Source organism: Xenopus laevis, chromosome 9_10L, assembly GCF_017654675.1.
Source record: "Xenopus laevis strain J_2021 chromosome 9_10L, Xenopus_laevis_v10.1, whole genome shotgun sequence".
Taxonomy (NCBI): Eukaryota; Metazoa; Chordata; class Amphibia; order Anura; family Pipidae; genus Xenopus; species Xenopus laevis.
In genome coordinates this window covers 53,304,340-53,369,348 of record NC_054387.1, presented here as the reverse complement: position 1 = coordinate 53,369,348, position 65,009 = coordinate 53,304,340, and the positions used below count along the sequence as shown (strand labels likewise).

Genomic DNA, 65,009 nt, shown 5'->3' with positions numbered 1-65,009 from the left:
ATGGTCTTCAACTCTTTATAACCTCCAGACCAAGTATCCTGCCCTGCACTGAGTTCCCATTCACAGTATGGCACCAACTGAGTTAAGCTACACCCAAATGGACTTATAACACTATTAGGCACAATGTCTCAGGAGTGATGTCAATAAACTCAGACATAAAACAGCCAAGGTAGCACCCCTAATATGTTTCCCAATCAAATATCCATGGTTGGTTGAATTGGGGTGCTTAGATCTCACTTCTTGCTGTCTAATCAAATGCCCCATGTACATACCTCCCAACTGTCCTGTTTTGAGTGGGACAGTACCGATTTTGACAGCTCAACCCGCAGTCCCACATTTGTACTGAAATGTCCCGACTTTCTATTTGATCTTCTGCACTGAACAGCCAGAAAAAGATACAAAGCTTCAGCATGAACCCGAAAAATAATGCGTACAGTCTGCTCTTTTCCAATTGAGTACTAAGGCTGACGGGCAGACAAAGTTGCACAGCTTGTTGGATCTTAGATAGGCAAGGGGTGGGATTACTCCTTCTGCGTGGAGATTGGTTCCCACTCCATATCACCTGCATGTCCACTTACAAGTGCATGCATTGGCTTAGCTGTGGGTGTCTGTCAAGGAAAACTCATTTACGTTTCTAAAGCCATTGCTTAATTTACATATTAAAGACGGACCTCATTTGCATTTTTAAAGCAAGCGGCCCACTGGGCGAATGCGAAGATGGCCAGACCGGGCCTGAAGGAGAGGATGCGCTTCTCTCAGACTGCAACAAAAAAGCAGGAGCCAATGCTCCGTGTGCCCTGGGTCTTACAGAGACTTTTCTCTAGGATGTTTTAAAAACATAAAATAGCTTTATTAAAAATAACAAAATTAATTTTCCCTTTACAGAAACCTCATCTATAATCGGGTAGGGATATTTTTGGATCTCGGTCTGTTCAAGTGAAAGCCACTCCATATATTGGGCTATAGATAAATTTCCTTAGGGCTATTATTGATACAGCTGTGCATTAGGAGTGTGAGAGGATTGCCATTTATACCTACCGTGGTTCAGAGCACAATGCTGCCCCTCTGATGTTAGGAAAGGTCTTAGCCAAGAATAGTACAAGAAATAGTCAGTTGTGGAAAGGGATGGTGCACCTCCAGTCTGGTACAGGACTCTATTAAAGACAGTCTTGTCCACAGCATTAGCCTGTGCCACCTGTTTCCCCTAAATCTATTCTTTATATATTCAGCTTCAGACTTGTCTTCATACATCATTCCTTCTGCATCCAAAATTGCTCCAGCGGATAAGAAAGGAAAGCCTGGCATTAATCAGAGGCACAATAATCCCTGGCATTAAGTCTCCATTGGCCGCCCTGCCCATTCCTTTAGCATTCATGTTTTGTCTCCCTCCTTACAGGCCCTATCCACTTTCTCTTTATCTTTTCATAGATGCCCTTCTGGGGGGGGGGGAGCTTGCTGAGCAGTTGGCATGTGGAATGTCAACCAGGTGGCAGAGATTTAAGTAAATGTCAAACAAGGGTTTGTAGCTCCTATGTATGTGCCCTGCTCTTATCTGCCCCATCTTCACTGAGCCCTGCTCTTATTTGCCCCATCTTCACTGTGCCTTTCTTTTGTCAGTCAATAATGTGCCTTGGTCATATGCAATATAGATATTATTTGCGAAAAAAAAAAGAAAAAGAACTATCCTGTTTTATAGTATGGAAGGAGAAAGGCTTGTAAGTGTATCTCTGCAGTGAGCACTGGTCAGAGCTAATAATGTAGTGTTGAGAATAAAGATGAAGCTCACAATCTGATATTTATTGGCACCTCCCAGTAATCTCAACTTTCCTCAATCTACTTTTTTCCTATTCAGCTCTTGAACTCAACTTCTCCTGTCCTCCCACCTTCAATTTGTTTCACTTGATCCTATACCCTCATCAAGTGCCCCTGCACTTACTTCAGCACTTACCTATATATCCAATTCATCTCTAGCTTCTGCTGCTTTCCCCTCATAATTCAAAAACACACGTCAAACTCATTCTTAAAAAGGCTACATCAGACCCAGCCTGTCCATCTACCTATCCTCCAGTCTCCCTCCAAACCCCTAGCCTCTAAACTCATGGACCATCTTGTCTTTTCTTGTGTTACTAACTTTCCCTGCACCCATAATCTACTAGACCCTATGCAGTTTTGGTCTGTACATTCCACTGAAACTGCATTTTGTACAGTTGCAAAAAATCTCCAGACTCCTAAGGTCAAAGGACAATTCCCCTGGACTTATCTTCTGGTTTTGATGCTGCTGACCAATCTGTTCTAATGCAAATTCTCTATTCTCTGGGTATCCAGGATCAAGCTGCATCCTGGTTCTTTTCTACCTTTCGGATCACAGCTTCTACCCCGGTTCAGCTCAGTGTGGGAGTGCCTCAGGGGTCTAAAATTGTCCCTCTGCTCTTCTACCTGTGCACTCTTTCTTTAGGAGACCTTATATCTTCATTTGGTTTTAAATATTATTTATATACATTGACTTCCTGATATATTTAGACACCCCTTCACTAACTTTTAGTCCCAAATAGCTAGCTGCCTCCTCAGTATCTCCTCCTGGATGATCCAACACCACCTCAAACTCAACCTGACTAAAACAGAGCTTAATGTCTTACCACTCAAACCTAGTCCATCTCCTCCTTTCACCATTACTATTGATGGCATGGCCATTAACCTTGTTTGTGCAGCACACTGTCAGGGGGTTATCATTGACTAGTCCTTCTTTTTTAATCATATTATAACTACTGTGGAAGACTGATGTTTTACCCTCTGCAATATTGCCATTATACACAACCTTTCTTTCACAAGTAACAGTGAAAACACCAACTGTTGCCCTTATCTTATCCCGTTAAGAGTATTGCAATCTCCTACTAACGGTCTCCCACACTCTCACCTCTCTGCCCTTCAATCAATCTTAAATTCTGCTGCTAGAATCCTTCTGCTCTCTCCTAAACCTTCTTACCTGTTCATCTCCAGGTAATATCCCTATCATCGCTACATGTTAAACAAAGGCTAGCAGATAAAATCACTCCTCTGCTCCTCACTACATTTCTTCAATGTATGTTCGTGGCCTTCAGTCTTTTTTTTTTTTTTTTTACACCATCCACACTCACTGCCATCTTTTGTCTTAAACCTTTCTACCTTTCGGATCCTTACCTCTAGAATTCTATCCCTTAATGGAACAGTAAAAAATTAAAGTGTTTTAAAGGAATGACAATATAATGTACTGTTGCCATCAACTGCTGAAACTGGTATGTTTGCTATTGAAACACAACTAAAGTTCATATAAACAAGCTGCTGTGTAGCCATGGGGGCAGCCATTTAAGCACAGTATACACAGTAGATAGCAGATAAGTTTTGAGGAATCCCACATATTATCTGCTGTGCATCCTGTGCCTTTTCTCCCTTTTGAGCTGTGTGTGGCTGCCCCCATTGCTAAACAACAGCTTGTTTATATAAACTATAGTAGTGTTTCTGAAGCAAATACACCAGTCTTAACCTATGGGAGTACTAGAACATTATTTATTTTAACATGCACTTTTTGCCCCCCAATTTGTGTCTGTATGCTATCCACCTACTTAGACTGCAAGCTCTACGGGGCAGGGATCTCCTTCCTACTGTGTGTCTTACCACAAGGCACTTAATTGCTGTCCATTTATACTTATTTATTTTATTTACTGTAATATTTGTCCTCCCTGTGTGTTTGTTTGTATAGCATTGCATTTCCTTGTAGTGCTTTACAAATAAAGTTATACATGCATACTTACATACATATGACAGTCTTCTGTTCTATTTAATCTAAACCCTTAAAATTAGTGATGGGTGAATCTGACCCTTTAAGCTTCACCAAAAATTCCTGAAACCGCCAAAAGTCAATGGGCGTTTTTTCACGTGACAATTTTTCAAACCAGTACAGCAGGATACAAGTATAACATATATGTTGTATAGGAATTTCCATATGTGTAAGGACTATATCAGGCTGCACTGGGGCTAATCCTGTTAATACTCCATATCTCCAGATCATAAAGTAAATGTATGTTCATGTGTTGTTATTGCCTTTTTAGTTTAGAAAATATGAGCAGTTTGTAATGTAGCATAATGTACAATGAATTTGAAACAACAGCATCACCAACAGTGAAGTTAGTGAGAAGAGGAAAGTCTCGTGATTTTGCGCTCCTCAGAAAATAAAGACAGCGGGCAGAGTCATCTGATTTTTTACTGTTCAGTTCTATGCGGAGCTACATTATAAAACTTTCCTCTTCTGGCTAACTCCATTTTCTTCCTACTGTTAATTTTGTGAAAACTAGAAAATAAATATATCACTATATAAATATATATAAGGGGCAGTAATGTACTGAAAAAATTGAAAGACAAAGTACATGGAAGCAATTCTAAGCTAATAAAGGTAATGGAAGGGCTCCATTATAAGGAAAGGCTGACCAAGCTGGGATTGGTTACACTGGAGAAGAGAAGAGGCAATTAATGAGGGAAATTATACCAATGTATACGTATATAAGGGTCAGTAATGAAATAAAGTACAGAGAAGAGAGACTAAGCTGATAAAGGGAATGTAGGGTCTTGGTTACACTTAAGAAGAGGCAGTTAAGGGGGGATATGACCACTATATATACTGTACATATATAAGAGACAGTAATGAAATAGAGAAAGTACAGAGAAAAGAGACTAAGTTGATCAAGGGAATGGAAAGGCTTAGTTATAAGGAAAGGATGTCCAAGCTGGGGTTGGTTAAACTAAAGAAGAGGTGATTAGGGTGGCACTAGCTCATCAGCCACTTTTTTATTGGTTGGATTCCACGCCAAGTTGTTTCAGCAAATTCCATCGGGAATAATATTCAGCATGTAACAGTGCAAGATAAATAAAGTGCTCTGGAGATCACTATTTACTATGTTGTGTACTGGCAGGTATAACTTTATAAGCACTCACTCTTTGCTTTAAGCTTTAGTGCTCTTATTATAGATGCCAAGGTTTATAGGAGATAAATTAAGTTGATGAGAAAAGGACTCCATGATTATGATGGTATCCTGATGTCTCTTCTCTGTAACTGAGGTTAATACAGCAAGATACCAGTATAATATATATGTCGTATTGGAATTTCCTTATGTGTAAGGACTATATCAGGCTGCACTGGGGCTAATCCTGTGAATACTCCATATCTCTTCAGATCATAAAGTAAACGTGTGTTTATTGCCTTTGTGCCATCATCCCGCTCCCTCTAATCTCACAGACATAATGTCATGTGCTGAGAAAATCTCCAGGAGATGTTTCCTGTATGACAAAGCCAGTGTGACCTTTGGAAGGAGCTGGGCAGTAACTGGATCCAGACAGTGTTACTCAGAGGTCAAGTAGGAGAGAAAAGACAATGTTGGGCATTTGGGATCAAAGCCTGGATATAAGTGGGTTCTGGCATGCTGTCACTCACCAGCTCCTACACCAATAAACTTACCACTTTCTATGAAACCACTTTAAGAGGAGAAGACATACCTCAGTGGTGTCATGCATAGATGGAATATTGCATTATAATGGTGGGATTCCAGGGCCAGTGAATCTATTCTGTATAAAGCACTAAAATACTTCTAGTGAAACACTAGCACAGACAGTCTGTCTTATCACAGAGAAAATGTCTATAAATTATTCTTATGTGATTCCTTTCTCAAAATTCTATAGCAATTCACCTTCCCCACGTTTCCTATAGACTCCTGCCACCCACTGGGCTTGAATTTATGGATCTCTCACCCAAACAAACTCCAGGACCTGTATTGTTCTGAATTGCTTTGGTGATTACATTGATATGATGCAATTCCTGCAGCCACTATATTTCTTCTCACAGCTTGGTGGCCAATGGCGTAACTACATATTACTGGGCCCCACAGCGTGTTATCTTTCAGGACCCCAAATGTCTAGAAGTTGACCTGTTTCATCAGTATTTATTGAAATTGTATATGAATTAGGGCAGGGGTGCCCAAAAGGTAGATCGGGATCTAGTAGATTTCAAGACACTGTCAACAAACAGCTTGTCTAAATCACCCTCCTGTTTCATGCTTTTCATTCACATATTTATTACTTTATGGTCACAAATAGTTGTTTGTTAAATATAGCAATATTAATTCTCTCATAAATCAATATAATATGTAAGTAATATATTCCTAAGAACATGCTTTTATGGATGTAGATCATAATGGGACAACATCACTAAAAGTAGACCTCACATTAGTAAAGTATGGGCTCTCCTAAATTAGGGCCTCATTGGGCCCCTATGCCTTCAGGCCCCCCTGCAGCCATAGGGTCTGCTTCCTCTGTAGTTACACCCCTGTAGGGATGCTTCTTTTGCAATGAGTCAAATACAGCATTGTCCACAATTGAAGAAATGATTGGCTAATAAACCTAGTCTTGCCCTGCAGTTACAATACAGTTACAGTCTGGGATACGATGTAGCTAGCAATGCCAGACAATAGAAGGAAGCCCAACTAGGTATTGTTCTGAATTAAAAGAGGTATAGATTTTTAGGACAAGGGTATCATCCTTTCCAGTGATACTATAGACAAAGTGGACCCCACAGTTGCAGGGGGGCATGGGGGGTCGGGGAACATAACCATAACCTGCCTTATGGAAGCAGCTCCCCTGAAGCCCCAGACCTAGAGCTTGAGGAGGGCTGAAATAAAAGGTAGACAACAGTGGTACAGTATATGCTGGGAAGGTGCGGTTATAGGGGAAGCTATTGATGAGGTGGTGGGAGAGTGGCTGGGTGAGTTCATGCAAAAGAGAGGCAGTGGTGAAGAGCTTGGTGTGTGGACTAGTGATGCATGGGTCAATTCAACCTGAGATTGATTTGCGTTATGACCACGTGTTATAAACCCGTACCTGCCCCATCTCTGTCATCAATGTAGAGGGAAGGGTGAGTATATACTGTAAGTAAGCAACTCGTTTGCAACATCAGTAGTGGGGCTGGGACAGTGTAGAGAGGTCGAAAAGGGATTTGTCTGGTGGCAAATACAGCCCACCACCTGCCCGCAACCAACTTCTGAATACAATTGGTTGGCCTTACCCACACATAACTAGTCTGGACACAGCAGTGGGCTATGGCTATGTGCAGACCCAGTAGCTCAGCAAGAAGAGGCAAAGAAGCAGGTCAAGCAGTGTTGCTTCACTGATTAAAAAACAGGAGGGCCCATGTTAACTCTTCTGAGACAAACTGGAGGCAGTTACAGGTGAGTTTGGGGCTTTTGGATCAAACAAAAGTTCAGCAGGATTTATAGTATTTAGCCTTGTGTTATATATTTAGCCTGTGTTGCTGTGTGACTGGGACACCTCACTGCATAATATTGTTAAGAGGAAATGTCAATCTTCAGCTACATTTTCTCTTGGCCTCCTAACTAGAGTGCAAGCTCCTCTGTATACTTCCCACACATGATCTGAAAGGGAGCCCACGTGAATGAGTAGCTATGAGGCTGCATCTCGCCAATGCTGTGACAATGCCAGGCTGCATTCCAGTTGGCACATAGCACAAACCTCTGGCATTCCTTTCCCCGGGCACAGAATCTGTAGGATTTCTCTGCTCTTATCATATGAAAGAATGTCTCTTGCAGAACCTTAAAGCGCTAATCCCATTCTTAAAACCTAGAGGTCAAGACTCCCAATTGTGCCCATTGGCATGACGCCGCACTTGGAAAGAAATAAAAGACCACATCATTTCTATATTTACATTATAAAGTAAAAAAAAAGTTGGGCACCGACGGGTCCTATTACCAATTATAGAAAGGGGATAAACCACAGGGATTATTCCTGGTCTTTATAAAAGCACATTATCCTCAACCAACGGGTATTTGCATTCGGTCATAAGGTGAGTATCAAACCACACTGTGGGCTTTAATTTTTAGGTGAGTGGGATATGCATACTTCTACATGTCAAATTACAAGAAATAGGATAATCCAAAGGGAATTTTACTAGGTTTTGAAGTTATGTATAAATGTAATTACTATTAATAAATGTGTCTGTCAGTCCCTTCTTGTTCTCTGGCTCTGACTCTAGTAACTACGTAGCAGAGGTCAGTTGTCCTCCAGGTCTGTTAATTAATTGGCTTCTGCTGCATTGTTTCAGGAGTCAGAGCCAATAGTATAGCGAATGTAAACAGCCAGCTAGATACATAACTATAAAGACAGTGACACAGAGGTATGCATATTGGGAAGTTGCTTAGAAGTATATATTTTTTTCAATATGCAAAAAACTGCTTTTGGCTGTAGTTACCCTTTAATGTATATGTTACTATGTATCTATCTGTGTGTTGGTCTATCTGTCTTTCCCTAGCTGCATCTATCTTTCCATCTCTCTATATTAATACACACGTATGTATAATGATAATGACATATATCTCCTTAGTGAAGCTGGAGCACCCACATACGAAATTATCAACCGCCTGGGTGCTGGTTTTATAACAATATAAACAAAAAAGAATAAACCACACTCGCAGGACTTGTTTAGTGCAAATGGTGGTTTATTACCATGCATAAGTAAACAGTGAAGGTGTATATACATATATATGATATAATACATTACATATATGTATATATACACCCTTACTGTTTACTTATGCACAGTCTAATTACGTCACACTCTCATTTTGGCGCCACACTGTGTTTAAATTACGGGTTGTAAAATGCATTGTGCTCAGTTCCTGAAGAAGGCTTGATTGTAGGAGCCGAAACGTAATAAACCACTATTTTTTTGCACTAAACAAGTCCTGCGAATGAGGTTTATTCTTTTTTGTTTATATATATAAATATATATATATATATATATATATATATATATATATATACACACACACACAGGTATGGGATCCGTTATCCAAAAATCCATTATCCAGAATGCTCTGTATTACGGAATGTCTATCTCCCATAGACTCCATTTTATTCAAATACTGTAATAATAAAACAGTACCTTGTATTTGATCCCAACTAAGATATAATTAATTCTTATTGGAAGCAAAACCAGCCTATTGGGTTTATTTAATCCTCGTGTTTTTATATGGTCATGAAACTCCTCGGTAACTTATAATATCCTTATATATATATATATATATATATATATATATATATATTTATGTGTACAAACGCAAACCGCACTCACAGGACTTTAGTGGAAAAAAACAACATAAGTCATGGTTTATTACAACGTTTCAGCTCCTATACTCGACAAAAGTTGTGGTTTATTACGACGTTTCGACTCCTATACTCTGCAAAAGTTGTGGTTTATTATGATGTTTTGGCTCCTATACTCCAGCCTTCTTCAGGAAGTCTGTAGACGGCTCGAGTATAGTAACCAAAACGTCATAATAAACCACAACTTTTGTTGTTTTTTTCCACTAAAGTCCTGTGAGTATGGTTTGTGTTTGTACATGTTCGTATTGATCATTTTTAACCAGCACCCAGTCAGTTGCCGAATTTTGTGTTGCGTGCACCAGCGTGGACTGTTTATATATAGATATATATGTATGTGTATATACTGAATATTCCACAGTTTGATGTTGGCATTCTCTTATACTTTTGTTTCCACTCGTTCTCTTCTTTTCTCTTTAGATACAGATCTCAGACACCTCTGATTCCTATTTGCTGAATTAGCAGGTACTGGAAGAAAGGGTATATGGCATACCTACATATGTCTAATAATTTTATAAATGTGTATGTAACAGACTGGACGTAAGTGTATGTGTGAGAGAGTGTGTATATGTATATATGTGTGGGTAGGATATCTCATTTTCTTTCCCATAATTACTGTGGCACAGATTAAATCCTGTTTATTAGTGCAGTTGCCTGATGGCGCTGAGGGTGGTTGTGGGGATTTACCCCATCCACTGGGGTTTCTCTGATCATTTGTAATATTATCCTACAAGTGCACAGTCAGTTCTGCTTTATGAGACTCTTCTGTTCCTTGAAAGGTGCCAAGTGGAGCTCCATTCTGTTAGTAAGTGTAGGTGTACAGTGTCAGTCTAGCATGAGTCACTGGCTTTTGTTCCCCAGCTGTCTGAGAGCCTGACCCAATAAATCTGTGTCAGAGTTGCCATAGACTGGTCATAACATTGTTGTTGTTGCAGAGTCATGAGTAGCGATCATGAGATGTCGATTTTTGGGGTGGCGGCCCCGTTCCTTCGAAAGCCTGAGAAAGAGAGAATTGAGGCTCAAAACCAGCCATTTGATGCCAAGACGTATTGCTTTGTTACTGATCCTGTCCTCGACTACATAAAGGGCAAGATAAAGAGTGATGAAGGGGGGAAGACAACAGTTGAGACTGAAGATAATAGGGTATGGCAATATGTGATTGTGCTTAGGTCATACTGTAATTTAGCTGGTCTTTAATATTATTATATATCACCAACCTAAATATCTATACTAACCTAGATATCTTTAAATGTAGGCCAACCTAGATGTATGACTCAAATCTAGACTAACCTATATGTCTCAAATGTTGACAACCTAGATAAATGCCTCAAATCTAGACTTTCCAATACATCAAAATTTAGACCAACTTACAAACATGTCTCATCTCCAGACTAAACAATATGTCTCAAATGTAGCGCAACCTAAATATATGCATCAGTTCTAGACTTACCTATTTGTTTTAAATGTAGACCAACATAGATACATGCTTTCATGCTAAACTCACCTATATTTCTCAACACCAGACTAAACAATAAGTCTCAAATTTAGACCAACCTAGAAACCAGTTTCAATTCTAGACTAAGCAATACATCTCAAATGTAGAGCAACCTAAATATGCGTCTCTGATCTAGATTAGCCAATATATTTCCAATGTAAGCCAAACTAGATACACATCCTAACTTAAACTAACTTCCATGTCTTAACTGTAAAACAATCTTGATGCACATCTCAAGCATAGCCCATCAGAGAATCAAGTCTTGAATCTAGATATGTCTCAGTTACACAACAATGTGAATATTAGTTATGTCTCATTATTAGTGGCATCAATGTTTAGTTATATTCAATTTTCTAAGAAGCATACCAAGTCCAAATTAACATGAAAGCTATATACCATTGAATTGTCAACAACACCTTAGGCAGTGACCACAGTTGAATGAAGTAAGCAATTGCTTAATAAAATGAACAAATCTCAATGTATGGTCCCTCTCTCCTGTTACACTTTAGACAGTAACTGTCAAGCCTGAGAATGTCTTCCCCATGAATCCCCCAAAGTTTGACAAAAGTGAGGACATGGCGATGCTGACCCACCTGCATGAGCCGGCTGTTCTGTACAATCTGAAGGATCGCTACAAAGCCTGGATGATCTATGTGAGTCTTCCTTCAAATATATAATATAATTTAGTTCTAGAAAGATACATTCACTAGTCTGTAAGGCTAGATATGGTGAGACTCAATACCTTGTGTATGTGAACCCCCATTTATTTTTCATATTCTCTGTACTTCCTGCTCCTGGGCTGTCCTCTCATGGTTAGGAGGGACCACACCAGTTAGTTGAATCAATTCTATCAGTGAACCCATTCTACCCCCAGTATTTCCCCTGACACAGAGCTATCATTCTCTGAACTTTCTACTCCCGGCTGCTCTATATCCAATAGTCATGCAATAAGTGGAATATCTATCATTCAATGCAACTATACTTGCTCATTTGCACCTACTTCAGTGTATGAGCTGCAAGGTGAATCATGCATGGTATAACTAATTCCCTATTGGGCATCAGCAATCCAATGATTATTGAGGAGTCTAATATTGATACAGAACTCAGCTCTTCCAAATGAACTGACATGGGGTTGGGATTTTACCTAAAAGCATGTTCAGCTAGGGCAGGAAGTTCATATGAACATGCTATTAGACATAGAGAGCAATAGCTATTGCCATTGACCACCAGTTACCCTTTATCTGCTTCTGTTTGTAGACTTACTCCGGCCTCTTCTGTGTCACTGTCAACCCCTACAAGTGGCTTCCCGTATATAATCCTGAGGTGGTCAATGCCTACCGCGGGAAAAAGCGATCGGAGGCTCCACCCCACATCTTCTCCATCTCGGATAACGCCTATCAGTTCATGTTAACTGGTATGTCCCATTGGTCAGAAACTATATATGAAGTCATTTTCTCAATTCTGGGCAAAACTACCATTTATTTATACTGTCCAATCAATGAATCACTTTAAAGGGGGGGGGATTTCAGTGTGTGTCCCCTTCCCACATAACTACATGCAACAAAATATTAGAAACCAGCCCATTTGACATTTCCCTTAGGGTAAAGCTAATATTTGTAAATATACAGTTGTGTTAATGGGCAATACATTTCTATAACATGTATGTTCTTCTTTTCTACAGACAGGGAAAACCAGTCCATCCTAATCACGTAAGTGATTTCCTATCATTTATGAATTAATGAAAGTTCATAAATAGCATCCAGGTTTAGCCTGATATACACTACAGAAGGCTCCTTTGTTGAACGAGGACCCGTTATACTCTAGTGCAGAACAGGTAACGCCCAGCTCTGCTCATTGCTTATTGCTCTTATGTTTGAAGCGGAGAATCTGGTGCTGGGAAGACTGTGAACACCAAACGTGTCATCCAATATTTTGCAACAATTGCAGCTGTCTGTGACCCCAAGAAAAAAGAAAAAGAAGCCACCAGTAGCATAAAGGTGACATAGCAGACTACTTTCTATTTTATCTCAAAATCCTCATTCCATACAATTGCTTATAATTTCGTTATCCCAACAGGGAACCTTGGAGGATCAAATAATCCATGCCAACCCGCTGCTTGAAGCCTTCGGCAATGCCAAGACTGTGAGGAATGATAACTCGTCGCGTTTTGTGAGTTTTCCCTCATGAATTCCCAATCAGTGCAGCGCAAGCATTGGCAGCTTCCATGTGTGATGTTATGCACCACATAACCTGGTTATTCATGGCAATCCTGCCCCAGTTGCTTGCTGCTCACAAAAAAACTCTGGCTGTGACTAGTGTCTTTCTCCAAACGGGCATAGTACATTGCCTACCCACAACCCCATCTATCCCAGGATCCTCCTGCCCACCCACACAGACACAGGTATAAGGTCAGATATAGATTAGATTCTGACCTGAAAGGAGCTACCTGACCAAAGAAGGATGAGGACTAAAGGTACCTTTCATTTTGTAATGATAGTGGGCAAAATTTCAAGTAACTGTTTGAGCACCAAAACTTTTGATAGAGAAGGGTAACATAAGATAGAGAGGAGTAATGCAGGGTAGACAGGGGTAATGCAGGGTAGGGAAGGGTAATGCAGGTAGGGAAAGGTAACACAGGGTAGAGAAGGCTAATGCAGGGTAAGGAAGGGTAATAAGGTAATACAGGGTAGAGAAGGGTAATGTAGGGAAAGGAAGGATAATGCAGGGTAGAGAAGGGTAATGCAGGGTAGCGAAAGGTTATACATGATAAGGAAGGGTAATGCAGGGTAGAGAAGGGTAATGCAGAGTAGAGAAAGGTAATGCATGGTAATGAAGGGTAATGCAGGGTGGAGAAGGGTAATGCAGGGTAGAGAAAGGTAATGCATGATAAGGAAGGCTAATGCAGGGTAGAGAAGGGTAATGCAGGGTAGAGAAAGGTAATGCATGGTAAACAAGGGTAATGCAAGGTAGAGGGGAGTAATGCAGGATATTGAAGGGTTATGCAGGGTAGAGAAGGGTAATGCAGGGTAAGGAAGTGTAATGCAGGGTAGAGAAGGGTAATGCAGGTTAAAGAAGTATAATGCAGGGTAGAGAAGGGTAATGCAAGGTAGAGGGGGGGTAATGCAGGGTAGATAAGGGTAATGCAGGGTAGAGAAGGGTAATGCAGGGTAGAAAGTGTAATGCACGGTATAGATAGGAAATCTAGGGTAGAGAACTGTGGGGCAGGGTAGTGACGGGTAGATAAGGGTAAAGCAGAGTAGAGAGGGGTAACATAGTTTAGAGAAGGGTAATGCAGGGTAGAGAGGGGTAAAGCAGGGTTGAGAGGGTTGAAACAGGGTAGAGAAGTGTGACACAGGTTAGAGAGGGCTGACGCAGGTAAGTCATGAGGTGCAGGATAGGGAGGGGTAACGCAGGGTAGAGGGAGTGATGGAGGGTAAAGAACCAATACTATTTTTATTGGTCCCATGGAAGGTTTAAATGGGGAAACCATGAAGCAAGAAGGAACAGTGGCTAAGGTGAGTAACATGAGCAAAGGGCTTAAAGCATCAAACAGAGCAGGGTCAGAGAGAAGAAGATTATACGGAAGATATGTGCAGATAAAATGATAACATGGATATTTAAGGCTAATGAAGGTTCAGTTTTGGAATTTTGTAACTTCCTCATTTTATGTTTCATGCAAATAAAAATTTGAAATCTTGTTTAGGGTAAATTTATCAGAATTCATTTTGGCACAACTGGAAAGTTAGCCTCGGCGGATATCGAAACATGTACGTATTATATGTATATGTGTGTGTGTGTCCTGGGGTCAGGGAGGTGGGGGTCAGGTGGTCAGGCTCCCTAATTATATGAATTTCATTGCAGATCTTCTGGAGAAGTCCCGAGTGACATTTCAGCTCCCAGCTGAGAGAAGCTACCATATCTTCTACCAGATCCTGTCCAACCATAAGCCAGAACTGATTGGTCAGTACAGAGTACTGATATCACATTGGTCGATTAACAATAGATAATAGCAATATAAATGTTAAAAATGTAGATATTATCTATCATATACCTAATCTTGTGCTCCTAAGGTACCTCAACTTTTGATCTAACTCTAGCACTGTCTAATGCCCCTGTCTCTACTTAAACTCCACTAAGGTCTGATACTCCATGCTCTCAAACATGATCCTTCTGTAAAATAAATAGGGATCACCTGTGACAGCACATGGGAGCATTTAGAGTTTGATCTACACCACCAGTGAGACTACATCATGATCCCTCATTATTATCTTCCTTAAGCCCCATTTATTCACTATCAGTGCCAGGCCAAAAGGAAAGGGCACCCAAAACACACATCCACCACCTTGGTCACCTAACTAACCCTTGCCAGGTAATCAATGTAGCATAATCTTAAAAGCCTTGCCTAACTGTTCATCTCCTGTTACCAGGGGCATGGAGCATAGCAATGATCTTGGGTAGGTTGTTCTGTGGTGAGAGGCAGAATAGAGAGGAAACAAATAAACCTCAAATAAATAATAAAAAGCTGATTACATTTCCTCCAAATCTAGTATACAAGTCAGTAGACTAGAGTTTGGACCATGCACCATGTCACATTCTTTCCCTCACCATATTTATACATACCTATATATATTCGGCAGATACGCTCCTTATCACCACAAATCCATATGATTTTCCCTACATCAGCCAGGGGGAGATTTCCGTGGCCAGCATTGTTGATTCAGAAGAATTAATGGCAACAGATGTGAGTATGACAACTTTTTCGTGTGGGCTTTGTGCCATGATTGGGGCTCATTTATTAAGGGTAAACTATAGAGTGCAGTCTGCTCCATCCATTATTGTGGGTGTAATTGTGGGTGTTGGGCAATGTTGCACCTCGTAGTGCTTCTGCACGCAGGCCAGTAATACATGATCCCTATGTCTTTTGTAAGCAAATTTGAAGAATTAAGTGTGCCAAATGATAGGTGGGTTCAAACCAATAGTGATTAAGTGTTTTGCTTGGGCCTGCAGAATTTTCTATGTGCTTCACGGTGGCAATTTTTTTTATCCTAGAACAGGAATTTTAACTTAGCCACTTTGGTACTGTTTGTTTCCATCTCTAGAATGCTATTGACATTCTGGGCTTCACGCCTGAAGAGAAGACTTGTATTTACAAACTAACGGGGGCAGTGATGCATTATGGGACAATGAAGTTCAAGCAGAGGCCACGTGAGGAGCAGGCTGAGCCAGATGGGACAGAGGGTAAGTGCTCTTGGGGCGAATAAGAGACATGTTCTGTATACTGCATAGAATTTCCTATATCATGGATACTGCTTTACAATGTTACCTATGGAAAGGAGCATAGCGTGAGATCCAGACCCCCCCCGTGCCACCCACACCTAAAGGCTCTTCCACCCTTGTGCACAACTGATCTTTGTAAATTATGGGAACAGACAATCATGGAATGGAAGAGAGGGTTTTTTTTGGGCCCCTCTTTCTGTGTGCATGCCAATGGCCACAGGGTCTGCTCTCCCTACAGTTCCACCACATACATGAGGGGCATGAGTAGGGTGGCACATAGGAGTCCCTTTCCCTGCATTCTACTTGTCCCCAGTAGGTACTGATGCTAAATTCTCTAGTCGGTATAGTGTTAATTTAAACTTGCACCTAGTTTTGCACCAAACACTACATTGCAAGCAAAAAAGGTGATTAGAACAACTTAGCTCACAAGGGCAGCCCTCTGAATTTAATAGATTATATGCCATAAACCTTTGCAACTGAAGTGCATATCTGTTTAATGATTGGTTTTCCAGTGGCTGATAAAACCGGATATTTGACTGGACTGAACTCAGCAGATCTTCTTAAGGCTCTGTGCTATCCCAGGGTTAAAGTTGGGAATGAGTTTGTAACCAAGGGTCAAACAGTAGAGCAGGTAGGTTACTACTGCAGTTAAGTACTATACATTTGCAGATGAGATATACCTACAGGTGTGCTAAATTCCCCTGTTGTCTCTTTCAGGTGCAATATAATGTCAATGCGCTCAGCAAGTCGGTGTATGAGAAACTGTTCATATGGATGGTGGCGCGGATTAACCAGCAGCTGGACACTAAGCTCCCCCGGCAGCACTTTATTGGCGTCTTGGACATCGCCGGCTTTGAGATCTTTGAGGTTGGTAAGAGGGAATCTGGACAAATGTCAGTCTGGGCATAGAAAATAAAATGATAAACATTTACTATGTAATCCTTTTCCTGTTGAATGAAGATGCAAACTTGAGTGTGGGTAGGATTTATAGTGAGACAATAAAGACTTTCCAGATATAAATGATTGGGTTATTTTAGTTCAACAGCTTGGAGCAGCTCTGCATCAACTTCACCAATGAGAAACTGCAACAGTTTTTCAACCATCACATGTTTGTCCTGGAGCAAGAGGAATACAAGAAGGAAGGGATCGAGTGGACGTTTATTGACTTTGGCATGGACTTGGCTGCCTGCATTGAGCTTATTGAGAAGGCAAGTGAAAATGCTACTGTAATGACTGACTCTAGGCCACATTTATTGGGGATTAATCAGTGCTAGTTGGAACTTCCATTAGGTGAATTCAAGCTGCTCTCATCTTCTGGTATATAGAGGTGTGATTCTCTCTCTATTTATGATTCCTGCTCCTGGGCTTCCCCCATCTTCAGAGGGGGACCAAATGATTAGCCCATTGATCACCTAGATCAGGGATCCCGAACCTTTCAAACCAGTCAGCAACATTCAGAAGTAAAAGGACTTGAGGAGCAACACTAGCATGAAAAATGTTCTTTGGGTGCCAAATAAGTGCTGTGATTGGCTGTTTGGTGTGCCCTATATGGACTGGCAGCCTACAGGAGACTCTGTTTGGCAGTGCACCTGTTTTTTATGAAACCAAAACTTGCCTTCAAGCCTGGAATTCAAAAATAAGCACCTGCTTTGAGGCCACTGGGAGCAACATCCATGAGATTGGAGAGCAACATGTTGCTCATGAGCTACTAGTTGGGGATCACTGACCTAGATCCCCTGGGTGGGTCCTGCCAATAAGTAAAATTAGGCCTCAATTTAATAGTTGAATCCCTGGCTCAAGGACATTTTCACCAGATTTATTGCAAGGATCAAGCCCTATGTTACCTGCCTGGCCATGGGAAAGGGAGCAGTTCAGGAACAGGATAGACAGAACATATAAATATAGGGAAGTACTAGAGTGAGATGACTGACACATTTACTCAAGGTTAGATTCCTCATCTAGTTGAAGAAATGGGCCCACGTGTATTTACATTTTAAAGTACATTTGACTGAGAAAGCCTTATTTCTGCCATTAGAGGAAAGGGCACTACACTCTTAGAACACAGTTTGCAGAAAAATCAAACAATTTTATTATTACTATTTTAGCCAATGGGCATTTTCTCCATCCTTGAAGAGGAGTGCATGTTCCCCAAGGCAACAGACACTTCATTTAAGAACAAGTTGTATGACCAACATCTGGGCAAATCCAACAACTTCCAGAAACCCAAACCAGCTAAAGGCAAAGCTGAGGCTCACTTCTCCCTCATCCACTATGCTGGGACAGTGGATTACAACATAAAAGGCTGGCTGGAGAAGAATAAGGACCCACTGAATGAAACAGTTGTGGGTCTTTACCAAAAATCCTCCATGAAGATCCTGGCCAATCTCTACGCCACCTATGAGTCTGCCAACGCAGGTAAATAACAGTAATTGCATTCGGCCATTAATGTACTTATTATATCCCTGTGAAATGGGTCAGTATAGAGACTCTTTATTTAAGAAATAGACCCCAAAATGTATGATTTAAGTTTCACATAGAGGATGTCACCATTCAGATGTTCTAATGGGAGACTTGGCCAGCCTTGGGAATGTTCAAATGCTCTGTTGCTCCAGTCCTCTTACTGATTGCCAGTTGACTCTGGATCTACTCACTTGTTCATAATAGGCATTTAACCCAGGGAAAATATTTGGGCTCTAGGAATGCAGGCTGCATTGTTCTAGACCTGAGATAGGTTTATCTTGTGTCCCACCAGAAGGTACAACCAAAAAGGCAACAAAGAAGAAAGGCTCCTCCTTCCAAACTGTGTCGGCACTTTTTAGGGTGAGTTACAGAGAATGAAACAAGGAACATAAAATGCTGCCCAAATATGCAATATGCCACTTAAGCTTTTATCTTTTTTTATTTTTTTGAGTACATTTTAAATGTTCCCAGTATGGACAGTAGATGGCATTGTTGTTTAGGTTGTGAAGCTGTGAGGTTTTGGGGAAGGCAATTGAATGTACATTAAGAGCTGTCTATGAGACCAATACAAGACAGTTTGTATTTTCATTGCCCTCTGAATTTATGTCAGTTTTAATAAGACTAATTTCACAGGCTGGGAGGATTCATGCATTACCAAGCCCAGTCTAAGAACTTGCACTGTATTATATGTGATTTAATGCTGAGATCAGTCACCCAAAGTCACTTCTGCCTTATCAGTTATGACTTTATGCCATTAGGAAAATCTGAATAAACTGATGTCAAACCTGCGGACCACACACCCCCATTTTGTCAGATGTATCATCCCCAATGAGACCAAAACACCAGGTATTGTGAATAAATACATTTTCTGTTCCTGTATTGTGGGGCTTAGCAGAGAGAGATAGGAGTATTGGCATATGAGTGTGGTCATTGTGGATTGGGGATGTGACATAAATATCCTGATTTCTTCATTTGGAATACTGGGAGGTATGTGGCTGGACAGAGCTTAGTGAACCTTCTGTGGTTTCTTATAGGTGACATTGACCACCATCTTGTTCTTCACCAGTTAAGGTGTAATGGTGTGCTGGAAGGCATCAGAATTTGCCGCAAGGGATTCCCCAACAGAATCTTGTACGGAGATTTTAAACAAAGGTACACTCATCATGAATAATTCATTGGGTAGACATTAGAATGATGACAGGGAGATCCAGTGGTGATTGGTTGATCCTTCTTAATGCCTCAAGGGAATCAGCTTAGGCTGAAGCTTTGGCTCATGATTGCAGAGTAAAGAATCAGAGCCTTTCACATTTTTCTTTCTCCTATCTGATTAAATAGGTACCGAATACTGAATGCCAGTGCAATCCCAGAAGGACAGTTTATAGATAGCAAGAAGGCCTGTGAGAAGCTCCTGGGGTGTATTGATATTGATCACACCCAGTATAAATTTGGCCACACAAAGGTAATGCTTAGACTTGGCTTGTCAGAACTTGGGGTGTAAGTAAGAATAATTGGGGGGAGACCTTTATACACCAAAAGGATATATGGGTACCTGGCAATGCAGTTCATGTCATCTCATGTCAATCTGTGCCCTAGGTATTCTTCAAGGCTGGTTTGCTGGGGACCCTAGAGGAGATGAGGGACGACAGCTTGGTCCTTGTTATAACACGCACCCAGGCTCGGTGCAGGGGGTTCCTCATGAGGCTTGAGTTCATGAAAATGATGGAAAGGAGGTGAGCAAGTTAGTTATATCATGTAATAAGCTACAGTGAGCCAGAGCAGAAATCAACAGATTGGAATTTTTTGTGTCATCTGTATGATGTTTAGGTAGCAGCTCTCTGGTATCTTGATTTGCCAGACTCCATGGATCATGCTAATTATATAATATATGTCCCTTCCAGGGATGCAATTTTCTGCATTCAGTATAACATCCGGGCATTCATGAATGTCAAACACTGGCCATGGATGAAACTCTACTTTAAAATAAAGCCCTTGCTGAGGAGCGCAGAGACTGAGAAAGAGATGGCTGCCATGAAAGAAGAGTTTGAGAAGACCAAGGAGAATCTGGCCAAGTCAGAAGCAAAAAGGAAGGAACTAGAAGAGAAAATGGTGAAACTTCTCCAAGAGAAGAATGACCTCAAGCTACAAGTCCAGTCTGTGAGTACATGGTTCTTTGTATCCTTTGCTCTCGCTTTTAGTGGCAGCGCAGTACTGCAGCAGCCTAATCTAGTGACCCACAAATTTGTGACCCTAAAGATGTTGCTGAACTTAGAATAGTAATAATGTGAAGGCCACAGGCTTCATGTCACAATGATGCTGTGCAAAGTATGGCCAAGGTTATCAAACAAGAATTTTATCTCTTGTAGGAATCAGAAAACTTGTCAGATGCAGAGGAACGTTGTGATCAGTTAATTAAAAGTAAAATCCAGTTGGAAGCAAAAATGAAGGAGCTGAATGAGAGACTGGAGGACGAGGAAGAGTCCAATGCTGAACTGACAGCCAAGAGGAGGAAACTGGAGGATGAGTGTTCAGAACTCAAGAAAGATATTGATGACCTAGAGCTGACATTGGCCAAGGTGGAGAAGGAGAGGCATGCGACTGAAAATAAGGTGTGTAATCTTAACTTTAAAGCATATCTTAAATTGGCATGATACTAGTGGCCCATTTGCATTATCCCTAACTGGATCTAACCCTATTATCCAGCCATTACTTTGCTCTGATTCTAAGTACTTCATGCTCCTGGGGTGCTCTCTTTAACCATTGCTCTGATTCTAAGTACTTCATGCTCCTGGGCTGCTCTCTTTAACCATGGCCAAGCTTGGATCTAGGCTTATTCCTTTCTTAACCTTTCTTAATATGTAAGTATTTGTGCTATTAAACCCAGCTAAGGGATTGATATATATGTTATAATAGGTTAAAAACCTAACTGAAGAAATGGCTGTGCTGGATGAAACAATTGTCAAGCTGACAAAAGAGAGAAAAGCTCTGCAGGAAGCCCACCAACAAGCCCTGGATGACCTGCAGGCTGAAGAAGACAAAGTCAACGCTCTGACCAAGCTTAAAGCCAAACTGGAGCAGCAGATAGATGATGTGAGCATTTCTACACTTCATAATGACAGAACTTGAGTGGTGAGATGCAATATCATATCCATGATCTTAAATATGGACATGTATAATCTTTTCCTTTCCCATTGGTAACAGTACACCAGGCTTGTTTCTACCCATTATGTAGGGGTTTACTTATTTGTTCTCTAGAAACACTACATTCTGCCTATTTCTAGCATTTCATAAATGCAGGCCCATTTCTTAACTTACAGCTTCAAGGGTCATTGGAACAAGAGAAGAAGCTTCGGATGGACAATGAGAGAGCCAAGAGAAAGCTGGAGGGAGACTTGAAACTGGCACAGGATTCCATCATGGATTTGGAGAATGACAGACAGCAGCTGGATGAAAAGCTGAAAAAGTATGGATATTATTTGTGTGTTCTTATATTTTCTTTAAAGAATACAACCATGAAAAAGTAATGTAACATGTCTCAGAGAGCTCTTCTGGAACTTTTGCAATTTGCATTAATCTTTTAGTTTTCAGGACATTAGCAGAATTACACTGCTAATATAATTAATGTGAGAAAAGAAATGTCTTGTGATGTTGCTCTGTTTGGGAAATGATGGGGGTCATGTGCAGGGAGGGGTGCAAATTGCATAAATGGGCTAAAGCCTTTTTTTCACCTTGTGCCCTGCATTAGTTGGAGCTCAGAGTCCTGCATTGCATTTGGCAGTGCTGTATTCATGGAACTAGCAGAGGTTAGACAATGTCCATTCACTGGCCTAACCAATATGTCACCTGGGTTTCCTAGAGTTCTGGGCCTGGCAATAACCTTTCTGACACTTAACTAGATGTAATATTTTTAAAACTGACTCCATGTTGATACTGAGTTTATATATTTTGACAATAGGAAGGATTTTGAGATAAGCCAGCTGCTTAGCAAGATTGAAGACGAGCAAGTTATGGGGAATCAATTCCAGAAGAAAATTAAAGAGCTGCAGGTGAAATAATTTTAGAGGAATATACCCATGTATGGAGCTCTAATTCTCTGTGCTTCCTGTTTCATGGTTGTTTTCTTTCCCCTGGCCTATTAATAGGTGGGACTTTAAGCCACACCCAAAAACATTTTATTAAGCAGCAAACACATTTTATTGTGCAGATGTATTGTGCTGATGTATTGTGCAGATACAATTGGGACCAAAGCCCCTAAAGCCCCAAAGCCCTATGTTATGTAGTTGTGCCCCATTCTGTTTATACTCCATACAGGCCCGTATAGAGGAGCTTGAAGAGGAGATTGATTCAGAGAGGGCAACCAGAGCCAAGGCAGAGAAGCAGCGGGCTGATTTGATGCGGGAGTTGGAGGAGATCAGTGAGAGGCTAGAAGAAGCAGGGGGTGCCACAGCCACTCAGTTAGAGCTAAATAAAAAAAGAGAAGCTGAGTTCCAGAAGGTGCGGAGGGACCTGGAAGAGATATCCCTACAGCATGAAGCCACAGTGGCCTCTCTGCGCAAGAAGCACGCAGACTGCACTGCGGAGTACAGCGATCAGATAGACAATCTCCAGCGTGTCAAACAGAAATTGGAGAAGGAGAAGAGCGAGATGCGGATGGAAATTGATGACCTTAGCAGTAACTTGGAGTCTGTCACTAAATCCAAGGTCTGACAGTTTACAAAGTATCTCAGTTGTTCTTTATGAATAAAAAATATTCTTGAATTTGGATGAAAATGTGTTGAGTAAGGTCAGCCTCTCTTATAGGTTTCACGTCAAGTATTTCTCTGCCTTTACAGGCAAATCTTGAGAAGCTGTGCCGGACCCTGGAAGATCAGCTGAGTGAATTCAAGGCCAAAACAGAAGAGACCCAGAGGATGGTGGCTGATCTTTCAATGCATAAGTCTCGTCTGCAGACAGAGTCAGGTAAGCTATTGAATCTAGCATCTGAATACAGTACTCTTCACGGGGTGCCATGCATATGAGTAGGGGGGTGTCACATGGAATACCACCTCAGCAGCTGACCAGTAAACCATTATTAATGATAGCAGTACAGGTTCTCCCTGTGATACAATCAATGGTGAGACAATTTTTAATGAGTGTTTAATGAGCATTACATACAGATAATTAAGCATCATTACCCATAGGAGATAGAATCTGCAAAGGCTTAAGACAGAGCAAAGAGATACCCTTTAGTAGACTGTACCCTTTCTGCGGAGGCCTATAAAGGAAGATAGCTCACCCCTACACATCCTACACTCTACACTGCCACCTTGATGCTGATGCTGTTCTTGTTAGATGACCTGTCTAGCTTACAGCTCCTTTGAATGTGCTCAGATTGAATTTTGCGTATGTGTTTTTACTTTTTGAATCTCAATTTTTTGTTGTTTTAAATTAGGGGAACTGGCTCGTCAGCTGGAGGAGAGAGATGCTCTTGTATCCCAGTTGTCAAGATCCAAACAAGCATTCATTCAGCAAACTGAGGAACTTAAAAGGCTGATGGAGGAAGAAGTTAAAGTATGGACACTAGGACACACAATGTACCCTTGCAATGTCTCAAATTTTGAATTTATTTTATTTAATTATTGGTGTTGTTTATTTGCTAGGCCAAAAATGCCCTTGCCCATTCATTGCAATCTTCCCGCCATGACTGTGAACTGCTCAGGGAGCAATATGAAGAGGAACAAGAGGCCAAGTCTGAGTTGCAACGTGGTCTGTCTAAGGCCAATGGGGAGGTTGCTCAGTGGAGAACCAAATATGAGACTGATGCAATCCAGCGCACTGAAGAACTGGAGGAAGCCAAGTAAGGCAACAGCTAGCAGGGAATGTTACATTTTACATACAGAATGATTCAACTTACTGTGATTGTACAAAGACTCTGCTAATTAGGGATCCTTAAGGTCTAGTTTTATGACATTAACCTTAATTCTCATAGTAGCATAATGAAAACCAAAATGAAGAATAGATACTGAAAGGCTAAAACATACTTTGTGTTTTTGTGCTCCGTAGGAAAAAGTTGGCGCAACGTCTTCAAGAGGCAGAAGGACAGATCGAGGCTGTGAATTCCAAATGTTCCTCTCTGGAGAAGACCAAGCAAAGGTTGCAGGGAGAAGTGGAAGATCTCATGATAGATGTAGAGAGGGCAAATTCGGCAGCTGCAGCTCTTGATAAAAAACAGAGGAATTTTGATAAGGTAACCATGTATACCTTTAAAATCCCTAAGTTACAAAGAATAACAGTATTACAAGAATTCTGTAACTCTTGGCTCACTAAACCTGGCATCTGATATATACATACATATATACAATATATATATATATATATATATATATTTAATTTTTTTTTTTTTCAATTCCTTTAGATTTTAGCAGAGTGGAGGCAAAAGTATGAAGAATCTCAGTCTGAATTTGAATCAGCTCTAAAGGAGTCAAGGTCTCTGAGTACAGAGCTTTTCAAAATGAAGAACGCTTATGAGGAATCTCTGGACCAGCTAGAGATCATTAAACGAGAAAATAAGAACTTACAACGTGAGTATATAGAGAAGTCATCAATGAGTATGCTGGAAAATGATAGGAAATTATGTGTTAGTGCTCCCTAGAAACAAGATAATGGCTGAAACTGCATTCAAGAGGCGTGTTTACTTGGGGTAGGATTTGCTGAAACCTTATTTGTTAGAGTGCCCTAAAAAGTGTGTAATCATGAAAACTACCTGCAGGAAGGGTGTTTCCCTTATGGCAGTTACGCTGTTGATATAGATCTTGCATGTCTGCTTGAGGTAGCTCCATATTTTTGTACAAAGTTCGTGGACGATGGCATCTACCACCAGGCAAAGTGGCATCTGTGGTACGAAAGTGTAACAAGAGCCCTAAGAACCATTTATTATTTGATGTCATACTCAAATAAATTAATGCTTTACAGAAGAGATAACTGACTTGACTGAGCAAATATCATCAAGTGGTAAAATCATTCATGAACTGGAGAAAACCAAAAAGCAAGTTGAGCTGGAGAAGAGTGAGATGCAGTCATCCCTTGAAGAAGCAGAGGTATTTGTTCAAAAGGATATTGTAGATGTGCAGTTTATTCAAAAGTATGGGCGGTTTATTCAAAACTTAAGGTATTGGTTCTTAAACACCAATTGCTTTTTTCCCAATTTCCCTTAAAGGCAGCACTTGAGCACGAAGAGGCAAAGATCTTGAGAATTCAGCTGGAACTGACCCAGGTTAAAGCCGACATAGAGAGGAAGGTGGCAGAAAAGGATGAGGAAATTGATCAGCTGAAGAGGAACTACCAGAGGATCATCGAGACAATGCAGAGAGCTCTAGATTCCGAGATTAGGAGTAGGAATGAAGCTGTGCGAATTAAGAAGAAGATGGAAGGGGACCTGAATGAAATGGAAGTCCAGCTTAGTCATGCAAACCGTATAGCCACAGAAGCTCAGAAATACCTGAGGAATGTCCAGGGTCAGCTTAAGGTATGTGAGGGTTTGTAGGTTTCTAACTAATCATTATATAAATGACTAGGTTAAGTCCTCTTGGAAACCTTCCAGTGCTATAATCTTTAATGCTCTATGTTTTCTTTTTCTGGACTACTGTCTACCTGATATCCAGGAGATCTAGCTTGCTCTTAATAGAGAGGACCTTCAGACAGTTTTACCGTTGCAGCTTGAGCTTTAAGGAGGTTGTTTGCCTTTCAGTTAAAGTTCAGTGTGATGTAGGAAGTGATATTCTGATACAATTTGCAATAGGTTTTAATTTTTTATTATTTGTAGTTTGTAGTTATCTTCAGTTTGCAGTTTCAGCAGTCTAGTTGCTAGGGTCCAAATTACCCTAGCAACCATGCATTGATTTTAATACGAGACTGGAATATGAATAGGGGAGGCCTGAATAGAAAGATGAATAATAAAAAGTAGCAATAACAATAATATTTTAGCTTTACAGACCATTTGTTTTTTAGATGTGGTCTGTGACCCCATTTAAAGGCTGGAAAGAGTCAGAAAAAGGCAAATAATTAAAAAACTATAAAAAACTTACATAATGAAGGGCAGTTGAAAAGTTGCTTAGAACTGACCATTCTATTACATATTAAAAGTTACCTTAAAGGTGAAACGCTTCTTTAAGGCATGCAAGAGACATTGTTTATAGGCCTTGCTTGCAGACGCCAATACAGTTTGGAAACCTCGTCGTGGAGAGGAGTGGGAACTAGAGAGGACCAGAAAACTTTTCTTTTGTGAAGTTCTCACTTACTTACCTCTTTCGAGTTCCATGCTATGAACAAAAATAGGGGGGTTCTATGGAACTAACACAACATAATTTAGGGTATTTGACGTCACCATTACCTGTTAAATCTACAGGATACACAAATCAATCTGGATGATGCGCTCCGAGGACAGGAGGATCTGAAAGAGCAGTTGGCCATAGTTGAACGCAGAAATAACTTGATGGTGGCTGAGATTGAGGAGATGCGAGCTGCTTTGGAACAGACAGAAAGATCTAGAAAAGTTGCTGAACAGGATCTTGTTGATGCTATTGAGCGTGTCCAGCTTCTGCACTCGCAGGTAATATCCTTGGAAGCTTATGCAGTAAGTTCTTTGACCATTCCCACCCCTTTTATACCCCTTAAGTTGTTAGACTCAAATGATACAATCTAGAATGTTTTTCTTTGCCACCTTCAGAACACAAGTCTTATTAACACCAAGAAGAAGCTTGAAAGTGATGTAGTTCAACTACAAGGAGAGATTGAGGACACCACCAATGAGGCTAGGAATGCCGAGGAGAAAGCAAAGAAAGCCATTACAGATGTGAGTCACTAAATTTTGTATTTAAGCATTTATTTGTAGTGTAAACCTCTACTAGTGGTATTTATTGGATATGCAGTGTGCACTAGATGCTTCAAATTGCCTTGCACTTGTTTTAATTAGGGTGGCTTATTGCACAAATGCAGGCCCTTAATAATAAGCGTGCCAGGCCCCCCGACAGAAAAATATTTGGAAGGCCTGGTGCGCAGAGGGACTCCAGCAAATGCATCTGGCTCCACCCCTCAGCCGCTGCTGTTCGCGCACTCACAGAGGCGCAAGCACGCCAATTTTGTAAAGAAGAAAGCGGCGGGAAGGGGGATTTCAAGATTATAGAGGAAACAGGTCTGCTTCCTCTGTAGTTACACTAGTGTACAAATGAGTGCCGATTAATTTAAATTTCAAATAATAGTTTTGTCTCATAATTTCCAGATTTGCTGTCTAACAACCGGGCAACCAATAACTGTGTCCAATTCATAGGCAGCCATGATGGCTGAGGAACTGAAGAAGGAACAAGACACCAGTGCTCACCTGGAACGGATGAAGAAGAATATAGAGCAAACAGTAAAGGATCTTCAAGTGCGCCTGGAAGAAGCTGAGCAACTGGCCCTTAAAGGGGGAAAGAAGCAGCTTCAGAAGCTGGAAGCCAGAGTAAATATCCAAAAGAACTTATTCTGCTATAACTTGGTTATGTCAATCACAGCAGTAACAGAACAAGAGTAAGGCTTTCACAGTATGAAGTTATATGTCTCTGAGAACCCTTTTTTCATGTTTCTTGCAGGTTCGAGAACTGGAAAATGAGTTGGATCTGGAAACTAGAAAAAATGTTGAGGTGGTCAAAGGCATCAGGAAATTTGAGAGGCGTGTGAAGGAGCTGACCTTCCAGGTTAAACTACAGCTTTGGTTATATAAAGTATTTATTTTTACAGATTCATATACATGGAATAAAATTATTAAATTACAATTGTATCTGTGATTCCATAGTCAGAAGAAGACAGAAAGAATTGCTTGAGGCTACAGGACTTGGTGGATAAATTGCAACTGAAGGTGAAGTCCTACAAGAGGCAGACTGAACATGCGGTGAGTAATAAAATTTTTAGGACTGTATCAGAGGCAACCAATTAAGAGTATACATATGGCTGTAGAGGCCCATGTGTCCAACTGAATATATGTAAAAGCTCCAAATTTCCAGTAATCATCTTGGGCAGGTTTTTGGATAGCATAGGTGTTATAATATAAAGCCCTGGCCTGTAGTGTAGATGGTCCAGAGCAATGGTCCCCAACCAATAGCTCGCGAGCAACATGTTGCTCTCCAACCCCTTGGATGTTGCTCTCAGGGTCCTCAAAGCAGGTGCTTATTTTTGAATTTCAAGCTTGAAAGCAAGTTTTAATTGCATAAAAACGAAGTATAGTGCCAAGTAGAGCACCTTGTTGGCTGCCTGTGAACATGGGGGCTACCGAATAGCCAATCACAGCCCTTATTTGGCACCCTAAGGGACTTTTTCATGTTTGTGTTGCTCCCCAACTCTTTTTACATTTGAATGTGGCTCACAGGTAAAAAAGGTTGGGGACCACTGGTCCAGAGTAATGTCTAGCTTAATGATATGCCACAATAACTTTGAGATATGCCATTGCTCTAAAGTGAGGTGCTCACAACTCCTTATGGTTTGAAGTGCCCTACCCACCAACTATATCCAACCTTACATGTGAGATTATCTGCCCCTTTATGCAGCATTTTAAAAATTGTTTGTGATGTCCCATGGCTTGGAGGCACACATGACCCCTGTACAATTGTTTGATATGAATTTTTTAGTATGATCCCTTCTATTTCAGAGGCAAAGAGAAAGCAGACCCACAGGCTGCTGGGCTGAGGCCCCTAACTTGAGAGAGAGACTGCAGAGGGCAGCCAGAATGTGTTGTACTATAGAATTTTATGGTTTATGATTGGTGAATAAAACATCTCTCTGACCAAATAAATTACAAAGCTGCGCCTTCCTTACTCACGTATTACAATCATTTACAGGAAGAATCATCCAATACCCATTTGTTTAAGTGCCGCAAGGTGCAGCATGAGTTGGAGGAAGCTGAGGAGAGGGCAGGCATTGCTGAAAGTCAAGTTAACAAGCTGAGAATGAAGACCCGTGAAACCATCTCCTCAAAGGTAGGTCATAAGGGGGTGCTTATCTAAGATGGTAGAAACTCCTGAGGGAAAAGATATGTGTCCAAATAGAAGAAGGGGATGGTGGTTAGCACAGCTTTTCCAATAGTTGCTCCGTGCTGCAACTGCTGCAAAAGATCCAAGTATAGGAGAAGGAAAAGGAACTCCAGCAGTATTACTGCAAACAACTTTTTATTCCAGGCAGTAGTAAACACAACATGTTTCGGGTTCAATACCCTTTATCAAGTGAAGATCAAGATTCACTTGATAAAGGGTATTGAACCCGAACATGTTGTGTTTACCACTGCCTGGAATAAAAAGTTGTTTGCAGTAATACTGCTGGAGTTCCTCTTCCTTCTCCTATACTTGGAAAAGATATGTGGTTCATCTCTGTAGGAATGTAGGGATGTAACTGAAGTTCCGCAAAGGATTGTGAATAATTGTAAATGATCTTATTAATTAAGGAGTTGCTAAAGTCATAAATCAGTTCTATATACTGGCTTGCCCACTGTTGGACTGGGGTGTCTGGGGTCCACCGGGGCTGTGACCACAGAGTCCTGAACTCTTCCAGTGGCTGGCACCCTCTACCAAATGCCGTGTAACCTTGCAACCTCCCCCCATCTTGCTCCACATAACTGCTACATCCTCCTTATGGCAGTGATCGGGGGTGTAAGTGTTACACCGTTTCCTGACAGGAGTGGGCCTGGGTTGACTGGGCCCTCAAGGGCTGGGGCCCACCTCTGCATCCCGTCCAATCCTGGGCTTGCCATGGCAAGATCTCCTCCCTGTCTTGAGTCCTTCTACATCTCTGATATCATGAGCAGTCCTAGTAGTGTGCACACTTACATTTCCTTCACTAATACCTGCTTTTATTATTTTGTTACTCTTTAACATATAATCTATTTATAATCGACAAATAATGTATGATACATTTGGTTTGGTAATATTTGTTTTCACATGAATTCCCATTTGGAACCCTACAGTTATTTTTAAATTAAAACTCCCAACCTTGATGGGTAACACTGATATAAAGTATTTCTGTCACTATCTTACTTCCCCCATCTCCATTTTGCCCTACAGTCACCAACATCTTCTACTGTCTCTATTGTGTTCTACTGTATCTTATCCTACTGCCTTCATCTTGTCCTACCTTCTCTATTTTGTTCTACAGTCTCCATCTGTTATAACCATCATACCCTACTGTCTATAGTTTGTTCTACTGTCTTCATCTCATCCTGTTGTAACAATCTTGCCCTACTGTCTCTATTTTGCCCTACTATCTCTATCTTTCCCTATTGTCTCCATTCTGCCCAACTGTCTCTATCTTGCCCTACTGTCTCTATCTTGCCTTACTTTCTCTACCTTCCTATACTGTCCATATTTTGTGCTATCTTGACCTTCGTCTCTATCTTGCCCTACTGTCTCCATCTTGCCCTACTGTCTCCATCTTGCCCTACTATCTCTATCTTTCCCTATTGTCTCCATTCTACCCAACTGTCTCTATCTTGCCCTACTGTCTCTATCTTGCCTTACTTTCTCTACCTTCCTATACTGTCCATATTTTGTGCTACTGGCTCTATCTTGACCTTCTGTCTCTATCTTGCCCTACTGTCTCCATCTTGCCCTACTGTCTCCATCTTGCCCTACTATCTCTATCTTTCCCCCTTGTCTCCATCTGTAACCATTTGGTCCTAGTGTCTATATCTGGCTCTACTGTCTACAATACCTATTATCTCCCCCCATACTATTCAAATGTTCTGCTTTGTATAGAAATATGCAAATATCCTTGAAAATTGACTCCTTAATGAAAATTGATTATTAGTTAAATGATTTCTTATTCTGATTTCCAGGTGATTGTGACAACTCAAGAATAAACCTCTGGCTCCACGGAACTCAAGTAAAACACAGAATGTGTAGTTAGTTAGAAGTTGCTTTCCATAGTTGGAACTTGCAAACAAATTGTGTTATTATAAATGTGCAATGTCTTAACCTGTGTTACTGATATAACATCATGAGAATCCCTGTCCCATGGTGTCCCTAATGTTTGTGTGCTTCCAAGTTAAGTGAAACAAAAGATGTGGCCTAATAACAAGTACTGCTTTCTGTTGAAAAGTGAGCCTAGCCGAACACAGAATATATTTAGCTTTTTTAAGCCTGACATGACATGCTGATAACTTCCGTGTACACAAATGAGCAGCGACAGACTAGCATAGAGTTAAAGCCAGACAACTTATATTTATCTTGGCTGGTGGTTGCTTCTCCAGATGGCAGCTAGATGGAACCTAAACATATTTAGTGGAGAGAGTGAAGGGCCATTCCTAGAAGTATCACACACATCACTGACATGATGAATGGGGAGCAGATTTTGGTTGAATGAAAACTATTGAGTGAAGGGACTCTAAATGAAAATCCTACAAAAGTGTGACTGGGTCTTTAATAACAGTGAGCAATTGGTAAAGTGCAAAAATTGTCAGAATTCTCATTTTCCAGCAATGCATTAAGGTTATTTTACTGATGACAGAGCAGGGTGCAATGTGCAAAATGGGCCCAAACTGCCATGTTATTTGCACATTTCACCCTGCCCCACTATCAGTACTTGTGGCCCAAGTCCTTACACTCTAAGATGAATTCTAGAGCACTGGATGCCATGACCAGGGTATGAATGCAGCTCATTGATCCCAGGCTCAAAGATAACTTGTAAGTGTCCAGAAGGGCCTGTACAGGAAGGAGACAGGTTGGAAATGGCTTGGGTGGGTTCATTCCCCTTTAACTGGTGCTCAAAGGCAGGTATTAAGTAGTTGGCTCTATATAAACAGTAAAACAGACAGAATGACAAGAGTGTGGATAACTGGGATGTAGGTTATGATACATTAAGGTGTGGCCTAGCATGTCCCACGTATAGGTAATATGGAGAGGAGCCTATCGATTGTTGAAATCCTTCCCTTACTGTCGATGCTGATGGTTGGACTGGTCAGGATGCTTGTCTTGTAGTTTTTCCTGCTTTCTTGATTGTTCTGCGGTTACTGTTATTGTATTGTATTCTGTAGCCGGAACAATGTTCCACGTTAATAAGAAATTTAACCCCTTTGTGTTGCTTACAGTAGTTTTTATGCCACTCGGTGGGTGGCACCTTCAAATTCTGTTCATCAACGCAAAGCTTTAATCCCTTTCTTCTCTCTGCCAAATAAATATTTCAAGGCACAATGTGGAGACGTCCCTTTCTTTCCATACAGTCTAAGAACCTACAGTACAATGAAAGCGGGACATCTTAAAGTAACAGTAATACCAAAAAAGAAAAGTGTTTTAAAGGATTGACAATATAATGTACCATTCGTAAAACTGCTGTGTTTGCTTAAAAAACTCTACAATATAGAGAAACAGCTGCTGTGTAGCCACGGGGCAGCCATTCAAGCACAGGATACACAGTAGATAACAGATAAGTTCTGAAGAATCCCATTGTATACTACAGAGCTTATTTGTTATCTGCTTTGTATCCTGTGCATCTTCTCATTTTTCAGCTTTGAATGGCTGCCCCCCTAGCTACACATCAGCTTCTTTATATAAACTGTTGCACAGTTTCTGAAGCACACACACCCGTTTTTCCAGTACAGCACATTATATTGTTATTGCTTTAAAAGACATTCATTTATTTGTTGTTACTGTTCCTTTAAGTATATCCATGAAGTTCAGCCACTAGATGGAGCTTTAGGGCCATTCCCTAGTTCCTGTCTGATTTCTGTTCTTTCAACCAGCATCAAGTTCCAATTGTGTGACAGTTTCTTAATGTGCTGCCTCCTCCCTTTATGGCATCCAAGGGGGTAAGGAATACTCTGGCGCAAGTGTATTTACTTGGCTATTTATATTCAGTCTCTGAAGTTGTTACTGAACTACAGGTCCCAGCATGTCAAGATCTGAAGTTGTATTCAGTCACCTGTAGAATTTATATGTATAGGTATGGGATCCGTTATCCAGACACCTATTATCCAGAAAGCTCCGAATTATGGCAAAGCCATCTCCCATAGACTCCATTTTATCCAAATAATTCAAAATTTTAAAAATGATTTAGTTTTTCTCTCTTATAATAAAACAGAACCTTGTACTTGATCCAAACAAAGATATAATTAATCCTTATTGGAGGCAAAACAAAAGCAGCCTGTTTTTTTTTTTTTTAACATTTACATGATTTTCTAGTAGACCAAAAGAGGATTCTGGGAGTGGTAGTTTCAGTTTGTGGATAGTTGACCTGAGATGCTCAAAAAGATTCAGTTAGAAAAGGTTATAGATTTTTTTTTACCTATAAATGTGCAGAAAAACACATGGCACAGAGGGTCTTTTATTTATCTGAACTTTTGGCTGTAGATGACTGCTGGAACTTGTAGTTTGAGAACAACCCAAGGACTGCAGTGTGGGCAAGTCTGATATAAAGACTCAGTTTTCAGTGTCACGATCTTACCCTACTGTTTTCATCCTGTCCTCCTGTTGCCATCTTGCTCTGTTTTCACTAACTTACCCTACTTCCAACCTTGCCCTACTCTCTCCCTCTGGCCCTACTGTTTCAGTTTTGCTTTACTGTCTCCATCTTGCCCTACTGCCAACTTCTTGGCCTACTCTTTCCATCTGGCCCTACTGTTTCAGTTTTGCTTTACTATCTCCATCTTGCCCTACTGCCAACTTCTTGACTTACTCTCTCCATCTGGCCCTAATATTTCAGTTTTGCTTTACTGTCTCCATCTTGCCCTACTGCCAACTTCTTGACTTACTCTCTCCATCTGGCCCTACTGTTTCAGTTTTGCTTTACTATCTCCATCTTGCCCTACTGCCAACTTCTTGACTTACTCTCTCCATCTGGCCCTACTATTTCAGTTTTGCTTTACTGTCTCCATCTTGCCCTACTGCCAACTTCTTGACCTACTCTCTCCACCTGGCCCTACTGTTTCAGTTTTGCTTTACTGTCTCCATCTTGCCCTACTGCCAACTTCTTGACTTACTCTCTCCATCTGGCCCTACTGTTTCAGTTTTGCTTTACTGTCTCCGTCTGCCCTACTATTGCCCTAGTACCCTTACTGTATCATTTTGCCCTACTGTCTCTTACCTTATACTACTGTCTCCATCTTGTCCTATTTTCAAGGGTTTGTTCTACTTTATATACTCATCCAACTCTTGCCTTCTTAATTGGGTGTTGCCATTTTGCCCTACTGTCTTGCATTCCTGTCAACTTTTTGCTCAATTTTTACCATCTTGTCCTATTGCCCTACTATTGTTATTTTGCCCTACTTTTTATTATCTTGCCCTTGGTCCCTTTTTTGCCCTCTTGCTTGGGTGTCTCCCTTTTTGTAACCATCTTGTCTTTCTATACATGCTACCAAACTTCTTACCATTAACAGTTGCTCTTTGAAGACCCCCATGCATTTGTACGTGTTTGCAGACCAATTAAAACAATTCTGGGTGCTCAGTATGAACATTCCACCTTGCACTGGATTGTACCATTTCTGCCTAGCACTCTGCAGTGCAGTAGAGAAATGACTGGGGGGTTAGCTTCACACGCCCTTGTAACAGACAGAGAGGTATTGATTGTTGTACTTATATTAAGATACTTACCTGAAGGATTCTGATCTAAGCCCCACACTTTCCCATGACTTATATAGACATGCGGCTGTTTTTAGCCGAGCACTTCACTTTGGCCTAAGAATGTTGTGACTCACAAGAAAGAAATATAATCCACTTTATTAAAAGATATTTGGGCTCATCTCTGGAGAATCATGCCAAGATTTGGGCCATGCCCCTGGGATGAAACCTAAGCACGACAACTGCACATTAAGACTTCAGCTAAATATACCAGCAAGATTTAAGGGATCTAAACTGATAGGAATTTTCCTTTGCTTCTCAAGTCTCTAAATGCCAGGGATGGAGCTCAGCAGACAGTCTAATATGGAAAATTTGCAGAGGTACATGTACTTAACCCATGTAGTGCCCAAAGAAACCAGAGTTTCACTTACTAACCCACAAAAGACCAGCCTTGCAGTCACTTACTGACCCACCAAAAGACCAGTCTTGCAGTCACTTACTGACCCACCAAAATACCAGTCTTGTAGTCACTTACTGATCCACCAAAATACCAGTCTTGTAGTCACTTACTGACCCACCAAAAGACCAGCCTTGCAGTCACTTACTGACCCACCAAAAGACCAGTCTTGCAGTCACTTACTGACCCACCAAAATACCAGTCTTGTAGTCACTTACTGATCCACCAAAAGACCAGTCTTGCAGTCACTTACTGATCCACCAAAATACCAGTCTTGTAGTCACTTACTGACCCACCAAAAGACCAGCCTTGCAGTCACTTACTGACCCACCAAAAGACCAGTCTTGCAGTCACTTACTGATCCACCAAAATACCAGTCTTGTAGTCATTTACTGATCCACCAAAAGACCAGCCTTGCAGTCACTTGCTGACCCACAAAAGACCAGCTTTGCAGTCACTTATTGGCCCAACAAAAGACCAGCCTTGCAGTCACTTACTGACCCACCAAAAGACCAGACTTGCAGTCACTTACTGACCCACCAAAAGACCAGCCTTGCAGTCACTTACTGACCCACCAAAAGACCAGCTTTGCAGTCACTTACTAACCCACCAAAAGACCAGTCTTGCAGTCACTTACTGACCCACCAAAAGACCAGCCTTGCAGTCACTTACTGACAGACCAAAAGACCAGCCTTGCAGTCACTTACTGACCCACCAAAAGACCAGCCTTGCAGTCACTTGCTGACCCACAAAAGACCAGCTTTGCAGTCACTTATTGGCCCAACAAAAGACCAGCCTTGCAGTCACTTACTGACCCACCAAAAGACCAGCCTTGCAGTCACTTGCTGACCCACAAAAGACCAGCTTTGCAGTCACTTATTGGCCCAACAAAAGACCAGCCTTGCAGTCACTTACTGACCCACCAAAAGACCAGACTTGCAGTCACTTACTGACCCACCAAAAGACCAGCCTTGCAGTCACTTAATGATCCACCAAAAGACCAGTCTTGCAGTCACTTACTGACCCACTTACTGGCCAGCATGTATTGAGACATGTAGTTATGATTAGGTTTCATGTGTTCTCAATGTGGAATCTCACTGGTTGTCAGAAATGGTATAGCAGAACTGAACATGGAACCTCACTGGATGTTCATTGGATGTCAGATACAGTATAGTAGAACTGTACATGGAACCACCTTGAATGTCGGATACAGTATAACAGTACATGGGCTGTGGGTGGTGAGAAATGAGACTCTGCTTGCTTAACCCTTCCACCTGGCCTGCTAGAATATCTCCGCAGCTGTTCTGCCCTTTGACTTGAGCGAGCAGATTAATATTCCTTCTGCTCATGTCCCCCCTTGTCCTTCTGCACTTACACACCAAGCCCCATGATACTGAGAAAAGGGCACTAGCTCTGCCTTCAGCCAATGCATTCACTGCAAGAGCTGCACATTACCCTCTCTCAGTTGGCATGATGGTAGACGGTAAAAAATCATTGCCCCTTAAGGCCCCATTGCTGTAAGGTGATAGCACTGGTACAGCTCAGAACTGCATCCTTCCAGTAGCTTATTAACCATGAATCCTACCAGTCTCAGTGTGGAGGCCTAATGCTTCAGGCAATGGTTCTTGTACCAAACCTACACAGGATCACTAAAAGGGCTCCGGTGCTGGTACTGTGGTCCCAGTATGGCTACTAGTTACATACAGTGAAACCTCGATTTTAAGTACCCTGATTTTACGTTTTCCTGCATTTTACATTTTTTATTTGTGGTCCCACCAATTTATAATACATTTCAATGGGAGCATTTCCCTGATTTTAAGTAATGTTTTCCCAGATTTTATCAAAATATTGCCCTGATGTACCCAGAAACTGCTTTTTTTCCTCTATGTTATTATTTGTGAAATAAAGAGGTTTAAAATACTTACCAGATATATTTTGCCATGGTCTGCCAATAAATGAGCAAATCCAATTAGTCTGCCCCTTATACAGTCCTTCACCAATTACTTATTTCTTTATGTTGTGTATGTGACTGACAGATATACCCTGCACATGCCTCTCATAGTATAACATTAACACTGCAATGCTTAACTCTTGTTAGTAACACAGTAAATGTTGTATCTCAAAGCACTCCTGTGCTTATATCCTTTCAATACTTGAAGAAAAAGTTACTTTAACACATTTCCCTGATTTTACATTTTCCTGGATTCCACCTAATGTTTTCCTGGTCCGCTGAAAAATGTAAAATGGGGGTTCTACTGTAGTAGCTAAGTTTGAACAAAGACCCATACATTAAGCTCAATCCCTTCCCATGACTGACATTCTCTGCTTATGAATGAGCCCTTTCACTGGGTATAGCACCCTTTACAGGAGAGCTTTTGTCTAAATTTAGCTGTTTTCGATTGAATTAAAATAGTTCAATCGATCATAGAAATAGTTCGAATCGAACGATTCCAACAATTTAATCGATCGATTGAACGATTTAAAAAAAAAACAACAACTTTGACTTCTAAAAACGTAGCCAAATGTTGGCTATGGGTTCTAGGAGGTTCCCATAGGCTAACATAGCAATTCGGCATGTTAAAGGTGGCGAGGTGTCGAAGTTTTTTTTAAAGAGACAGTACTTCGATTTTCGAATGGTCGAATATTCAAAGTATTTTCAATTCAAATCGAAGTCCAATTTGGCCTATTCGATGGTTGAAGTACCCAAAAATTACTTCGAAATTCGAAGTTTTTAAATTCAAAAATTCACTTCGAATTCACTCCGAGCCTTAGTAAATGTGCCCCTTAGTGTCGGTTCCATTTATGGAGCAATAGAGGGAAGAGCCATGTTGTTTGTGTTGACTACAAATTACCACTAGGGGTGCTGTTGGGTTTTGTTCAGTATTGAGTAAAGGTTCCAATACATTTTCATAAATCTGTAAAATTGTTTGGTGCAACTGGGGGGGGGGGATTGGGGCTTAAACCATAAAGCTTGTCTATACTGATTTGTCTCAGCCAAGATTAGCAGTATGGTAAGCAGTATGGTTACTCCCATACACACATTGTTTTGTATTTATATACATGATTATTACGACTTTCTTATAGATCAGCAAGAGAAAGGGTGGAGAAGGAAGCAGTTTTCAATTTTTGAGACATTGAGTAATTAAATTACATTAAATGGACACTTAAAAGGTCAGGCTTAATGCCATAGCTGGTGCCACAAGAGCAGATCTTTACTTCTGCTGCCAACAGATAGAGTCTCCTAGGATCAAGTTGCTGTATCACTAGCGGAACTTGAGGACCAGCAGTATCTTATTCCTCCAGCTGTCATGTCAGAATTTTCATGGACACAATGATTTGGGGGATGTAGCAGCTTCCCATACTTAGCATGTGAACCTGTCTCTTCTACTGGTGAATAAAGCACTAATGAAATGATTGTATAGTCTCTCTATATAGTGATCATACCCCCCTTACCTGCGTCTCCTCCAGTGTAACCAATCCCATCCTTTCCTCATAATGGAGCCCTTCCATTCACTTAAAGGGGTTGTTCACCTTTGTGTTAACTTTTAGTATGACGTAGAGAGTGGTATTCTGAGACAATTTGCAATTGGTTTTCATTTTTTATTATTTGTGGTCTTTGAGTCATTTAGCTTTTTATTCAGCAGCTATCCAGTTTGCAATCTGGTTGCCGGGGTCCAAATTACCATAGCAACCATATATATATATAAACAGGAGAGGGCCTGAATGGAAAGATGATTAATAAAAAGTAGCAGTAACAAAAAAGTTGTAGCCTTACAGAGTATTTGTTTTTATATGGGGTCTTTATATGGGGTCGGTGACCCCTGTTTGAAAGCAGGGAAGCGTCAGAAGAGGAAACAAATAATTAGCAAACTATAAAAAATAAATAATGAAGACCAACTGAAAAGTTGCTTAGAACTGTGCATTCTATAAAGGTGAACCACTTTCTCTATTTCAATCCTTCACAAAAGATTTTGCCGAACCGAATCCGAATCCTAATTTGCATATGCAAATTAGGGGTGGGAAGGGGAAAACATTTTTTACTTCCTTTTTTGTGACAAAGTGTGATGTGATTTCCCTCCCTGTCCCTAATTTGCATATGCAAATTAGGATTCGGTTCAGCTGGGTAGAAGTATTCGGCCTAATCGCAAGGGGAGACAGCAGGCAGCCAGGCACATGTTGGACAAACAATGCTAAAGTGCAACATAAGAGGCTAATAAAGATTAGCAGCTATTTGCTAAGGGATTAGCAGCTATTTACAAGGGGAAGACAAAGCTATTGTGTTGGCATCTGGTTTAAGGCACTGACAATACTATTGTGTAATTGAAGCTGATGAGTGGGGGGTGGGATAGAGGGATTTCCTCTGCAGTTATTGTTATCAGGGGAATCCCCTTGGCTGAACTTCTTGGTGACACATGGATTGAATATGCATATAATACAGTCAATGTTGGGAGCCCATGCCAAAGCAAATTCCATTTTAGAACCTAAGCACCCCGTAATGCTGGGAATGGACTAGGGAGCTTACTGCTGTATGTGAGCAATTTAGTGAAAATGCTCCAACTTTTTCCCTGGGATTACCCTTCTCTCTAACATGTGCTCTGTACTGTAAGCACGGGGAGAGGGTTCCTTGTTGGACCCTGTATAAGTCTGCACATATTGTTATATAATACTGGGGTGCCCTGTATGAAATGCCTCCAGTCAAACAGCCATTTGACATCTCAGCCAACGACTTAGATGCTGGTTTTATAGAGAATGTTCAGTTGTGTTGTATTTAAGTCTCAGAACTTGCAACACAGAACTCAAAACACAAAACGTGGGTAGGCTGGAAAAGTGAGGGACAACAGTCTGTCTCCATGTTCTGCTATCTGCATGTCAGCATTTTGCCCTGCAGTCTACATCTTTCCCTACTTCATTATATTCATCTACTGTAGCAATCCTGACCAACCTTCTCCATTGTGCTGTCCTGTCAGTATTTCGCTCTGCTGTTGACATACTGCCTTGTCACTGTGATGCCCTGCTCTTGCCATCTTGTCCAGTTGTCTCCATCTTCTCCTCTTGTTACCATTTTATGCAGTAGTGTTATTCTAAATTGTCCATCATGTTATACTATCTTCTTCTTATCCTGATGTCGCCATCTTGCCTTACTGTCACCATCTTGTCCTACTGACTATTTCTTTTCTTATGGTCACCATTTTGTCCTATAGTCTCCAACTCTCCATCATGCCCTGAATTTACCATCTTGCCCTACTTTCTTTATTTCCTTATTTTTCTTATCTTTCTTTATTTATCCTATTGGCTCCATTATGTCATACTTTCTCCATCTTGTCCTACTGTCTCTATCTTGCCCTAATGTCTCCATCTTGTCTTACTGTCTCCATCGTGTCCAATTGTCACCATCTTGTCCTACTGTCTCCATCTACCCCTATTGTCTTCACCTTGCCCTACTGTCTCAATCTTGCCCTATTGTCTCCACCTTGCCCTACTGTCTCCATCTTGCCCTACTGTCTCCATCTGGTCCTACTTTCTGTATTTTGCCCTAGTGCCTTCATATTTCCCTATTGCCAGTGGCAGCACTACTGGGGGTATCGCACCTGGGCCTGCCAGCACTGGTTACATTACAGCCTATTGTCTCCATTCTGTCCTACTTTCTCTACCTTGCCCTACTGACTTCATATTGCCTTATTGTCTTTATCTTGCCCAACTGTTTCCATTTTGCTCTACTGTCTCAATCTTGCTCTACTCTCTCCACCTAGCCCTACTGTCTTTGTCTTGCTCTACTCTCTTCATATTACCCTACTGTAACCATCTTGTTCTACTGTCTCCATCTCGCCCTACAGCCCCCATCTTGCCCTACAGCCCCCATCTTGCCCTACTGTCTCCATTTTGCCATATTGTCTTTATATTGTCCTACTGTTTCCATTTTGCCTTACTTTCTCCATCATGCTCTTCTGTCACCATCTTGTTCTACCTGGGCCTGCCAGCAATGGTTATGTTACAGCCTATTGTCTCCATTCTGTCCTACTTTCTCTACCTTGCCCTACTGTCTTCATATTGCCTTATTGTCTTTATCTTGCCCAACTGTGTCCATTTTGCTCTACTGTCTCAATCTTGCTCTACTCTCTCCACCTAGCCCCTACTGTCTTTGTCTTGCTCTACTCTCTTCATATTACCCTACTGTCACCATCTTGTTCTACTGTCTCCATCTCGCCCTACAGCCCCCATCTTGCCCTACTGTCTCCATTTTGCCATATTGTCTTTATATTGTCCTACTGATTCCATTTTGCCTTACTTTCTCCATCATGCTCTTCTGTCACCATCTTGTTCTACCTGGGCCTGCCAGCAATGGTTATGTTACAGCCTATTGTCTCCATTCTGTCATACTTTCTACCTGCTGTCTTCATATTTCCTTATTTTTTTATCTTGTCCAAATGTTTCCATTTTGCCCTACTGTCACCATCTTGTTCTACTGTCTCCATCTTGCCCTACAGCCCCCATCTTGCCCTACTGTCTCCATCTTGCCATTTTGTCTTTATGTTATCCTACTGTTTCCATTTTGCCTTACTTTCTCCATCATGCCCTACTGTCTTCATCTTGCTCTACTCTCTCCATCTAGCCATACTTTCTTTGTCTTGCTCTACTCTCTCTACCTTGCCCTACTGTCACCATCTTCTATTCTCACCATTTTGTCCTATTGTGAATACTGGGTAGTGAAAACTACCAAACAGCACACTCCCTGGTCTGTGACATGTTCTGCCCCACTGTGATTATGGGGACTGCTGTCTATGACCACTGCTTGCCAAAAAAGAACATTAGTCTGAAAAACGTTGGCAGTCACTGCTTTTTGGACCCCCTAAAGACAGTTCTGCTTGCCATATAACAGGCACAACCCTTTAGAGAATGATCGTTGCTATGTTATTGCATAAGGAATTTATGTATATATTGCTTTATGAACAGCCCTTATATAGCACAACACTTTCATATATCATGTATGTAATGTGTGTATGTGAAATCTTGTACACATTTACAGTGCCACCTTTGTTTGTAAAAAAAACACACAAATCAGAACACAAGATCAGAAACTTTCCAAGGGCTGTTGAAAGCCTTTAGAGGGCAGCTGCGCTACACCATCTTCATCCATCAGGTGTTGCTGCATTAGATTTGTTACATTCAGTAGGCCAGTTTGTTGTAGACTGTTAATAACGTATGTATGTGTATTGCAGGGACAATCAGCCTGATGTATTAGAGTTATTTCTAAACTGCAACCCTCCAACCAAAGGCTCTAATAAAAGTGTCAGTGTATATCTGCTCCCATCCCAAGAACCTGTCTTTATAAAATGCATTATTTCTGCCCCATCAGATCTATTCCCGGACACCCAACTAACAAAGCCCAAATATGGCTTCCTGCAGAGTGATTGGACATTGGGTAAGAGAACACTGTTCTCTGCCCCCATTTAACACACAAAATTAAAGTTCAACTTGATGTCTTTCTATTTGGCGGTGCGGGTCAGATTTCCCACCCAGCTGGCCGAACCAGTTGCTCTTTATATTCATCTCACATCACAAAGAGCACAGGGCAGGCGTTATAGCTATTGAGGTCTGAAACATTAACTACACCTCGGGTGGGGGGAGAAGAGGGGTGGGTAGTTGTCACAGCATTAAAATAAGATTTGATCAGGAGCAATCAAGACTGGGGCAGAACATGTGTCAGTCTCCGGAATCCCTGCTGATTCTTAAATTTCCTTCCTGCATATTTCTCTCCCTAATATGGTATATAATGCAGTCGGTGACCTATAAAACTCTCCTCCAACTGTTTCCCTCTCCTTTAATCCTTCCCTGCCTTTCCTGACATCCTTCAACATTAATAGAGACACCAATATAAAAAGTAATGTATGTATGCCTTGAAGCCATGAATTATGTTTGATTTATTCAATGATTTAAATCACTCATTATTGCTTAACAGACTGGGGAAATGAGGAACAGAAAGAAGATAAGATTAACATAGGTTTCTGTTGATTATCATGTTGCAGATCATTGGGCTGCTTGTGCTATAAGAGAACGAAGGAATTTCAGACCACTAACCCTTTTCCAAGTCGGACTGAGACTGAAATCACATGACTGGAAGAAAGCAGAGAGACCTGGGCATATGCAAGCAAAAAAGTGGCCATGTTGATTTAGGTGATAGTGTATCTTTAAATGAATGTATCTGCTTATATCTTATATGCCAGTATTATCAGCAATCATTGTATATTCAATCTATGCGCCAGAGTCAAATCCTAGCTGCACCGGCCACAGGGCTGGGGAGGGGGTTTTAAACCTTATGTTCGACAATCACCTTTTTCCTATCTAGCAATTGCGACTCAGTACAGCAACCATTAACTTCTGTTTATTGGTTTCCAATTGCCATGTTGAGAAACCTTGCCTATTTTATTATTATGGCATTGGCAGCAGGAAAAGGAGAAGCTTTTTAAGCTATTTAATGGGAAAGTTCAACTTTAAATGAACTTTTAGTGTGTTATAGAATAAACAAAATAAAAAAATGAAGGAATGATTGAATTATATTTGCAGATTGTTTCAGAATACCATTATCTGCAGTGTACTAAAAGTTCCTTTAAAGGAAAGCAATCAGTGTATGAGGGGAGCTTGCAATTTTAATTTCTGTACTAGACATATACACACTCGGGGTGATTTCATGAAGAATTAGTATGTTTGGGGCAGCAGAAGAAAACTGGCATAGGCAGATGAAACCATATAAAAATGGGGAGAATATGCAAACTGCTACATATAGATATACTGTCCTGTTTGGAATCAAACTGGAATAAATGAGAAACTATACCCTAAATATTGCAGGTCTCTATAAATATATATCACATAAAATATGTATAAACTTTTTATATAAAGAATTTTTCAGTAAAATGTTGTCGCTATATAAATAAATGATGAAGATAAATAAATTCAGTAGTATGTGTCACTGGGTAGTCCCAAAATTAAACACTGCCAGTAAAGGGAAACTACATAATACCCCTGGACATTGCAGGTGTCTATATATATATAAATCATATTAAAGGGCAAGCCAACCCCCCAAAATAAAAATTTGCCTTATAAAGGATAATGTAATTCTAAACAACTTTCCCATATGCATTTCTTAAAACATTGCAGTTTTTTTTTACAGTGGTGACCCGTGCTAAGATTCCGGGGAGATTAGAGGCCCAGCGACAAATCTCCTCTTTGTCAGGCGACTAATCTCCCCAAAAAACCTTCCTGCTTGCTAGAAAGTAAATCGTGGGCGGGATGGCACTCGGGTGGCTTCGGCTTTCCGAAGTTTCCTCGTGAGGCGACTTTGGAAAACGAAGAGCTCCTAGTGCCACCCCGCTGGTAATTAACATTCTAGCTGGAGGGAAGGTATTTAGGGAAGATTAGTTGCCCGAAGAAGAGGTGATTTGTCGCTGGGTTACTAATCTCCCCAGAATCTTAGTGTTTGTCACCACCCTTAGGGTAAGGGCACACGGGCAGATTTGGGGAGATTGGTCACTCCAGCGACAAATCTCCTCTTCTTCGGGCGACAATCTCCCCGAACTACATCAACACCAAAGAAATGGACGGCACTCAGATCAAAAGGAATACAGGTTTATTGCGTACTCCTGCAGGGATCTACGTCCTAAGCGTTTTGGGAATCACTCCCTTAGTGATCATAGGCAATGATTAAGGGAGTGATTCCCGAAACGCGCAGGGTGTAGGATCCCTGCAGGAGTACGCAATAAACCTGTATTCCTTTTGATCGGAGTGCCGTCCATTTCTTTGGTGTTGATGTAGTTCGGGGAGATTGTCGCCCGAAGAAGAGGACAATCTGTAATGACTGTAATGAAAAATCGCCAGCGGGATGGCACTCGCGGCGATTCATTTTCCGAAGGCGCCCAAAGTAGGAAGCTGCTTTGTCTTTCATTGTATCAACAGTCTGAGCCACCAGGGAAAAGAATAGAAAGGGTCAGACAAACACTGCTGCCAGTAACAATGTATATAACTTAAAAACTATAGAAAATTTGTAATGCTTAGAATTATGTTTTCTTTTATTAAGCAAAAACATATTTTTTGCATTGACATTCCCTTTAAACATCTAATATGTAAATACTATTTCATATAAATAAAGCCTTTTCATACAAACGAGGCTGTTGTTTTAGTAAAAGGGACAATCCCATAAAGAAAACTTTCATCAAGTCTGCCTTCTGCCTCATATGAGACCGTGTGCTCACACACAAACCAAGGGCACACATACATGCTAGCTAACATCAGCCAATGAATGGTCAGAGCTCTGTCTTTTACACTTCAGGTGATCTCTGAGGAAACACACAGACCATTACAAAATGGTGGAAAAGATATAAAGGAGCAATGTTTACTGATAAGATTTGTGTCAATTTAGTAACAATCTTTAACAGGCCACTAGTTATAATATAAATTATTTGTGTGTGGCTTTGTGCTCCAAGGGCACGTGTACTTGCTAGGTCAGCCAATCAGCCAATGAATGGACAGAGCAGTGACTTTTAGCCCCAAACTGCTTCCAGTTGCAGTCTAGAACCTCCATTTTTCCTCCATGATATAAATTGTCTGTTGGTTTCCACTAACAACATATACTTCTCCTATAAGCTCTGCTTATGGAACCGGTTCTCTCTCCGCACACTCTGCTGATTCCTGGGGGGTGAGATGAAGGAGGAAACCATTTGCTAAGAAAATATTAAATGAAGGAGCCAGAACACATTTTACTATAAGCCCCTTTTGCTTCATCTATGGAAAATATAGGCCCCTCTGTGTAGCAGGCGCTGAATTAGATTTATCAAATGTTATATCTTTTTACCTTACAGAATAGGGGAAAGTTCTTTGCAATGAGGGAAAACTAGAATAGTGATATTTATCAAGCTATTGACCTCCTGCATTCCTGCCATTCACCATTGCAAGTATCTGATGTCAGATGAAGATCGATTGCATTCACTGGACTGGTTAAGTTCAGGGACCTCCTGCTGAATATTAGAGAATGACACTTGAGGAATGACTTTTGGAGATGAGCCAGAAGTTGCCCCGTGTCTTACACATTACCCAGATATAAATATACACCTTTCACCACCAGGTCCGGACTTAGAATTAAAATAGGCCCTGGCATTTCAGGTACACAGAGGCCCAATCAGCCCACACAGAGGCCCAAAAATCCTCCACCAGCCCACTAAATAGTGACTTTCTATGGCACCTTGTAGCAGCCCCTCTGGCATTTGCCAGAACCCACAGATTGCCAGTCTGGGCCTGTTCACCACCCCTCATAAAGATCACTGTTCCCACCTCTCTGTTACCACTCTCAGACCCATTTTATACCCAACGCACATGGTGTGTTCAGAACAAAGCATTTGTATATTTTTGACAAATTCAAATAATTTTTTTTGTGGACAGATATTATTTTTTTTCCATAGCTGAGATTTTGTTGTGCTTCTGTTGACATTTTTGGACCCCACAGTGATATATAAAGTGTATATGTGTGCTGCATCTATATGTATTGTTGCTCTTAGGCTCATGACACATGGACTGTATTCACCACCAACATATTAACACCCAAATCCAGTTGGGAAGCCTGTTATCAGTTTTGGTCTAACTCACGCTGTGCCGTAGACACCATTGTCCCAATGCTCTGTCTAAACCACATTCAGGAGTTGACCAGCTGCTGTAAATGATAAAAAGCCAATATTTGTACACAGACAGAAAGAGAAAATTTGCCAGTGCTTGTCTTTAAAAAATAATTATTAAAAAATGAGTTGTTAGTACCACACTTTGGCCAAAGATTCTTGAAATGGCTGTACATAATGTTAAGTGTCCAGGGTATACTGAAAATAAAACTGCCTTCAGTAATAGTCCCCAAGCTAGTAAATTAGCAAGGCCCACCCCTGTTGGGGCCACAATTATTAGCTCTTTGGTCACCTGGGTCCCCTAGGTGGTGAGCTCTGCCATCATATAGAATAGCCTCAAATTAAAAAAAAAATCCCTGCATGCATGGTCAAGCTACTGGTCTGCCTGACAATGTCTCATTAAGCCAATACTCTGCCCACAATGCATCTGAAACCATCCACTTACTCAGAAGACCCCCTTCATGATCAGAGAATTGTACTTCACTTGCCTGATTGGCATAGCCCCTGTTCCCCCTTGAGGGTAAGGGCACACGGACAGATTCGGCGAGATCAGTCGACAAATCGCCTCTTCTTTGGGGCTACAATCTCCCCAATCTGCCTTCCCCTACCTTCCCGCCGGTGCTTCTTCCGAAGTCACCTGAAGTTTCCTCGTGAGGCAACTTCAGGCAGCTTCGGAAAATAAAGTGCCGCGTGTGCCATCCCGCTGGCGATTTCTCATTATAGCCAGCGGGAAGGTAGGGGAAGGCAGATCGAGGAGATAGTTGCCCTGAGGAAGAGGCAATTTGTTGCCTGGGTGCAGGTCCGGACTGAGAATTTTAAATAGGCCCTGGCATTTCAGGTACAACGAGGCCTAATCAGCCCACACAGAGGCCCACTCAGCCCCCACCAGCCCACTAAATACTGACTTTCTATGGCATCTTATAGCAGCCCCTCTGGCATTTGCCAGAACCCACAGATAGCCAGTCTGGGCCTGCCTGAATCTAACCATGTGCCCTTACCCTTATAATGGGTCTGGAACATACTAATTTTTGAAACTGGGAGTATTAAGAGGCAGTGTATAGAATAACATGTTAAACACCTTTGGAAACATACAATGTAAGGTTATTTATTAATATTATTAATAATATATTATATTTATTTATTATTTATATATTATTAATATAATATTATTTATTCATTATTATTTAGAGTGGAATTAATAGATAAATGACATTTTTCACACTGGCTAGTATAGATTACTATCTTTCACTATCAGGAGGATAGTTGAAGATTTATTAAGGTGTCAGAAATGCTTTCTGGGCGGTGGGCCAGACTAGTCATGCCTCTAACAGATGGTATATTACAGAATCCATGGCGTTTACAATTGAATGGTAACCCCAGCCTATATGCCTGTGATAACAATTTCCATTGCTTGGGACAAGGATGTATCTAGAAACCAAAGAACCTTTCCACAAATTCATTAATATATTCACTGTTGACCCAGAACAAAGTTTTGGGAAACAAGCACTTTTTCCAGTAAACATTTAGGATTTTTTTAAGCATTTAAGCAACTTTTCTTCACAATTGAGAATCTGAAAGCCATTCAGAAGCTTCTCTGGGGGAATGACAGGCAGGAATTCTGTCAGGGACCCAGTGCAAACAGTGGGCATAGAATACCTTGAAGAGGGTCCACTTTTGTTAAAGTTGTGGTGTTTGGGTGTGCGGGTCGGTTTTGAGATTATTTACATAATAGCGACTTGTGTAACGTTTTGTTACCCTTTGCAAGGAATAAACCTCTCAGCTTTCCCCTGCAGTGCCAGACGGATGGGGGTTTTTATTAGCCACCATGAGTGGATGAGCAGATGGGGTGGCAAAGGGAGGCAGAGGTCGGGTGCTGAGTGAGAACGTGGTACTTGACACTCTCAGGTTAGACAGGTCAAGGAGCAATGAGACACTTAGCAGATCATGTTCAAAGAAACAAACTTCACGGAACCCTTAGGGCTGCTGCCATGATATTTTAATCACTTGGCGTTTACAAGGCAATAAAAAGTATACCTGAAAATTTAAAGACATGTAACGTCAGACACAGAGGAGCAGATTTATCAAAAGTTGAGATGGAAATTTTTCAATGACAACAAATTTCCCCACAAATTGATTGACTGTTTTCTTTGCGTCTTCTTGCTGAAGTTTTTTCACCAAAGTAATTTAGGAGTTGGAACGTGCCAAGCTCCATTCTAACCAAAGGTTACATCATCGTTGGTTTACAAGACGTCTGTCCCTTCAATTACTAAAGAATTCTCCAGAGCTATGAGAATTTTCAATTTGCTTTAGTGGTAAACCTAACCCTAGACTGCAAAAAACATTCTAAAAAAAACTCTAGTGCTTCACACTAAGAAGGAAAAACAAAATGCAAGCAGTGGTCAATGGCATTTCTTAAGTCAAATATTCAGTGATAAAAATCTCTTGTTGATTTGGATTCACATATAAAACTTATACAAGTGAGATAAATGCACCCAGGCACTCTCCATGTTTCAGAAAGAACACAGCGCCTGCTAACTGGTAGAGGTATGTTCCCCATGGTTCCATTATCAGTGCCAGACCAAGAAGTAATGACGCCCAAGGCAATAAGTACCGTGCCCACCCTTTACTGCTTGGTCCTCATGTTAAGTACCCTCACCCTGAACCCCAAAAGATCTACTAGGATCTAAGAGAACAGGGTTCCAAGTGTTATGTAAAAACAGAGTTCCTATCACAGCTAGGAATTAATATAACTGCCTCTGCTCAGCGTGTCCATAACTGATCTTTTTCTACTGACCTGCCAGCAAGATCACCTGGTTAAAAATGGCTGCAACCAGAGGAATCAAATCTCTTCCTGCAGAGATCTAGTGGTAACTTGGATTAGAAGACTCCCAATGATGTTGAACACTTAGTAAGTGTGGCAGAATGGTACAAAGCTAGCATTTAATGATTGGCGAATTTGCAGCAAAAATTCGAAATTCGAAATAGTTTTGACGCTGGCGACAATTCTGACGCCGGCAACGATTCTTGGCGCCAATTGACTTTAATATTAGGCCGCCAGCGTCAAAATTCGTGTTTTTCGTGAATTTCGTGGGAAATTCGCAAATTTTTCAGAGAAGTGAAATGGGAGAAATTCGCCGATCACTACTAGCATTTACTACAAAAGATACACTTTCAGGATTTACCACCCATGGGAATGAGAAAACCCCAAGTAAATTAGGTAAAGGCAACCCAAGAGCAGCCACAAACTGTAACAACGAAATAGGTCAGAGGATTTCTGGGAATTGTGGAATATTACTATTTATCTGTGTTGTTGCACCCAATGCAGCAACTTTGACTAACCTAACAAAAGGTAAAAAATCTGTGATGGTTGAATAGATTCCGAAAGTTGAAATCAGTATTAATCACTCCAGACTTTAAATTCTATCACAGAATTACCCTGGGCTGGTGCATATTTTCCCTAAGAGGAGCACTGGCCCAGGTTATAATTATTAGTGGTACCTATCATTTGGTGATTATAACTTACCCTCTCTTTAAGAAATATGTTTTGGTACAGATACCCCTGATGTGGACAGTGTAATTAAAGGGATACTGTCATGGGGAAAATTTTTTTCCCAAAATGAATCAGTTAATAGTGCTGCTCCAGCAGAATTCTGCACTGAAATCCATTTCTCAAAAGAGCAAACAGATTTTTTTATATTTAATTTTGAAATCTGACATGGGGCTAGACATATTGTCAATTTGCCAGCTGCCCCAAGTCATGTGACTTGTGCTCTGATAAACTTCAATCACTCTTTACTGCTGTACTGCAAGTTGGAGTGATATCAACCCCTCCCTTTCCCCCCAGCAGCCAAACAAAAGAACAATGGGAAGGTAACCAGATAGCAGCTCCCTAACACAAGATAACAGCTGCCTGGTAGATCTAAGCACAGCACTTAATAGTAAAAATCCATGTCCCACTGAGACACATTCAGTTACATTGAGAAGGAAAAACAGCAGCCTGCCAGAAAGCATTTCTCTCCTAAAGTGCTGGCACAAGTCACATGACCTGGGGCAGCTGGGAAATTGACAATATGTTTAGCCCCATGCCTGATTTCAAAATTGAATATAAAAAAATCTGTTTGCTGTTTTGAGAAATGGATTTCAGTGCAGAATTCTGCTGGAGCAGCACTATTAACTGATTCATTTTGAAAAAAATTTTTTTCCCATGACAGTATCCCTTTAATGATGAGGAACTCAGATACAGCATTGTCTGATGGAATGTTAACCCGCCGGGCTCTGAACACAAATATTTTGAAGATGTCTGTCCTACTGAGTTCAACAGAGATCATCCTAATACTGTATCTCGGATATTAATATTAGTAGAAAAGGTGCCATTAACAGTTAATAGTTTGGCCACTTCAGCCACTGTTTCATAGCATACAAAGACAAGAGGTCTTCTGCACGCAATATACTCACTATGATAGCCTTGCAGGTAAAACTGTTTAAAATGTACAATTAAAGGGGTTGTTCGTCTTTTAGTATGATATTCTAAGGCACTTTGCAATTGGTTTTAATTTTTTATTATTTGTGGTTTCTGAGTTATTTCGTTTTTTATTCGGCAGCTCTCCAGTTTGCTGTTTCAGCAATCTGGTTATTAGGGTCTAAATTACCCTAGCAATCATGCATTCATTTGAATACGAGATGAGAATATAAATAGGAGATGTCTGAATAGAAAGATGAGTAATAAAAAGTAATAATAACAATAAACATGTAGCCAAAATGAGCATTTGTTTTTTAGATGGGGTCAGTGACCCCCCCATTTGAAAGCTGGAAAGAGTCAGAATAGATACACAAATACTATAGAAAATAATGAAGACCATTTGGAAAGTTGCTTAGAATTGGTCATTCTATTACATACTAAGTGGCACATTTACCTAGGGTCGAATATCGAGGGTTAATTCCGTCGACTTTGAATATCGAAGTCGAAGGATTTACCGCTATTCCTACGATCGAACGAATAAAACCTTCGAGTCGAACGATTCAAAGGATTTTAATTCATCGATCGAAGGATATTGTTAGGAAGCCTATGGGGACCTTCCCCATAGGCTAACATTGGCCTCGGTAGGTTTTAGGTGGCGAACTAGGGGGTCGAAGAATTTTTTAAAGAGACAGTACTTCGACTATGGAATGGTCGAATAGTCGAACGATTTTTATTTCGTATCGTTTGATTCAAAGTCGAAGGTCGTAGTTGAAGTAGCCCATTCAATGGTCGAAGTAGCCATATTCGACCATTCGAAATTCAAACTTTTTTTCCTCTATTCCTTCACTCGCACTAAGTAAATGGGCCCCTAAAAGTTAAAGTGAAGATGAACCACCCTTTAAGCAGTAGAATTCTTAAAGGAGACCTTTCACTGAGACATAAAAATCTGTATAATAAAAGTCCTTTTTAAATTAGACATGAACCCCGTTTTTTTATTAAACCACCCATACCTGTTAGTAATTGTAAAAGTAAATTGTATTTATATATCTCAGCAGTCAATCATATTTTGCCTGCCCCACCTCTATGCATTAGGCCAGGGGTCCCCAACCAACGGTCGGACAGTCCTAAACTGGGCCGCCTAACAATTAACGCGGCGCGCCGAATTGGACGCCAGCACTCCGAATTGGACGACGGCGCATCCAAATTAGACACCAAACCCCATCCCGACCCCCTCCCAACCCCCTCCGACCCCGCCCGACCCCCCTCCCCGATCCCTCCCAACCCCCTCCTAACCCCCTCCCGACCGCTCCCGGCGTCCTTCCCAGCCCCTCCCGACCCCCTGGTCCTTGGAAAAAAATTTGGCTCTTTTTGCTCCCCGGGCCAAAAAAGGTTGGGGACCCCTGCTTTAGGCATTGAGAAGGGACAGGCAATTACTTTCACTTTCCATTCTGCACTTCCTAAATGTCACTTCACTCCCTCCTCACCAACTAATTGTGTAGTCAATGTATGGTCATGGGTATCAGGACCCACATTTCTGGTATTGCTCTGAACTGATAACACTGGTTTGTTTGCTTAAGAAACACTACTATTGTTCATATAAAAAAGTTTCTGTGTAGCCATGGGTACAGCCATTCAAAGGAGAAAAAGCTCAGGTTACATAGCCGATAGCAGATAAGCTCCATGTCATATACTAATGTCATCTGCTATTTAACCTATGCCATTTAGCCCTATTTCAATTGCCGCCATTGTTACACAGCAGTTTGAATATGTACACAATTGTAGTGTTTCTGAAGCACACAGATCAGTTTTACCAGTTCAGGGCAAAAATACATTGTATTTTCATTACTTTAAATCACTTTTGCTGTTACTGTTCCTTTAATGACACCTGCCTGTTTGCTGTGATTATGAATTCCAAGACTGAAGGAAACAAGAATTAAATAATTTATATAGTGAAAGTGAAGTTTATTTTACCCAACAAATACATTAGGAAAGGATTTGACAAGTCCCATTTAATAAATCAGGTGAAAGTTGAGTGTAGGACTGGTCAGACCAGGAATGACTTTGAAGTAGTTGGCCAGCTCCAATATATTGTATTACAGTGAAACCTGGATTTTAAGTACCCTGATTTTACGTTTTCTCGCATTTTACATTTTTTATTTGTGGTCCCACCAATTTCTAATGCATTTTAATGGGTGCATTTCCCGGATTTTAATTAATGTTTTCCCAGGATTTTACATCAAAATTTTGTCCTGATGTACCCAAAAACTGCTTTTTTTCCTCTATGAATGTTATTATTTGTGAAATGAAGAGGTTTAAAATATTACCAAATGTTATTTTGCCATGGTTCCAATTAGTCTGCCCCTTACACAGTCCTGCACCAATCACTTATTGCTTTAGAATAGATTGTGTATGTGACTGACAGAGAGACCCTGCACATGCCGCCCCATAGTAGAACATTAAGGGGCATATTTATCAAGGGTCGAATTTAGAATTGAAAATACTTCGAAATTTGAATTCAAAAAGATCAACCGAAATTAAGTAAAAGTTTTTTTTTGGTCGAATAGGTCCGTTTTTGATCAAATAGGTCCGTAGTTAGCCGAATTCGAATCGTACAAATCGAAGGAATAACGCATTCAGTTTTTCCCAAAAAAAACTTTGATTTTTCAAAGTCCACCAATTGACTCCAGATAGGTTCTAGGAGGTCCCCCATAGGCTACAACAACAATTCGGCAGGTTTTAGATGGCGAATGGTTGAAGTTGAATTTTTAAAGAGACAGTACTTCATAAATTCTTATTTTCAAATTTTTTCAAATCAAATTTGATAGTACACCAAAAATAGCTCAAAATTTGAATTTTTTTCATTCGAAAATTCACCTCGACCTTTGATAAATATGCTCCTAACACTGCAATGTTTAACCCTTGTTATTAACACAGTAAATATTGTATCTCAAAGTACTCCTGTACTTTAAAGAAAAAGTTACTTTAACACATTTCCCTGATTTTACATTTTCCTTGATTTTACATAATGTTTTCCTGGTCCCCTAAAAAAAAACGTAAAATGGGGGTTTCTACTGTATATGGACAAACAATCCCTGTTTTGTTTTAAGGGAGGACATTTTTAGAAGCTTAATTCACAACATGTAATAGTTACTTTATATTGATAATGGGTTGAGTACAGAGGATCTCTTGTCTCTGTATGAATTTTGTGGTCACTGCCTCATTGCACCCCCCCAATGGCTTAACATTTAGGGGCATATTTATCAAGGGTCAAATTTCAAATTGGAAAAAACTTCGAAATTCGAATTCAAAAAGACCAAATTAAGTCTAAGTTTTTTATAGTTGAATATGTCCATTTTTGATCGAATAGGTCCGTGTTTGGCCGATTTCGAATCGTATGAATCTAAGGAATAGCGAATTCTATCAAATTTTATTCAAAGTTTTTCCCAGAAAAAACCTCGATTTTTCCAAAGTCCACCAATTGACTCCAGATTCTGCAGGCTTTAGATGGCGAATGGTCGAAGTTGAATTTTTAAAGAGACAGTACATGATAAGTTTCGATATTCTAATTTTCGAATTTTTTTCAAATTCAAATCGAATTTGGACTATTCCCTAGTCGAAGTACACCAAAAATAGCTCGAAATTTGAATTTTTTCATTCGAAAATTCACCTCGACCTTTGATAAATCCGCTCCTAACAATCCGCTCCTGCAATGTTTAACCCTTGTTATTAACACAGTAAATATTGTATCTCAAAGCACTCTTGTGCTTATATCCTTTCAGTACTTGAAGAAAAAGTTACTTTAACACATTTCTCTGATTTTACATTTTACCTGATTTTACATAATGTTTTCCTGGTCCCCTAAAAAAACGTAAAATGGGGGTTCTACTGTACATGGACAAACAATCCCTGTTTTGTTTTAAGGGAGGACATTTTTAGCAGCTAAATTCACAACATGTAATAGTAACTATATATTGATAATGGGTTAGGTACAGAGGATCTCATGTCTCTGTATGAATTTTGTGGTCACTGCACCCCCCCAATGGCTTAACGTTTAGGGGCAGATTTATCAAAGGTCGAGGTGAATTTTCGAATGTAAAAAAATTTGAATTTCGAGTTATTTTTGTGTACCTCGACTAGGGAATAGTCCAAATTCAATTTGAATTTGCAAAAAAATTGAATTTTGAAATTTATCATGTTCTAAAAATTAGATTTCGACCATTCGCCATCTAAAACCTGCCGAATTGCTGTTTTAGCCTATGGGGAACCTCCTAGAACTTATGAGGATTTAAAAATCGAAGTTGTTTTGAGAAGAACGTTGAAATGAATTTGATCTAATGCGCTATTAATTCGATTCGTACGATTCGAATTCGGCCAAATATGGACCTATTCAACCAAAAAAAAAAAAAACCAAGACTTAATTTCTGTAGGTCTTTTTGAATTCGAATTTTGGCGTTTTTTCAATTCAAAATTTCGACCCTCGATAAATATGCTCCTCAGTGGTGATCACAACTTTTCTGCATTGTTTCAGATTAGTCACAGAAAATATTTTTTCTAACGCACAGTGATGGCTTACATGTCACATGGAAGAAGGACTATCAGGTCAGCTGTGATAATCTTCACACAGTTTCACCCTTTCTAACAGATCTATCAACACAGAAATCAGCTCATGTGTAGTTCCCTGGTCTGGGATGTGCTGAGCTATATGCAGACTACATAAACAATCTACCCAAGCCTCTCATCAGAAAAGTGTGAATTTGACAAATACATGAAGGCTCATTTACTAACACAGTGCAGTGTGTGATGTGCAATTTATGGATGCAGTGACTGAACGGGTGCAATGGAGCTTAGTAAAACTGACAGAATGCTCTGTTATAAAGATAGCTAGAATTTCATGCATAAAACAGCTGTCCTCACTGTATTATATGGTTGCAATGACAGTAATATCTTCCCTTAGTATATAATTTGCTTGGGGGGGGCAACTATTGCACTAGGCTACAATTTTATGTTTGATTTTTTTATCTAGCTTTTTTTAATTAGGCCTCTCCTATTCATATTCCAGCTTTTCATTCAAACCACTAGTTTTTGCTGAAATGCTAATTTTTGTGTACTTCGACTAAGGAATAGTCCAAATTCGATTTGAATTTGAAAAAACGCCTAAAATTCGAATATCGAAATTTATCATGTACTGTAGCTTTAAAAATTCGACTTCGACCAGTCACCATCTAAAACCTGCCGAATTGCTGTTTTAGCCTATGGAGGACCTCCTAGAACCCATTTGGAGTAAATTGGTGGACTTTGAAAAATCAAAGTTTTTTCTGACTCGAATTCGATCGAATGCGCTATTCCTTTGATTCGTGCGATTCGAATTGGCCGAATATGGACCTATTCGATCGAAAACGGACCTATTCGATAAAAAAAACTTTGAGTTTGTTTCGGTTGGTCTTTTTGAATTCGAATTTCTAAGTTTTTTCAATTCGATAATTGATAAATATGCCCCTAAATGTGAACTACACCTACAAAAGACAAGGAAAACACACAGGGGGTTATTTATAAAAATCCAAATATTTCAATCCAAACTAGAATCCACGATTTGACTTTATCATTGAAAAAATTTGATAAAATCGGTTCGGAAAAAAACTAGAATTTTTTTGGGCAAAATTGTTTGTGAAATTGCTCGAAACCCGTGATTTTTGGCCAAAAATCATTTGCAGTCAAATTTGAAATGGGACCTTTGCAATTGACTTCTACAGGACCCCGACAGCTTGGAGATGGAACATTCTGACTTTTAGCAGCCTCGGGGTGTGTGTAATAAATCATGAAAAAATTAAGGCTTTTTTTCCCCCACTAAAAATTCCGATTTTATTGTAAAAAAACAAAAAAAAAAAGCCCTGTTTCCTTGGGTAACAACTATTATATTCCATTATTTCACTGTCGTACATTTAGTACATGCCCATATATCTGCAAATGTTTTAAAAATGTACCAAAAAGATAATTTTTGTGCCCTTGTTTTAAAAGAAAATTAGAAATAATATTGCCACTGCCCTCACTGTTTCATTTGCTGGGGTGTCAGTACCCACTGGCCATACTATTTAATGTGATAGAGGGATCGGCACATACTGATCTCAGTGCATGTAGGTTCCAGTATATATTGCCCTCAATATATATATAAAAAGCTTGTGGTGTCAGTACCCACTGCACGGGGAGGCACATTTATAAAAGGTTTTATTTCAAATTCATGTGAGTTTTTAAAAACTCCCATAAACTCAATATTCGACCAATTGAAATTTATTAAAAAAATCGAATTTCTAAAACTCTGGTGAATAGGAATTTGATTCAACTTTTAAAAACTTGATTTGAGTTTTTTCTCTGAAAAAAACTTGAATGTCAGGAATGGTGCAAACAAACTCCAAATTGATCCCAGGACATCTCCCATTGACTAAAACAGCAATTCGGCAGTTTTTAGGTGAATAATTGAATTCGAATTATTAGGGCCAGAGTATGATAAATCCCAAAAATCGAATTCTAATAAAAATCTCGATTAGAATTTTAACAATTCCTTAGTTGATTTGACAGTTTTGGCCATAAAAAAAAACACAAAAATTTGTATTCAAAATTTGAATTTTCAATTTGACCCTTGAGAAATCTGCCCCTTAATGTATAAAATAGTTGGGATGCCAGTGCCGATGCTCTCAGTGTGTATATTGGGGTTTCATTAACCACAACTATCAAAATTTAGGGGCACATTTACTAAAGGTCGAATTTCGAAGTGGTAAAATGTTGAAATTCGACCATCGAATTGTAGAAATTCAATAGCTGAAGGTTTTTTTTGTGAAATTATCTGTTTTCGATCGAATTCAAATCGTACAATCGAGCGTAGAAATCTTTCGAATCGAACCATTCGAACGATTTAATCGATTGATCGAACGATTTTCCAAAAAAAACTTTTGACTTCTAAAATCCATAGGCTAAAATAGGTTAAGGTGGCGAAGTGTCGAATTCGAAGTACTTTGATTTTCAAAAGGGTCGAATATTCAAAGTTTTTTCAATTAAAATCTAATTTTGGCCTATTCGATGGTCGAAGTACCCAAAAATTACTTTGAAATTCTAAGTTTTTGTATTCGAAAATTCACTTCGACCCTTAGTAAATGTGCCCCTTAATATGGTTGTGGTGTCAATACCCTCTTCTCTTAATATATAAAATAAATGCCAGTACCCAGTGCTCTCAATATAATATAATGGAGTGTCAGTACACAATGCTCTCGATGTATAATGTATTGCCCATGACTCTCAATATATAATATGGTTCTGGTGTCAGTACCACCTGCTATTAATATGTAAAATGAGATGGAATGGATGAGATGCCAGTACCCAGTGCTCTCAATGTACAGTATAATATTTTGGAGTGTCAGTGCCCAATACTATCAATGTATAATATGCTTAGGGTGCCAGTACCCACTGTTTTTAATGTATATTTTTTGGGGTGTGAATATCCACTTCTCTCTTTGAGCCAGTATCCACCTCTCTCAATGTAAAATATGCCAGTATCCAAAGCTCTCAATTTATAATTTATTGGGGTGTCAGTACCCAAAGCTCTCAATGTATAATATATTGGGATGTCAGTACCCAAAGCTCTCAATGTATAATATATTGGGATGTCAGTACCCAAAGCTCTCAATGTATAATATATTGGGATGTCAGTACCCAAAGCTCTCAATGTATAATATATTGGGATGTCAGTACCCAAAGCTCTCAATGTATAATATATTGGGGTGTCAGTACCCAAAGCTCTCAATGTATAATATATTTGGGTGTCAGTACCCAAAGCTCTCAATGTATAATATATTGGGATGTCAGTACCCAAAGCTCTCAATGTATAATATATTGGGATGTCAGTACCCAAAGCTCTCAATGTATAATATATTGGGGTGTCAGTACCCAAAGCTTTCAATGTATAATGTACTGGGATGTCAGTACCCACTGCTCCCAGTGTATACAATGGTTGGTTGGGATGACAGTATCCAATGTTTTTAATGTATAATGTATTGGGGTGTCAGTACTCACTGTTCTCAATATTTAATATGTTTGGGGTGCCAGTAATCAATGCTCTAAATTTAATATATATGTTTTGGGTGCCAGTACCCACTTCTTTCACTTTGCTGTTTGATATCATCTCATTTGTCTGTGCCCCTTAAACTGTATTATTCAGTGTATCAGATATATTCAATATGTAATCTATTTCCTGCTGTACTGATGTTTAGCTTAGTCAGATATGTGACTATATATTAGGCATTGAAGCCGGGAGGGCTTCAATGCCTAATATATAGGGGGCGGGGTGTTTTGGTACCTTTATAACATTGGTGTTGCTGCCTTCGTACAGTATCACTCAAATTACAGCGCTATTTAGCAAAAACCTTTGTAACCCCCACGTGACTTTCAAAAGACAATAATCATGATACACAGAGTCATATTCACTAATTATAAGGCAGCAGATGCAGCTTGCACATTTGGGGGCAGATTTACATATGGTCGAATATCGAGGGTTAATTAACCCTCGATATTCGACTGCAGAATGTAAATCCTTCGACTTCGAATATGAGCAATTAGTTCGATCGAACGAAAAATCGAACGATTCGAGGATTTTAATCCATCGATCGAACGATTTTTCTACGACCAAAAAACATAGGAAAGCCTAGGGGGACCTTCCCCATAGGCTAACATTGCACCTCGGTAGGTTTTAGGTGGCGAAGTAGGGGGTCGAAGTTTTTTTAAAGAGACAGTACTTCGACTATCGAATGGTCGAATATTCGAACGATTTTTATTTTGAATCGTTCGATTCGAAGTTGTAGTCGAATGCCGAAGTAGCCAATTCGATGGTCGAAGTAGCCAAAAAAAACATTCGAAATTCAAAGTTTTTTTTATTCTATTCCTTCACTCGAGCAAAGTAAATGTGCCCCTAAATCATGGCTTGCTACAAAATTCTATAGTCTCTTGCAATATTTCATCCTCCCCATAATTCCACAACTCCCATGATGCCCTGTGAGCTCACTCTCACAACCCTCTATAAGGACAAGGGTTAAATTGAGGAATTTAAAATATGGCAACAGCTGAAGGACTTTTTCCTTTCAGCTTAATGGAATCATTTTCTGCACCTAATGTGCCATGTTTATTGTTTGACTGTAACTGCACGCATTACTGAGGGGCATTTTATTCCCCATATGGCACAGCTGGTGAGAGATAAAACAATATTACTTAGCATTAAAATATGTGTTAGCTATGTGGGAGAAATGGGTTTCAGATGAATGAAATGTATCTGTTTCCCTTCAACATGTTCCCCCTGCTCCCCCGCGGTGTTAGAGCAACAATGTTTTGGAAGTATAAAATATCTTGTGTTTGCAAACTGTTCCATAACATAAGGGAGCAATATGCTTAGAAAGCACAAAGTCCCCACGCTGAACTAACAGACATTAATTGGGTGCTAATGGAGTTTGCAGACTTGCAGAGGAGCCCTCTCTGCCTGTAACCTGAGCAGCTCCTAAAAGATTCACTTACCACAAGCTATCAATAAGTTTCTAAGGTCTTGATCTCTGTAACCCTCGGGTTAACCATGTTTCCTTTTCAGCCTGACACTATGCAGCATGCAGTGTATAATTCTAACCCTATTCCTGAGTCAGGGGCATTAGTGCTTTGCCAAATAAACACAGGTTATCATCATATTAGTTAGTGGAAAGTTGGAGAAGGATTTACCTGCGTTGGTTGCAGTGAATAAAAATTCCCTCGCAGGACAGATTAGATGGAATCATAGTGAATTACAATTTTTGTCCCCCCAAAATCAGCCCAGAGACATTGAGCAGTCTCCAAGGCAAAGCTATCCCACGGCACGCTGTTACAGAGAGAAGGGAGCCTTTGAATTGCTTTGTATAATTAGACCCCTGAGGGATATCCAGTCACCAAAGCTATGTGGACTATGGTCTCTGAGCAACACTGAGATTGTCTGGGATGGCATTGGAAAGGGCACAATCACAAATTCTCCCTTGAGATTCACCTTGTAAGATTATTTTTAGGGGATCACATCAGAGAGGGAAAGAGGGAAAAGAATGATTTCTATAAATAACCAGCCACACATCGGGCACATCGAAACTATGCTAGGGGCCAAGTTTGCCAAAATTGTTTTGACCTTATAAAGAATGGAGGGTGTATTCTTCTATCTGATTAGAAATCCCCTACTGTATAAAAAGCTTCCATAACACACTGGCTTTTGTCCTTCTTATTATACCGATCAGGTAAGAAAGGGGCGCCTGTGCTATTATATCCTAATTATAATATCACCCGTCGAGAAAATGCTATATTGGACCAACGGATATCAATAAACACATCTTCCATTTATCTTACAGTACTGTCCAGACAAGTGACCATTGCCTGGTGCCACCACAGGTAAGAACTTCTCATTCATTCTTCATCATCATTTTGGTTACCAGTCACTGCTTATACAAGATGGTAGATTTAAGAATTATTCTACATAAGTAGAACTTTCTCTTGATTGCATCAGAGGGGGTATTTTTTGACAAATCGTATGTAATGTTTGATGGTAGGGTATGCCTAGATACAGGGAGTTTTGGAAAGTGGTGGAAATCCATAGACAAGGCACAACCTCCCAATGCAATAGGGTATATGAACAGCCTGATGATACTGTATCCATCTGCTAATGGGGGTCTGTAAGCCTCGCCTTTGGAACAAACCATTCATACAGCTGGTAAGGTTAAAGTTTTCTCAGCCATTTTCTGTTAGATTTATTGGTCAGTACACAATATTCAAAATATAAAAAGATCTTACATTCTAGAATAAAATCTTTTATTTAGATATTATTTATAAGTTAACATTCCTCTTGGTCATGATATACATTATCTAGCAGATCAGTTTAAAGCAACTGGACTTGATTGAACTGATTGATACCTTAATAGGTCTGACAATTCACACTTACAATGGTTTATGGCTAAATATCTGTTTACATTGATCATCCAAAGTTCAGTTGATGGCCTGATGGCTAGAAATGTAGATTTAATACAAGACTGGTTGTTTAGTTAGCAATGTAGCTGATGCATGACTAGTCCCTTGGATCTTGCTATTTATTTTGCTAAATCCAACCCAATTAATTCTAAGGTGGAGGAAATGACACCAAGTAAAATAAATTGTACACTATTTACATTTGATACACAAAGCTATTCCTTTTCAATGATAAATTAATACTTTTCTCTGTGATATGCTAGTCCCCAAGTGACAAAAATAACCATTTAACTCAACTGTTTAATGTATGATTCCCCTAAAATAAAACCCCTAAGAAGTTTAAAGGTTTTGGGTCCCATATAACCGAAACATCTAGAGGTGGCAAGGGCCTCAAAGTGGACGAACATTGCCACAGGCAGCCCCCAAAAAAGTATTTTGTATGCCTGTGGATTAAGCAATGGTCTGTTTGATACAGTACTAATAATTTGAAAAGGGAGCCAAATTAGCAGTCATTCTTTTTTTTGGTTTATGGTCCCTTTAATGGGCCCTTATGATGACTGGACTATGTTTTTAATTAATAGAGGACTACAGTTTGAGACTGGAAGATAGACCTTTACTCTTCCCACCAAACATACTTTATGCCTTAAACCTCTATGGGCCATCATCACCAGCTCCTTTATAATTAACCAATTTGCTGTTTCATTCAGAAAATAAAGGAGAAGGTTAAGAGAGTCTCCACTGACAATGTTATACAATATTTCAGTTACAGATAGCCCAGTAAGTTTAAGATGGTTCCAGACTGGGCTTATAGGCTGTAGTGATTTTAGTATCAACAGCTGAGGCTTTCATACATTCTTCTTTACAACTGATCATGTTTTATTCATCCCAGTATTTGGTTACTGCTCGTTGTAGGACAAAGAGAACTGAGATGTGGAAGACATTATTACTGTACACAGATATCAGTTAAAGAAATAATACCTGTTGCATTGATTACATCTTCTAACACGATATTTTTCTTTTAATGTAAGCTATATCAAAATGCTAACCGAAGGCCTTTTGTAATTTCCAGCTGCATTCTAAATTTAAATCTATTTTAGGAATTAGGATAAGTGTACTTCAAGCAGCCAAGAAAAGTGGCATTAATACAGAAAGCATCATTCACTATCAATATTTCCAATATGTCAAATTTTCCCTCGTAAGAAAGGGTAAAAATCCAACGTTTCTAATGGTTCCATTCTTTTCTCTAACAGATATTTTTTACATCCTCGGGCTCTGTTCCCTAAACTGCAACCATGAGTTCAGACGCGGAGATGGCCGTTTTCGGGCCAGCAGCCATGTATCTCAGAAAATCTGAGAAAGAGCGGATTGAAGCACAGAACAAACCATTTGATGCAAAGAGCTCTATGTTTGTGGTGGATGTTAAGGAATCGTACGTGAAAGGAGTCCTCCAAAGCAAGGAGGGTGGGAAGGCTACTGTAAAGACAGAAGGTGGACAGGTATGGTCAGTGCCAGACTGGGACACCAGGGGCCCACCAAAAAGCCTTAGACCAGGGGCCTACTCTCACTCTCAGTACTATTTTCTTCCTCTCCTCGCTCAACCTCTATTCTCCTAGTCTCTTCTCTTTTCATACTTTAATCTATTATTCCATCAATTTAGCCTCTTTGTTAAGGAAATAGGAAATGACCACAAAATAGGCCTAATGTTTAGAAGCAGGAGGGCCTGGTGGGCCAGTCCTACACTGGGTATGGTTATACACTGATACTGCAGCAGTCTGTTCTAGTGATGGGCGAATTTATTCGCCATGCGCGAATTCGCGGCGAATTTGCGCGATTCGCGCCGAGCGAATAAATTCGCGAAACGCCCGCGAAAATTCGCGGTAAAAATTCGCCGGCGTCAAAAAAAAATTTTTTTTCGAAAAAGTCGCCGGCGTCAAAAACGGGCGCCGGCGCCAAAAACGGGCGCCGGCGTCGGAAAAACGGGCGCCGGCGTCAAAAACGGGCGCCGGCGTCAAAAACGAGACGCCGGCGCCGTTTCGCGAATTTTTCGCCGTTTCGCGAATTTCGCGCGAAATTCGCGAATTTTTCGGCGAAGCGAAACGGCGCAAATTCGCCCATCACTAGTCTGTTCCTTTGGGCTATACACGGAGAATGTAAAATCACTATGTTTTAAGATACTAGCAAAGGTGTGAACTGGTGTCCTTCACCCCGTAGTTGTATCTCAATTTTTTTCACTACTGTAATATACTAAATACAAATAAAGGGATACAGTCATTATAGTTGTGGCAGAATGTGAAAGTTGCCTTTAAAACACTGATTCCTGGATATGCCTGTTAGTGATTAAACAAGTAGGTGGGGACGGGATATATCTTAGCGTTCATAGAGCAAACAAACAAAGGATCTGTGAAATATACAGTACACGTGATCTAAACCTATAATAGGACAATTTATATTCTATAGCTATGGA

At 40.3% G+C, this 65,009-nt stretch overlaps 2 protein-coding genes across 2 annotated transcripts in view; both read left to right on the top strand.

Moving 5' to 3' along the window:
• The first annotated feature begins 9,608 nt into the window (after window positions 1-9,608).
• On the top strand, window positions 9,609-32,730 carry LOC108701194 (myosin-3). The gene is made up of 40 exons (XM_018235496.2): window positions 9,609-9,660; window positions 10,131-10,338; window positions 11,200-11,343; window positions 11,948-12,104; window positions 12,372-12,399; window positions 12,570-12,687; window positions 12,767-12,859; window positions 14,394-14,457; window positions 14,552-14,650; window positions 15,328-15,431; window positions 15,790-15,928; window positions 16,480-16,598; window positions 16,685-16,834; window positions 17,005-17,175; window positions 18,073-18,382; window positions 18,720-18,787; window positions 19,186-19,273; window positions 19,462-19,579; window positions 19,763-19,886; window positions 20,021-20,157; window positions 20,326-20,581; window positions 20,791-21,033; window positions 21,338-21,514; window positions 21,742-21,887; window positions 22,380-22,470; window positions 22,736-23,125; window positions 23,257-23,383; window positions 23,856-23,974; window positions 24,064-24,260; window positions 24,467-24,650; window positions 24,819-24,984; window positions 25,376-25,500; window positions 25,620-25,928; window positions 26,808-27,011; window positions 27,129-27,254; window positions 27,729-27,899; window positions 28,030-28,134; window positions 28,233-28,328; window positions 29,272-29,409; window positions 31,257-32,730. Exons 2-40 carry the CDS (start codon window positions 10,135-10,137, stop codon window positions 31,278-31,280), a joined length of 5,829 nt encoding a protein of 1,942 aa, XP_018090985.1. The 5' UTR covers window positions 9,609-9,660; window positions 10,131-10,134; the 3' UTR covers window positions 31,281-32,730.
• Window positions 32,731-61,803: 29,073 nt separating this feature from the next.
• Window positions 61,804-65,009, top strand: part of LOC108701196 (myosin-1B) — a 24,769-nt gene continuing 21,563 nt past the window's right edge. Inside the window, exons 1-3 of the mRNA XM_041576779.1 lie at window positions 61,804-61,824; window positions 61,936-61,975; window positions 63,796-64,041. Coding sequence (XP_041432713.1) covers window positions 63,838-64,041 — 204 coding nt within the window. The 5' untranslated portion in view covers window positions 61,804-61,824; window positions 61,936-61,975; window positions 63,796-63,837. The remainder of the gene's footprint in view (window positions 61,825-61,935; window positions 61,976-63,795; window positions 64,042-65,009) is intronic.

What these genes read in the sequence shown, in the direction of transcription:
- LOC108701194 (XM_018235496.2), top strand. Translation starts at nt 10,135, where the DNA reads ATGAGTAGCGATCATGAGATGTCGATTTTTGGGGTGGCGGCCCCGTTC. An exon ending in CTCGGCGGATATCGAAACAT is followed by an intron (nt 14,458 to 14,551) that starts GTACGTATTATA and finishes ATTTCATTGCAG; the next exon opens with ATCTTCTGGAGAAGTCCCGA. An exon ending in TACGGAGATTTTAAACAAAG is followed by an intron (nt 19,580 to 19,762) that starts GTACACTCATCA and finishes CTGATTAAATAG; the next exon opens with GTACCGAATACTGAATGCCA.